At 43.8% G+C, this 72,089-nt stretch overlaps 1 protein-coding gene across 1 annotated transcript; it reads right to left on the minus strand.

Annotated features, from left to right (window-relative positions):
• Positions 1 to 22,234: 22,234 nt before the first annotated feature.
• Positions 22,235 to 42,849, minus strand: LOC137540920 (keratin, type I cytoskeletal 17-like). The gene is made up of 8 exons (XM_068262100.1): positions 42,808 to 42,849; positions 41,532 to 41,614; positions 40,123 to 40,279; positions 36,330 to 36,491; positions 33,499 to 33,624; positions 29,881 to 30,101; positions 24,595 to 24,641; positions 22,235 to 22,479 (listed from the first exon to the last, which is right to left on the minus strand). Exons 1-8 carry the CDS (start codon positions 42,847 to 42,849, stop codon positions 22,379 to 22,381), a joined length of 939 nt encoding a protein of 312 aa, XP_068118201.1. The 3' UTR covers positions 22,235 to 22,378.
• Between the last annotated feature and the right edge of the window lie 29,240 nt (positions 42,850 to 72,089).

A 72,089-nucleotide genomic window follows, 5' to 3' on the forward strand; every position in this document is an offset into this window, starting at 1 on the left:
ACATTGGTTCGCACGACAGCTGGGGGTCCCAGTCTCTCTCACTGGCTGGGGCCCCCAAACCTCCATGCGATATCTACAGTAGAGGGAAGTGCGGGCGGGCCCTGGACCTCTCACTCCCAGGGAATTCACCCCCACTTTCCAACCGAAGCCTCCCATCTGAATGCTAATTTATGCAATTCCTGCTAGATTTGGTATGGCAGGCAAATGGTGTATGACAGTACACTTGATTGGCTGACTGGCGCCTGCTGACCTGATAAAGGTCAGAAATTGCTTTAGCTGGATGTTAGCAAATTTGTGTGTGTTGCAGTTAGCATTCAGTTTAGAGGCAGTGGGGGTGAATTCCCTAGGAATGAGAGGTCCAGGGCCTGCCTTCAGTTCCCTTTAGGTATTGCATGCATGTTTGGGGGCCCCAGCCAGTGAGAGAGACTGGGACCCCCAGCTGTTGTGCGAACCAATGTGTGTGATTTTAAATGTCATACACGGGTAAACTGAGATATCGCAGTACAGGAGGGCTAGGCAGAAGAGAGGTCAAAGAATGTATCCGAGGTCAAACCAGGCAGCAAACAGTCGTAACGATTATACAGGAAATAGGTTGGTTCAGGCAGCATACAGGGGAGGTCCAATAAACAAGCAGAGTTCGAAATTCAGATAATCCAATATAACAAGAGCAGGTATACAGAGCACCCAGCAACCAGCAAGCTGGAGCTATCACGGGCAACATGCAACTGTCAAAGCGAGGTTTAAATACTGACAGCATCCAATCAGTGGCCGGCCACATGCACACAACAGCCAATCACAAATAGGCATCAATCCTGTTTAAATGTCAGCTGACAGAGAGATCAGCCGACACAGGCATACATGTCAGCTGACTAACCAGTACTGACCAGCAAAACATCCTGATTGTGTGTCAGCTATAGCATACTAGTTAAGGGCATCGCTCTGTCACTCTCCCCTGCTCCCCGCCTTCACTATATCGCCACTCCCCACCTGTGTCCCTTCCCTCCAATCAGCTTACAGAGGCGGGGAGGGAAGAGACGCAGGCGGGGAGCGGCGCCAAAGAGAATGCGGGGAGCGTCTGAGAGTGACAGTCTACAGTGGTTTGCAAAAGTATTCGGCCCCCTTGAAGTATTCCACATTTTGTCACATTTCTGCCACAAAAATGAATCAATTGTATAGGAATTCCACGTGAAAGACCAATACAAAGTGATGTACACGTGAGAAGTGGAACGAAAATCATACATGATTCCAAACATTTTTTACAAATCAATAACTGAAAAGTGGGGTGTGCGTAATTATTCAGCCCCCTTTGGTCTGAGTGCAGTCAGTTGCCCATAGACATTGCCTGATGAGTGCTAATGACTAAATAGAGTGCACCTGAGTGTAATCTAATGTCAGTACAAATACAGCTGCTCTGTGACGGCCTCAGAGGTCGGGAGCAACAACACCACGAAGTCCAAAGAATACACCAGACAGGTCAGGGATAAAGTTATTAATAAATGTAAAGCAGGTTTAGGCTACAAAAAGATTTCCAAAGCCTTGAACATACCACAGAGCACTGTTCAAGCGATCATTCAGAAATGGAAGGAGTATGGCACAACTGTAAACCTACCAAGTCAAGGCCGTCCACCTAAACTCACAGGCCGAACAAGGAGAGTGCAGAAATGCAGTCAAAAGGCCCATGGTGACTCTGGACGAGCTGCAGAGATCTACAGCTCAGGTGGGGGAATCTGTCCATAGGACAACTATTAGTCGTGCACTGCACAAAGTTGGCCTTTATGGAAGAGTGGCAAGAAGAAAGCCATTGTTAACAGAAAGCATAAGAAGTCCCATTTGCAGTTTGCCACGAGCCATATGGGGGACACAGCAAACATGGGGAAGAAGGTGCTCTGGTCAGATGAGACCAAAATGGAACTTTTTGGCCAAAATGCAAAGCGCTATGTGTGGCGGAAAACTAACACCGCACATCACTCAGAACACACCATCCCCACTGTCAAATATGGTGGTGGCAGCATCATGCTCTGGGGGTGCTTCTCTTCAGCAGGGACAGGGTAGCTGGTCAGAGTTTATGGGAAGATGGATGGAGCCAAATACAGGGCAATCTTGGAAGAAAACCTCTTGGAGTCTGCAAAAGACTTGAGACTGGGGCGGAGGTTCACCTTCCAGCAGGACAACGACCCTAAGCATAAAGCCAGGGCAACAATGGAATGGTTTAAAACAAAACATATCCATGTGTTAGAATGGCCCAGTCAAAGTCCAGATCTAAATCCAATCGAGAATCTGTGGCAAGATCTGAAAACTGCTGTTTAAAAACGTTGTCCATCTAATCTGACTGAGTTGGAGGTGTTTTGCAAAGAAGAATGGGCAAGGATTTCAGGCTCTAGATGTGCCAAGCGGAAACAGTAAATTCGGGCGCCTGAGGCAAGTGGACAAAAAGGGCGCCGCCATTCACTCCCATAATAAATATCGTTTAATGGGCGCCCGACAGGAAAAAAGGGCGCCGGAGAAAAATAACGTTTTACAAGCTGCGCCCGGAGACTTTTACTGTTTTATAACTGCTTCTCATGATTACATATTATTTAATGATTTATAATTTTTTAAACGTTATTTTTAAACGAAAAACAATACAATCTTTTTTAAAACATTATTTTTAAACGAAAAACAGCACAATATTTTTTTTCAAACGTTATTAATGCTTATCACAGGGGGGTCTTAGGTTTAGGCACCACCAGGGGGGGTCTTAGGGTTAGGCACCACCAGGGGGGTCTTAGGGTTAGGCACCACCAGGGGGGTCTTAGGGTTAGGCACCACCTGGGGGGTCTTAGGTTTAGGCACCACCAGGGGGTCTTAGGTTTAGGCACCACCAGGGGGTCTTAGGTTTAGGCACCACCAGGGGGTCTTAGGGTTAGGCACCACCAGGGGGGTCTAGGGGTTAGGGGTAGGTACAGGGAGAGTTCTGTATGAGAGTAGGGTTAGGTATAGCTTTAGTAAAATTATTATTAATCTTTTATAAAACGTTATTATACATTTCACTTTTTAAACAGGGAAGATTAACGTTTTTACAATTGCCGATTTCATACACATTATTTAATGATTTATCACTTTATAAAACATTATTTTTAAACGAAATATAGCACAATTTTTTTTAAACGCTATTCATGTTTATTGTTTAAAACCCTGCGCCCTTTTTTCCCGACGCCCTTTTTTAACGTACGCGTGCAAAGCTGGTAGAGACATACCCTAAAAGACTGGCAGCTGTAATTGCAGCAAAAGGTGGTTCTACAAAGTACAGACTCGGGGCTGAATAATTATGCACACCCCACTTTGTAGTTTTTGATTTGTAAAAAATGTTTGGAATCCTGTATGATTTTAGTTCCACTTCTCACATGTACACCACTTTGTATTGGTCTTTCACATGGAATTCCCATAAAATTGATTCATGTTTGTGGCAGTAATATGACAAAATGTGGAAAACTTCAAGGGGGCCAAATACTTTTGCAAACCACTGTACATGTAAAAAGCCTGCTATCGACTGCTCTGTGTCGCTAGCACGGTGGTTTGATTTATGATTTTTTGATTACGCAACTGTACCTCTCGGACCCAGACCTTAACTCCCTGTTCCTGACTGCTTGTCTGCTGTATCCTCCTTCATGTCCTCTCGCTTCCTAAAACTTAATATGAGTAAAACGGAACTAATAATTTTTCAACCGTCTCTGGCCACCTCTCTGCCTGAAGTAACTATAAATGTTAATAACACTCCCATAACTTCAGTTCCCAAAGCTCGTTGCTTGGGGGTAATATTTGACTCTTCTCTCTCTTTTATTCCTCATCTTAACTCCATAACCAGCTCCTGCCATCTCCAACTCAAAAATATATCTCGCATCCGTCCCTTTCTCACTCAAGACACAACTAAAATGTTAATACATGCTCTTATAATTTCTCGTCTGGACTACTGCAACGTACTACTTTGTGGACTACCTTCTAACAAACTGGCTCCGCTTCAGTCGGTACTGAACTCAGCTGTTCGTCTCATTCATCTTTCTTCTCGATCTTCCTCTGCTGACCCTCTCTGTCAAGCTCTTCACTGGCTGCCAATTAACCAGAGGATTCAGTTCAAACTCCTAACCCTAACCTACAAAGCTCTCCACAATCTCTCTCCCCGGTACATATCCTCACTAATCTCCAGATACAAACCCAATCGCAATCTCAGATCGGCACATGATCTTCTGTTATCCTCCTCTAGAATCACCTCCTCACATTCCCGCTTACAAGATTTTGCACACGCTTCACCCCTTCTCTGGAATCCCCTCCCACAACACATCCATCACTCGCCAACCTTTGTTACTTTTAAACGCTCTCTAAAAACTCATTTGTTCCGACAAGCATATGCGCTACCTTAGGCCACTTCCCTACTTGTCGTAAGACCAAATTGCACTCCTACTAGGTATCCTAAAACACACTGCCTCTATATATTTGTTGTATACTACCCCTCCTCTTGTTTCCCCCCATTCCCTTTAGATTGTAAGCTCGCAAGGGCAGGGCTCTCTCCCCCTTTTGTGTCTTGGAAATCATTATACATTTTATCCATCATGTTACTTTTATCACTGTTATTACCACTTCTGTATTTTGTATTCTGTATGCTGTATCATTTTTTTGTATTTTGTCACTAATTATGTATCTTGTATATTAGTGTACACCATTGTCTGTATTATGTACCCCATGTTTGTTTCTTACATTGTACAGCGCCACGGAATATGTTGGCGCTTTATAAATCAATAATAATAGTGGGGGACAGCAGAGTGCAGGGGGTGGCGGGGGCGGGGACAGTATGGTAACAGAGTGCTAATAGGATTTTTAAAACCCACCTCGGGTTCTCTTTAAGGACTGGTGCACACCAGATGAGTTTTTCTAAGCGTTTTGAGCTTTTGAAACCTCCTGCTAATGTTATCCTATGTGTCTGTGCACACTGGAGCAATGAGGTTTTGTAAAAAAAAACCCATAGCATTACATTGGGAAGAGCTTTTGAAACCTCTAGCGTTTGGGGAGCTTTTCTGGTGTGTCTGAGCACTAACTGCTTGCTTGACTACAAGAATTCCACACACCAGAAAACTATTAGTTGCCAGCCACTGCTTACATTACTCTATAAAAACTTTAGTAAAGCTCTGACAGCATAGAATGTTTACGCATTGTTTCAGAGTTTACTACGGAAATCTTTATGTCAGCTATGACTGATTTTATTAAATGTATTATTCTGTGTTTGTTTTGGCTTAATATGTGTTGTTATAGCTAACGCAATGCATGAATTTACTTTTCAGAGCTGAGTAAACCAGTTTGCAACAGACTGAGTGTGAGGCCCATCCCTTAATGTTTATTATATATTTCCTTTATAACATACAGTCAGAATTAAAGAGAAACCGTAACCAAGAATTGAACTTCATCCCAATCAGTAGCTGATACCCCCTTTCCCATGAGAAATCTATTCCATTTCACAAACGGATCATCAGCATGGCTAATATCGTGGTGAAACCCCTCCCACAGTGTGATGTCAGGACCAGGGCCGTGACAGTTTCCTGTCTGTGAACCTCATTGCATTGTGGGAAATAACAGCCGTTTACAGCTGGGCCAAACTGCCAAAAAAGCAAGCACCATCTCCTTCCACTGACATCACCTTCCAGCAGTAAAAATGTCACCATGTGATAAATGTCAGAATGTAAATCAGGGAGAGGAAAGATTTTACAATGGGCATCCACTGACTAAATCGTTTATACATAATTATTTTAAAAATTAAGCACATTTGTTCATTATGTTATTTTCACTGGAGTTCCTCTTTAAGCTTGCTACAGCCAAACTGACTTCAGTCAATGACAGTGTTGCCAACCTCGGAAATACATTTTTACTGACAAAGCACACACAATTTACTAACAGAACACCTTTTTTAATGGCATCTACTGTTATTGAAATTAAATGAAAGAGATCACACATGCGCCCTACGTGCAATACACCGGCAACCACGTGGAGCGCGAATGAGGAAGAAAAGTGCAGTGGCGGACACCTGACAGGTGAAGTATTAATGCACGGCATCGGAAGGGGGGGGGAGGGAGAGGGGGAGCAGGGGGCCTTTGATACATTTACATTTGAGGGATTCGGCCGGGGGTTTCCATCACATTTTTTCTCGATTATCGCAGCCCTTACCCCTGCACACCTGATTGAGCATTGCAACCTGAGATTTTTCAGCATGTCCGATTGGTACATGCTATCGATGCATGCAACCAATATCAGCCCGAAATTGGTTTGATTGTCAACCAGGCATGCTCATGGTGGCACAGATTTTTATAATATCAATAATAATTGTCTTATCTGATGGTTGATCGGCTACCAAGTCTACAGATGTATGGCCACCCTTAGCTAGAGCAGTGTACATTCCACAGTGATACGTGAACTGATAAGCAGTAAGCGCTGTGATCTTCTGGGAAAGAGAGAGGGGTTTTTTTTTACTGACTGTAACGATCGGTGGGCGCAGAGAGTATCTGATTACCGGTGATCTGCAGTATCACCGGAAATACAGATATATACCAGATTATAAGTGATCTGCAGTCTCACCGATAATCCGATATACAAACTAACCTCTGTTCACCTGAGTAGAGTGTAGTGTTTGGTGTAACAGTAACACTTAGAGGACAAGGCCTCAATGCAGCAAGGAGTACTGCACAGATTCCTTCCGCAGACCTGAGCTCTCCAAGACGGGAGGAGTCAGACTGACAGTAGGAAGGTATATCTGAAAGTGACCCTCAGGAGGAAGGATCGCTAACAGAGCGAGGAACCGCCTCTAACGGTAAGGTCGGTTCTCGAGGTCGGACAAGCCAGGTCGTACACACACGGACAGATAAAGTACAAGATCAGGAGGCAAAGGCGGAGTCAAAGTACAGGCAGGGTTCAGCAACGAGGTATCAGATATATCGGGGTACAAAATCAGGAGGCAGAAACAGAGTCAAGGAACGAGCCGGGGTTCGGCAACAGAGTATCAGAAATATCGAGGTACAAGATCAGAGTTCAGGAGGATAGTCAAAGCAGGCAAAAGTCATAACATATAATCACAATCAAACTAGTACTTTAGCTATCAACAGAATCTAGCTAAGGGTAGGATTACAGCTCCAGCTGGTCCCGGCACACTTAAGGATCTGACTACAGGTCTGAGTGCTCCCACATATGTGATCGCACGCCAGACAAAGAGCAAGTGAACAACCAGCAGTATATATACTCTAGGACCTTTCCAGGACCTCCCTAATTGCTGGTCCAATGAGAGCAGTGGAATTTGTCAGCTGACCCAGCTGGTCAGCCGACACCCTTCTAACTGCTATTTAAACTCTGCCTCTGTGCTCGCGCGCGTGTAAGTCTGAATCCTGGTGGACTATCAGTCCCAGCCACACCAGTACTGTCATGCAATGTATCTAGTGCGGGGGCCGCCTCTGATGCGGATTCCGCCGCTACCAATGCGGATTCCGCCGCACTGCCCATGCGGCATGCGGCGTTTTTTCCGCGTTGTGACGCCATGCTGGACGCGGAAACAGCCGCCTCACCTCGAGAGACGGCGGCTTTTCCGCGTTTCCTCACAGTACCCCCCTCCCGAGGAGTGGACTCCGGACAACTACCAGGTTTCTCGGGATGTAAGGCGTGAAATTCCCTCCTTAATTCGTCCGCATGCATGCGACTCCCCGGTACCCATTGTCTCTCCTCAATGTCGTACCCTTTCCAATGTACGAGATATTGTACCGAGTTTTGTACAACGCGTGAATCTAAAATCTTTTCTACCTCGTACTCAGGTTGGTCATCCACCAACACAGGAGGAGGAGGAGTGGGACCCACATGGACTGCTGGCTTAAGCAGGGATACGTGGAAGGACCTTACCCCACGCATGCTAGCGGGAAGATCAACAGCGTAAGTGACGTTGTTGATCCTTCTGGCTATCGGGAAAGGCCCGACAAACCTGGGACCCAACTTGTCTGAGGGCTGTTTCAGGGCCAAGTGACGTGTGGATACCCAAACCAAGTCTCCTGGTTGGAATCTCCACTCCAAAGACCGTTTCTTGTCAGCTTGACTCTTCTGACTCAGAAACGCCTTTTCCAAACTGTCTCTCACCGTCCGCCAAATGTCTTTAAAAGACCTTTGCCAAGCCTCCAGAGCTGGAAACGGAGTGGAGGCCACTGGTAACGGTGAAAATTTGGGCAATCTTCCAGACACAACCTGGAACGGAGAAAATCCAGTGGAAGAACTTTTCAAATTGTTTTGTGCAAATTCTGCAAAGGGCATAAATTTGACCCAGTCATTCTGCGCCTCTGCAACGTAGCATCTCAAAAACTGCTCTAACGACTGGTTGACCCTCTCCGTCTGACCGTTGGTCTGTGGGTGGTAGCCCGATGAAAACGACAGCTTCATGCCCATTTGATGACAGAATGCCCTCCAGAATTTAGATACGAATTGGACTCCCCGATCGGACACTATGTTTTCCGGAATGCATTGTAACCGGAACACGTGTTTGATAAACAAGTCGGCCAATTCCTGGGCCGAGGGGAGTCCTTTCAAGGGCACAAAATGGGCCATCTTGCTGAAGCGGTCGACTACCACCCAAATGACCGACATGCCCTCTGATCTGGGAAGCTCACCCACAAAATCCATGGACAAGTGGGTCCATGGTTCATTCGGGGTGGGTAAAGGCTGCAACCTCCCTACAGGTGCCAGCCGGGAGGGTTTGCTTTTAGCACATACCGCACAATCCTTAACAAATTCTTTGCAGTCGGCTGCCAGAGACGGCCACCAAGCGCACCTGGCCACAAGATCCTGCGTTCTAGATGCCCCAGGATGTCCCGCATTCTTGTGTGAATGGAATATCTGTAGCACCCGGAGACGGAATGGCAGAGGCACAAATAAAACCCCCTCAGGCTTCCCCTCAGGGACATCCTGCTGAAAAGGACTCAAGGTCTCTGTCCAGTCTTCCCAAGTCTCTGTTACGGCCAGCACCAAATTTTGTGGGACAATGGTCTCTGGGGCAGAAGGCTGTGCTGTCTCCAACTCAAAGCATCTGGACAGGGCATCTGCCTTAATGTTCTTGCTACCCGGGGTATACGTAATTATGAACCTGAACCTCGAAAAAAACAAAGACCATCGAGCCTGACGGGGACTTAATCTCTTAGCCCCCTCGATGTATTCTAGATTCTTGTGATCCGTGTATACAGTAATTGTATGTTCTGCTCCTTCCAGCCAGTGACGCCACTCCTCAAAGGCAAGTTTAATGGCTAAGAGCTCTCTGTTGCCTATATCATAGTTTCTCTCTGCCGGAGAGAACCTACGAGAGAAATACGCACAAGGGTGTAGCCTTCCCTGCAAGCCTGACCGCTGAGACAGCACAGCCCCTACCCCAACCTCCGAGGCGTCTACCTCAACAATAAAAGGATAAGAGGTGTCTACATGTCTCAGGATGGGTGCGGAACAAAACAAATCTTTTAAAGTGGAGAAAGCACTTAATGCATCAGGAGACCAGTGGGTGGTATCTGCCCCTTTTTTCGTAAGACAGGTGAGGGGTGCGATAACCGTGGAATACCCCTTTATGAACCTTCTATAATAATTCGCAAAGCCTAAAAACCGCTGTAAAGACTTCAACCCAACCGGCTGAGGCCATTCCAAAACAGCGGAGACTTTGGCTGGCAGGCCCGTGGTGGAAATTATGTACCCCAGAAAGGCGACAGATGTGACTTCAAAAATACACTTCTCAATCTTAGCATAAAGTGAGTTTTGTCTTAATTTGTTGAGTACAAATTTCACATGTATTCTGTGCTCAGAGAGGTTGTTGGAGAAAACAAGTATATCGTCTAGATAGACCAGCACAAATCTCCCCAACACCTCTCTGAAGACCTCGTTGATGAGTTCCTGGAAAACGGCCGGGGCATTACATAACCCAAAGGGCATCACCAGATACTCGTAATGCCCGTCTGGCGTGTTAAAGGCTGTTTTCCACTCATCGCCCTTTCTAATGCGCACCAGGTTGTACGCGCCCCGTAAATCCAGCTTTGAGAAGATCTTAGCATCGGTGACCTGCGTAAATAAATCGTCTATCAGGGGTAACGGATAGCGATTCTTTACCGTGATCTTATTTAGTCCCCGGTAATCAATACAGGGCCGCAGGCCCCCGTCTTTCTTTTTAACGAAAAAGAAACCTGCTCCAGCAGGCGATCGGGACGGCCGGATGAAGCCTTTGGCTAAATTGTCACGGATATATTCCTTCATAGCCAATTTCTCTGGCCCAGATAAATTGTACAAATGACCCCGAGGGGGCATACAACCTGAACGTATATCAATGGGGCAATCGAAAGAGCGATGTGGGGGTAACTTGTCTGCAGCCTTGGGACAGAATACATCAGAATATTCCACATATTGCTCAGGTACCCCCTGAACATGAACCCTGGTTTGGCCCAATGTCACCTTCCCTAAACATCGCTGAAAGCAGTGTGCTGACCAAGAAATTAGTTGGCCGGTGGCCCAATCAATGTGTGGAGAATGAAGGTGCAACCATGGCATGCCGAGTATAATGGTGGAGGTTGTCATATGCAACACAAAGAACTGTAACTTTTCCCAGTGCAGTACCCCTATGGTGACCCCCACCTCTGGTGTCTGAGACAGTGGGTGATTCCCTTGCAGAGGAGAGTCATCCACTGCCGTAACCTGGATGGGTGGCTGTACTGGTGTGAGCGGAATACACAATCTCTTAGCAAACTCCGAATCCATAAAATTTGCCGCGGAGCCTGAATCGATAAAGGCTTCCGTGACCTCAGTCTTATCTTCCCATGTAACGGTACAGGGAAGAAGCAATCGTTTTTCTTCTAGGGGTAAAAGTCAGACGCCCAGGGTGTTACCCCCCACCACTTCTAAGCGGCAGCGTTTTCCCGGCTTATTGGGGCAGTTCTGTACTATATGCCCCCCTTCACCGCAGTACAAACACAGCTGTTCGGTCATTCTCCGTCTTCGCTCTACCTGGGTTAATTTTGACCGAGCAATCTGCATCGGCTCGGAAGGAGGCACGACAGGAGAAGGTGAAATAGTAGTAGGTGGAGTCACTGGGACCGTGGTGTAAGATACCCCTCTGAGACGGGAACTACCCCTGGTCTGTTTTTGGTAGCGCAGCCTGCGGTCGATTCGGATGGCCGCTGAGATGGCCTCATCGACTGTTCTGGGCTCGGGCTGGCTTAACATCAAATCAGAGACCTCATCGGACAGCCCTGACAAGAAATGATCTAATAGGGCATAGGTGTCCCACCTGGCCGTAACTGACCACCTCCTAAACTCGGCCGCGTAATCTTCGACCGGACCTTCGCCTTGACGCAAAAGCTTGAGCTTCCGCTCAGAAGTCGAGGCAAGGTCCGGATCGTCGTAAATTACCGCCATAGCTTTAAAAAATTCCTCTACAGAGGTAAGAGCTTTGTCTCCGGCGGGCAGGCTATACGCCCAAGACTGAGAGTCGCCGGACAACAAAGTTTTAATAAACGTGACCCTCTGGGTCTCAGTACCCGAAGATTGGGGTCTCAACTCAAAATAGGACAACACCCTACTCCTAAAATTCCGGAAGTCAGATCTGTGGCCGGAAAAGCTTTCAGGTACAGGCATACGTATGTCAGAGCTAGGAGAGGATCGCACATGATCCACTGATGTCTGGAGGGTTTGTACAGACCCTGATAGGGCATCAATAAGAGTTATGTGAGTGCCCAGTACTTGATTGATGTTGTCCACCGAAGCGGCAAGTACACCCAGACAATCAGTGTTTGCGTCCATTTTGTATTTTGGTCTGGCGTTCTGTAACGATCGGTGGGCGCAGAGAGTATCTGATTACCGGTGATCTGCAGTATCACCGGAAATACAGATATATACCAGATTATAAGTGATCTGCAGTCTCACCGATAATCCGATATACAAACTAACCTCTGTTCACCTGAGTAGAGTGTAGTGTTTGGTGTAACAGTAACACTTAGAGGACAAGGCCTCAATGCAGCAAGGAGTACTGCACAGATTCCTTCCGCAGACCTGAGCTCTCCAAGACGGGAGGAGTCAGACTGACAGTAGGAAGGTATATCTGAAAGTGACCCTCAGGAGGAAGGATCGCTAACAGAGCGAGGAACCGCCTCTAACGGTAAGGTCGGTTCTCGAGGTCGGACAAGCCAGGTCGTACACACACGGACAGATAAAGTACAAGATCAGGAGGCAAAGGCGGAGTCAAAGTACAGGCAGGGTTCAGCAACGAGGTATCAGATATATCGGGGTACAAAATCAGGAGGCAGAAACAGAGTCAAGGAACGAGCCGGGGTTCGGCAACAGAGTATCAGAAATATCGAGGTACAAGATCAGAGTTCAGGAGGATAGTCAAAGCAGGCAAAAGTCATAACATATAATCACAATCAAACTAGTACTTTAGCTATCAACAGAATCTAGCTAAGGGTAGGATTACAGCTCCAGCTGGTCCCGGCACACTTAAGGATCTGACTACAGGTCTGAGTGCTCCCACATATGTGATCGCACGCCAGACAAAGAGCAAGTGAACAACCAGCAGTATATATACTCTAGGACCTTTCCAGGACCTCCCTAATTGCTGGTCCAATGAGAGCAGTGGAATTTGTCAGCTGACCCAGCTGGTCAGCCGACACCCTTCTAACTGCTATTTAAACTCTGCCTCTGTGCTCGCGCGCGTGTAAGTCTGAATCCTGGTGGACTATCAGTCCCAGCCACACCAGTACTGTCATGCAATGTATCTAGTGCGGGGGCCGCCTCTGATGCGGATTCCGCCGTTACCAATGCGGATTCCGCCGCACTGCCCATGCGGCATGCAGCGTTTTTTCCGCGTTGTGACGCCATGCTGGACGCGGAAACAGCCGCCTCACCTCGAGAGACGGCGGCTTTTCCGCGTTTCCTCACACTGACACCACAAATTTTTTCATGGACTTTACTGACAGCCCAGATTTGTTGACTTTTTTACTGACTGTCAGTAAATTTACTGACGGTTGGCAGCTCTGGTCAAAAATGTAAAAAAAAGTTTAACTGGAAATTGGAATTGTGTTGATTTTTGTTGAATCCCCTGGAATCATCTATATGCTGCATGTTGCTAAGGTTCATATCCAGCTTTATTTGTTTTGTGTGCAGGTGAAGTACGTCCATTCAAGGTCAGAGATGGATTAAGATGTAATAGAGCACTAGGCAAGGCAAAATATTTAGTGCCCCCTTGTTATCTATTTGGTAAGCTGAAGTAGAGAGAGGGCAGAGAAGGTTGCGGATGGGCCCTTGGACACCCACTGGGCCCCAGGCACCTGCCTAGGTTGCCTGGTGGATGATCCTGCTCTGTTAATGGTTGTTACTAACAGGTACTAGCTGCCAGTAGAGATGTTGGCAAACCATTCGCCAGCAAACCTCTATGGGCCGCTACTACTTCAGGGTCGCTATGACCCGGAGTAGTACGACTGCCCTGGTCCAGCGCGCGCAGTCTATGATCGCGCGCCTATTGCCGGGCACTCTCTGCGCATGTGCATGACGTCACTCATGACATCACGCACATGCGCAGAAAGTGCCCGGCAACAGGCACTGCGATTCTTCTGTGATTGACATTATGACAGTTTTCCCATGTTGGGCAAAGTAGCAACATCCTGGATCATTAACTGTCGCCTGCAAGTTGATCGTGGAGCTCTTTGTGGTGTTGATGTGCTCTGGGGTAAACATACATTTTTGCCCAATTTGCTGTTCGAATGTAGAATTTGGCTAAATATGGTATAGTGTATTTCCAGCTTTATTTAGTAAAATAAATACAAAATTCAAAGATCACTACAGTAATCACTGAATTTTCTTAATGTGCTTGCTGTATATACAGATAGTCCCCGACTAAGAACACCTGACTTATGAACGACCCACCAATATAAATTGTGGTGAAATTGTGGTGAAATTTGAAATTTCAAATGTGAAATTTGATTGTAAATTTAGTTTTAAAGACCTTGTAGCTTTTTGAGAAAATCCTTTTTAAAAACAATCTGAGAAAAAGAAATATATTTTTTTAAACTGGTAAAATGACAGGTGGGGGACACTGGAGGCACGAGAACAGAGAGATGGGGACATTTGGGAGGCACGGGAACAGAGAGATGGGGACATTTGGGAGGCACAGGGCGGCACAGAGGAGTTAAAGGGGGAATATACCATATACATGGTGCAGTATTTCGAACTGTGGACAGATTCAGGTTGAAGGAAACTTGTAATGCCCCTCCCCCCCCCCCTAAAAAAACCTGTTTCACTTACCTGGGGCTTCTGCCAACCCCCTGCAAGCTCCCTTTGCCCGTGACATTACCAAACAATACTCCGGTCCTCAGTCGGGGTTCAGTTTCATTACTGTCAACCTGCAAGTTGACGGCCGCTGTGCCTGCGCGGTTGTGGTTGCGCGCATATTCATTCGTGATCCCAGCGTCCTGCACAGGCGCAGACTATGGGAAAACCTCGTACTGCACCTGCAGAGGATGCTCCCGGGGAGAGGAACACGACCGAGGACGTGCGCGGCCAGTGGCCGTCAACTTGCAAGTTGGTGGTAACGAAACGGAGCCATGGCGGGGGATCGGAGGATCGTTCAGAGATGGCGCGGGCACAGGTAGGTTGCAGGGAGCTGGCAGAAGTCCCAGGATAAGTGAAACTCTTTTTTTGATGGGACATTACAGGTTTCCTACAGTGCCTATCTCTTTCATTAACTGGGGAATACCTGTACTGTAGAATGCAGAAATTAGGTTTATTTTGAGGTAATTGAGTGCTATGCTTTGTATACACAGCCCCAGTACAGGGATGGTCGTAGTCAGCCAACTTTGCTACACTGGAAGTACACATAGTTTTACGCAATTGCGCTTTGCCAAAGTACGGCTTCAAAATCAAATATTCGCTTCGTATGCATTTCGTAGAATACGTGTTAAAATACGCAATTGCGCGTAGTGCGAAGTGAAGTGTATGCGGATGCTTATGCCCGTATGCAGAAAATTTGAATCATTAATTCCTTTTTTTAAATGATTATACCGGGAACTCTTCTATGCATACATTCCCCTTTCCAATGCGTAAATTTGTAAGCATACAATCGCACGCGGAAAATTAGATGTGAGTAAGGCATTCGTAGTTCACTACGCAATACACATGTTAACTACGCATAGTGGGCATAAGCTACTCATAGCGGTACTTTGCTACGCGTAAATTCGTAAGCGTAGTTTTGAAACTTCACCTACAAACTACGATGCGTAGCTGCGAACTACGATGCGTAAATTCGCACTGGCGTAGTTTCTGCTCATCCCTGCCCCAGTAGGTGTTTTTGTTTTTTGTAATGCTTTCGTTATAGTGCTATGGTAAAAAGTATGTTATGCGGTTTTGAGATTTCTGAATCAGCGCAGCACTGACTGTTCTAACACACCTGTGTCATGTGACCTCTCAGGCAAACTCTACTATTTCTAAGCCAACAGCAGTCATAAAATATGGTAAACTGGGTTGGGTCTGTACTATAAATATACACTAAAACAAATTAGAGCCTCTGCAACAATACAAAGCTATAAATCACAGTTAGGCTTGAATGTGGTTAATGTTTAAGACTGTGTGTTAAAGCAAATGTAACCTTCATTAAGTTTGCTTTGATGTATAATAGGACAAGTCTTCTGAGAGAATGGATGACACATCAGCACATGGTGCGATGATCCATCTGTGCAAAGAATACGTGATATAATTGTTTTCAGTCCATTGCCAGTAACATGACTGCAAACAGAAAGTTAAAGGAGAGCTCCAGAAATAACCACAACTCTCTAGTTATACCAGTCATTGCAACGGGATTTAGAATATATTTTATTTTATAATCTGCTTTTTGAGATATTGTTAAAAATAGATTTTAAAAAATTCTATTTATATTAGTTTGTTGAACATGTGATCATTTTGATCACAGCGGTGCTTGGCTGCGATCCAGACCTGCATTTGTTTCTCCTATTATTTGCCTGATGAAGCGGGACTGTACCCGCAAAACGCGTTGCAAAGTTGAGTTTCTAATAAATGTTTTTCTTTTTTTACACAAAAATAAGGAGGAAGGTAAGTCCACCATAACTTCACCCTTTTCCAGTGAGATGCGAAAGTTTGGGCAACCTTGTTAATCGTCATGATTTTCCTGTATAAATCGTTGGTTGTTACGATAAAAAATGTCAGTTAAATATATCATATAGGAGACACACACAGTGATATTTGTGATTTACAGAAAGTGCGTAATAATTGTTTAAACAAAATTTGGCAGGGGCATAAATTTGGGCACCACAAAAAAAGACATTAAATAATTTAGTAGATCCTCCATTTGCAGAAATTACAACCACTAAACACTTCCTGTAGGTTCCAATGAGAGTTTGGATTCTAGTTGAAGGTATTTTGGACCATTCCTCTTTACAAAACATCTCTAGTTCAACCAGGTTTGATGGCTTTCACGCATGGACAGCTCTCTTTAACTCACGTGTGTCTCCTATATGATGTATGTAACTGACATTTTTTATCGTAACAACCAACGATTTATCCAGGAAAATCATCACGATTAATAAGGTTTCCTAAACTTTTGGATCCCACTGTAAACGGTTTTTAGATGTGTTTAGATGTGTTTAGATGTGTTTAGATGTGTTTACCTTATTTTGGCACCTCTGTTTAAATACCCACACATGTGATCGTGGCTGACATTTTCCTGACCACACCCTTTCCAACGGGGCTTTGAAGGAGGGTGAATGGCAGTACAAGCCATGCATGCCCAGTCCCACAGGAGGCTAAGGGATTTGGCATGGTGCAATACACTGCTTTCAGAAGTGGTAGAGACATTAGCACAGCCCCAGGGCTGGATTTCTGGAAAGGCAACAAGGGCCCAAGCCTTGGGCAACGGAAGGCCAAGGGGATGCTGGGGATGGAAGAGGGATTGGAATACATAGGGCTTGATTTACAAAGCCGTGACGTGGTCACGCTAGCATTTTGCGCACACTTTAATGCATGTAATGTTTTTTGCGCACAAACCTGAATTTGCAGGCAAAATCGTGGGCGTTTTCATGCAGAACTGACAACGACTTTGCGCAGAAATTCACATTTTCACGCGACAAAGTTACGCGCGCTATAACGCTAGCGCGACCGTCATGAGAGTTATCACGGCTTTGTGAATCAAGCCCATAGTTGCAAATAAGGAGCAATTATAAACCACCATTGTTTACATCAGTGGTGGTCATCTCACTATAGAGAGCCTTAAAGAGAAACTCCGACCAAGAATTGAACTTCATCCCAATCAGTAGCCGATACCCCCTTTTCCATGAGAAATCTATTCCTTTTTACAAACGGATCATCAGGGGGCGCTGTATGGCTGATATTGTGGTGAAACCCCTCCCACAGTGTGATGTCAGGACCATGGTCCTTACAGTTTCCTGTCTGTGAACCTCATTGCATTGTGGGTAATAACAGCTGTTTACAGCTGGGTTCAAATGCCAAAAAAAGCAAGCAGCATCTCCTTCCGATGACACCTGCCAGCAGTAAAAATGTCCCCATGTGGTAAATGTCAGAATGTAAATCAGGGAGAGGAAAGATTTTACAATGGGCAAACACTGACTAAATAATTTACACATAATTATTGTAAAAATGAAGCACTTTTTCATTACATTATTTTCACTGGAGTTCCTCTTTAAGCATAGAGGTTACATATTATATTCTGAGCTGTCCATCATTCGCCAAAGCCCTGTTACCTAGCTACAATCAGCATTCCTGAGCTTTGGGTATCCATGTATATCTAAGGTTTTTTGGTCATTGGGAAACAAAATCAGCAGTCAGCAATTGTTCAATGTGGCGATTTTTGACAGGAAACAATCTCATGTCTGTGGATACTGCTGACCATTATTGGGAAAATCTACCCAATGTCTTTTGGTATATAGTAACACTGGTGATGTTTGTGTGTGGGTCTCAATCCTCTCTATTCTTTAAGGTGCGTAAACACCTGTAGGGAACAGGACTTGACCCCGGCTGCAACAATTTAGGAGCTGAGCACTGTACAAACCACATGTCATGTCCCAATCACATGTCATATCATCGGGATCCAGAGGATGATATCAGCATACAGCACCACTCCTTAGTGGAAGAGGAGACCTGATCATGTGCTGGGGTCTCACAGTAGGTACTAAAGAGCAGCAGGTGGTCCCAAAGCAATTTGGATACCAACAGCTTGATTCAATAACCGGCGCTAAGCTGGTTAGTGAGCCTAAAGACATAGTGGGCACAAAATACGGAGTTAAGTGGTTTGTGCCCATACATCGCGCACAGCCCAGGGTAGTGCATGCGCAGCCGGTAATTGTGCATGGTGTGACAATAACGTTGCGCCCGCTGCCCTGTAAATGTCGCACTCGAGTGTAAACCATGCACTATTACCGGCTGCGCGCACTACCCTAGGCTGTGCGCGATGTAGCTTTGCGAGGCTATTAGTGCCCGCAAAGCTACTTTTCAGGCACTAAGTGGCTGTTCACTCCGGCGCTATCACTTAGCACCGGTTAGTGGATCAAGCCCAAAGGATTTACAAGAATTTGAGTGATGTATTTGGAATTGATGGAGGGGGCAGTAGTTAGTTGTGAAGATTCTGTTCAGCTGCAAGCAAGCTGTGTTTGTATAAATGAGCCAAGATATAAAGAGCACGTTGGGTAGAACTTTTGGGCAACAACCGGTATTGTTATTTTTATTTGTCTATCGGGAAGAGCTCAAATTTTCACCACATTTATGGATATTTTTTTTTTTTTTTGCAAAGATACAAAGGGTTTGTGCAAGGTACATATTTTGACAAAAAAAAACTGAATTCATCGGGAGTGTGTTTTAATGCCTATTGACTTCAATGCATTTGGTGAAAAAATGCTTTTTTAAGTCCATTTATTATCGTGAATACGGTATTCTCATCTAGGAGAATTTTAAAATTTCAGGAAAATTATGGCAGAAAGAGAATGGCCACATTTGCCCATCTCTAGTAACTAGTAATGGACACCTGCACCAGGGGTGTAGCAATAGGGGTTGCAGAGGTAGTGGCCGCATCGGGGCCCTTGGATCAGAGGGGCCCCAAAGGGCCCTCCCTCAACTGCAGTATTAGCTCTCTATTGGTCCTGTGCTCATAATAATCACTTCTATAGATACTTTGAATAGTGGTAATCATTAACAAACTGTTTCCCATCCCTTTCTTGCACCTCTGACACTGTAGTTGCCATTGGCAGGTTTTGGTGCGCTGTATCAATTGTTATGTATAGAGTGCTTGGGGGGCCCCATTGTACAACTTGCATCAGGGGTCAACAGCTCCTTAGCTACGTCACTGACCTGCACTACCATCATCATAAACATTATATTATCATACTGTATATTATCGCACTATTACAAAGCATATAGTAGTCAAATAATACCACCCCCCTCTGAACAAATCAGAGAAGCCAGCCTAATAAACATCTTTTAACAGATGTATAGAAATAACAGTAGCCCAAGATTGGTTTATTAAGGCATTTTATTAAAGACATCACATCAGTTCAGTAATACACAAAATAATTTCCTTTGAAAGCTGATAGAGAAGTAACAGGATAAATAGCGGAAAAATAAATAAACATAAAGTGCTTATATAAGTTACGTGTAAGGCTCAGTGTCATAGACCTTTGTCTATATTAATAAATAAGCATGGTTTTCTTTAGGTTACTGACTTTAGTTACTTCAGTTACTGCAGAGAAATAATGGCTGTTAAAAATCTTGTTAGGTGGAAGAGACCAAGTAAAAGAGAGGGTTATTTTTATTGAGGATGTAATTCTACTGTTACTACGTGAGTGACTATAGGGATAGAAGAATGTTAACACTTTTGCAACAGTGATTCTGTAAAGGTTTAAAGTGACGCTGGTCAAGCATTAGATGTTAGATACTTTCCTTAGTAGAGGGAAGCACAGGATAGTCCAGAAGCTTGTCCTTGACTCCACGGATTCAGCTTTGGGACCCTCCAAGGATATAGGACAAGGACTTGGATATGCTGTTTTTTTGTTTTGTTTTTAATAATAAAAGGACAATGGGCTCATTTCCAGCTCCAGTTGTTAGCATTGGAGGGGGGGGGGGGGGGGGGGGTAGAGACTTATGTGACATCTGAAAGTCCCCTCCCAAGGGAATAATTAAATGGGGTAGTTTACCCCGAAACTAAATACAACAATACCCTAAAAAAATAGATTTTTATTAATTTAATAAACTATTTTCAAAATACTTAAAGTGAACCAGAGATGAGAATCAAAAAGATTTATACATACCTGGGGCTTCCTCCAGCCCCATACATACCAATCATCCTCCGCTGCCCGCAGTTACGAGAACCGGTTCCCCGCACTTCGGTCAGTCGGAGCCAGTCTAAGCGTAAGAGAAGTGCGCTGTTTGAATATCTCTCCAGCAGCCACTGGAGAGATACGTAGAGGGCGCACTTCTCCTGCGACCGGTTCTCGTAGGTGCGGGCAGCGGAGGATGGCAGGGTGGGAGTGATCGGAGGCTGGAGGAAGCCCCAGGTATGTATACAATCTTTTTGATGACACTGTCTCTGGTTTCCATTAAAAACAAATTAAAAAGAAATCCAATTTTTTCTCTGTTCTTCATGTGTACTAATCTGTATACTACTTTATTTATTGATATACATCTGTCTTCTGATCAGTATACTTCTGAATTCTTCCGTATACTTCCATCTTCTTCTGTCTTTTTCTTTCTTTATTTTTTATATTTCTTCATTTGTCCACCTTCAGTCTTCTGCCCACCCCCTTGTTCTTCCTGTCTTCTCCTTTTCTTCTTCTTTCAACTTCCTATCTGCATGCTACTCCACCATCGGTACTCGAAGTCACATTCCGCTGCAAGAGTGATCAGGAGCCTAATCTTTAGCGTATTTGAACTTCCCCTCTAAGACTTCACATTGGTCCATTCATGTGGATCAATGGGAAAATACAGTGGGAAATTCAAACATGCCTTCAGCAGGAAATTCAAATCGGCTTCAGTGGGGCTCATTTGAATTTCTAGCTGACCATACCCATTGGCATTGTATACAGTGGAGTTCATATCAGTACAGATGAAGAACAGAAGTCATTTTTTTTTCATTAAAGTAATTAAAAACAAGCAATCTGGAGGCTCACAGATTCCACAAAAGTATCACCATAATTTTAGCTCCACCTCCTCCTGGGTATCAGAGGTGGAAAGTAGCCCCTTGCCCTTAACAAGAGAACAAGGGTGTTCTGCAAAAGGGAGAAGGATTTGCCACCCTTTTGGTACCTACCGATGTTATTGACCATGTGGACCATTATTGCTCAGGAGAAGGTGCTACTCTCATAGAACTTCCTGGTCATACCAGCCTTCCTGTTGGATAAGGGCTAATAAGTTTTAGGTAGTGTTGGTGCTCAAATTGAACATAGTTTGGACACCCAAATACTCCTGACTGCCACTGTCCAGCACCTGAATGAGAAGACAGGGTCAGGAGGAGTTCACTGCCTTGTGTGTCATGCTTCACATGAAGTGACTCTGATACTTCCTCCTTCCGGTCCGGATTGAGGAAGTATCAGATTCAAACGAATTGCAACGTGAAGCGCAAGGCAGTGAACTCCTCCTGACCTTGTCTTCTCATTCAGGTGCTGAACAGTGGCAGTCAGAAGTATTCGGGTGTCTAAATTCACTATGTTGAATCTGAACACCAACACTAGTCTTAAAGGGACACTTAAGTCAAACAAAAAAAATGAGTTTTACTCACCTAAGGCTTCCAATAGCCCCCTGCAGCTGTCCGATACCCTCGCCGTCTCCCTCCGATCCTCCTGGCCCCGCCGGCAGCCATTTCCTGTTTCGGTGACAGGAGCTGGCAGGCTGGGGACGCGAGTGATTCTTCGCGTTCCCAGACACATTAGCACCCTCTATGCTGCTATATGGTATATGATATATGCTATAGCAGCATAGATGGCGCTATTGTGGCCAGGAACGCGAAGAATCACTCACGTCCCCAGCCCGTCAGCTCCTGTCACCGAAACAGGAAGTGGCTGCCGGCGGGGCCAGGAGGATCGGAGGGAGACAGCGAGGGCACGGGACAGCTGCAGGGGGCTATTGGAAGCCCCAGGTGAGTAAAACTCATTTTTTTTGTTTGACTTAAGTGTCCCTTTAAGTATCAAGGGAGGGGAGGGGTGACCCCTGTGTTTTGATTTATGGTATGTGTATGTTTATATGCTTGTGCTATTAAATATAGATAAAGTAACGTTATTAATGGTCACACAAGTGGGGTACTGTACATCATAAAAGGAGCATTTTCTTGTAAATACATATCTACAGTACAGTTTCGGTGTTGTTATTTGGGCTGATGTTTATATGGAAGGTGATGTACTTTTTCATATTTAGATATAACTCTTCCATCTTCAAGTTCCTCTGTAATGGAGACAACCTTCAGTCCTGAAAAGAGATGGAATTAATATAAAATAAAACTAATATACCGTTTAACAGTTTTTTTTATGAATCGACAACTGCACAAGTAAATACAGGAAATAAACAATGTGAACTATACTTTGGAACGCAGCGTAACCAAGTGTCAGTTTGACACGAAACGGCCGCCGCTTGTCCCCCGTTACTACCCGCCACCCACCTCCACCACCACGGCTGCCTCGCAGGCCATTCACCACACTATGGCAATGTGATGTAAGTAAGTTCCTGATGGATGGAATGAAGATTGTCCACTGTCTAATCAATGCACAAGCAACGGACGGAAGGTGCACATGTTTCTCCTTTTCTTGCATACATGAACTATACGTTTAGGGCCTGAGCCCACTAACGCAGTTGTACGCAGTTGTGTCCGCTTTTCAGCATCTGAAACATTGACGTGTTGCTGAAAAGCAGATGCAACTGCGTACAACTGCGTTGGTGGGCTGAGGCCCTTATACCTATACTTAGTTTGTTGGGGTTCGTTTTTCTTAAAATAAATGATGTACATATTTAGTTACCATACTGTATATTGTTACGCATCGTATGTCCCTCATGTTGTATAAGCGTCCGCGCTTAGATGTGACTCCATGGGGGGGCTGCCTGTTTACCGCGGGTATCGAGCTCTAACAAGCACCTGGCTGGTGCAGGAGAGAAGCTGACAGGTGGTGATTTCACCTCCTTTATCTGCCTGTATGAAAGAACCCTTAGTTTGTCAAAACATAGGCTACGAGTGATGTGTGTGGCTCAATATACCCGTAACTCTCCAAAAGTAATAGAAATTGCTTAAAAAAGTATCCTAATGCTCATGGTGACTGTTCTGATAATAATAATAGTTACTTAAACCATAGACTATTGAGTGTGTGGCTCAATAAACGCTCACCAAAAGCAATACAAATGGCCTAAAAACAGCATCCTAAAGCTTGTGGTGATTGTTTTGATGCATGGGGAGATTTTTTTATTTTTTTTTACATCAGCATTGCTAGCATTAATTTAGTGATGGAATCTGGCTGTGATTTAGTGATGGAAGTGCAGTGCGATGCAGCGAGGCAAACATACACCCCAGGTGTAAAACCGGCCTAGAGCATGCCTAAACTAGAAAAAAGGGACTTTTACTTTCTTTACCTCACAGAAGCCTATAGGCACATCCATAGATTTTAGAATCCATGAACCTACAAGCCCCCAACAAACTGCATCGCAAGTGTTTTGAATGTCCCAGCTGTCATTTCTCAATTACTTCCCTTGCCCAGCATAGGTAGCTACAGGTGCCCCTTAGTATTAGGTAGCCAGAAGAACCCTCGTAGCTAGAGGTGTCCCCAAGTATTAGGTAGCTAGAGGTGCCCCTGACTGAAGGGAGATCTCAGCCGTGGAATGCCGAGAGCTGGGTGAGTAACCTCTCATGTACATCCTCATCAAGGTTCTGCATAGGGAAGAAGAGAGGGAGGAGCTTAGGGAGTAGAGTTAACTGCCTTTCCATCATCAGGCACCTGTAGACACGTGCCTACAGTGCCTTATGGTAAATCCGGAACTGCCTGGGCTTCTTCTAGCCCCCATAGTGTGTCAGGCCCCTCAGCGTCCTCTAAGCCCCCTCCGCTGCACCGGTGGCAGCACCAACATTTTTGGGACTAGAGTTCCAGCCACGGTAACTGCCCATGCATGGTCCTGTCCATGCAGCTGCATAATTGTGCTCCTGGAAGCATCTGCGCATGCGCAGTTCACAAAAGAATAAACCATGCATTAACAAAGCTATCATGGAGCACGCATGCTTGGGATTGCACAAGCACAGTGGGAATTTCAGAGCTAATAGCGGGGAAAAGGAGCGAACCCAGAGGACGTAGAGAAATCAGGCAGATTACGCTGGGCTGGAGGAAACCCCAAGTAAATTTAAATCCCTAGTTTTTAATCCTGTCCACCTGTGCTTTAAAATTATTATTATTATTTTCATTTAAACCCTAAGGGTGTAATATGCTGTTTTTAAAACAGATGAATAGACCCTTGTCTCTAATTCTTCTGTGACTACATTGAATACAGTATATACTCGTTGAATACAGTATACATCTAAACACAACACGCAAACTGTGCTTCACTTACCCTGTCTGGGCCTTTTTGGAAAGGTCTCTGGAAAGGTCTCTGTAAGTCTAGGAAATGATAAAAGATTGCATAGGCTCGTTAACAGTTCATATGTGAAACAGACCAATATTTTGGATGTTAACGTTAACTTTCCTTTTAGGAAGTTGAATAAAAACAAACATTTGAAGTGTTACAGGGTGACTCTGCCAGAGTATTTAGACTACCAGGGTCCACTCAAACAGGTCAGTGTAATCCTGCTTTAAGAGTAAAAAGCATCAGCCCTTTAACATGCCCAGCCACAGGAAGCCCCTCCCAGGAATCTAGAAAGGGCTCTTCTGCCCTATACTCTGGGCTCAGTACAGCTTGGGTGGATGGAGTGAGAGGAGCAGAGGCAAGTTACTCACTACCCATCTTGGAGCAGTACCCAGTTTGGAAGCGTGCTGGCAGCTTCAGAGTGAAACAGCAAGCATTGGAGTGTAAGACCTCTGCTCTACCAGGTAAACCATCCAGAGAGAAGTCCAGAGCACTGTGGACACAGTGGTGTGGTGTGAGGCCTGGTCTTCTAGAAACTTCTGAGGCCTGATGCAGTCTGCTGAGTGTGATGAGACCAGCCTGCAGAAGCTGAGCTGCTCAGGAGGACTTTGATGCAGAAATCTTGGAAAGCGCAAGTACCAGAAACTGAATCCACTGAGTTGTGTTACACCAGTTTAGAGAACTGTCTATTGAAGTTATATGTACATTTACCTTGCTTACTAGTTCTGCCAGGCATGCTGGGACTTGTTGTCTGACTGGACTGTGTTCTGTGATAACCCAACCCGTTGCATAGTGCTTCCTTTCAGTTTGCATATTTTTGATGAGTTGCAGTTATAAGTTTGTGATTTCCACTGCTAAGATTTCTTACTAGAATAAAATGTATTCAACTTTCAACTGCATGTGATCCTTTGGTTCCACTACACTAGACACACCTGCTGTTACAGTAGAATGCTTTTTACTTGCGAGATATACATTCTGGCAATCCAGCAACATAGAAGAAGCCACCCTTGTTCACTACTTGAAGGGTTATTCCCAAGTGTGTGAGGATACCGCTCTTTCAGTATGTACATCGCACGGTATACCTATTAAAGGTCCCCGAGGTTATCTTCTTTCTCATCACCCAATACAGTTGTGTTTAAAGGGGCATTATGGCGAAAATTAGGCTACTGGGATAACCCTGGTAGCATGTGCCTAATATTAGAAGGATTGGATATTAAAGTCGACCCAAATAAAAAATACAAGCTTTCAGAAATAAAATCTATTTTCTAAATTATAATAATAAATAGCAGCCTTTTTTCAGCTGCATGATGACAAATATAAAATATTTTACATTTATTGGAGGAACCCCTCCCTTCCGTTCATATTGCTGGGCCAGAATCCGGCAGACCGGTGGAGGAGATAAAAAACAAAACACAGGCTGCTACTGATGATGTCACAGGGGAGGTGATCTCAGCTTGTGTGAGATTTCACATAGACGACGCCCCTGTGAGGGAGGGTAGCTGATGACAAACACAATCATGATCTAAAACCTCCTACTAAGCTTAGAAGTAATGGCTGCCACCTGTATAACCCTAGTTATGGAAAAAGAAGGGTGAAAAGCATGCACTGGAATGCTCATAGGCTTGAAGGAGTGTTTATTTAACTGTGTATGTGTCAGAGTGATGCAACTAAATATTTTGAATTAAAAAAAAATGTTTAGGTTCAGGTCTGCTTTAAGCAGTTTTTATTGTTTTGTTTTGTTTTTTTAAATGTCTGCTTGAAAGGTTTTAGGTAGCATAGGCATAGATCCTGCCCATCCTCCCCCTCTGCTGACTCGGGCTGTGCTGTAACAGCTCTCCATTCCTCTCTCCCTACTGAATCTCTACAGGACATTGGAATACAGGCTGAGGGTGCTCAGTGAGTGCTGAGGAAAATCATAAGTAAAGAAATAACAAGGCTCGGCTCTCTCTGTTCCCAGTGCTATGATCTTCCTCAGCACTCCCTAAGCATTCGCTGAACAGCCTGCATCTCCCATTGAGCATTAGCAGGGAGAGGGTAGGGGAGAAATGGCAGTTACAGCACAGCCTGAGTCAGCAGAGGGGGGTATAAAGTGTTGCATAGCTTGATGGGTGATGGGTGATGGGCAGGATTTCTACATATGCCCTCTAACCATTCAAGCAGACATTTTAAAAAAAAAAACTGCTTAGTATCTGATGCTCCTAATATTAGATACATGTTACCACGGTTATCCCAGTAGCCTTCTTTTTGCCATAGTGCCCCTTTAACTAGGACTGTTAACTATGTTTCCTGCATATCTCTGTTTTTGCAATATGTTATATATGCAACTCTGTGCACCATGGAAGACAATGTTTTGTCTCTTTGTTAAGACTAAACTTAACAAAAAGTATTTACTTACAAACTGCCACTTAATCTGATCCTTCCTCCATCTTAGATAGTCAAAAGGATCATAAGGAGCAGCCAAAGCTACTGCTCTGCCTAGTGCTTCATTTCATCTCAATCCCTCTCTGGTGCAGATGTCAGACTAAACAAGGTGGGGGGTTCACTCTGGATCTTACCACCTGAAGGGTAGAGTTGTTGCGAACCTCCGATTTTCGGTTTGCGAACACCGTTCGTGAACTTTCGCGTAAGGTTCAGTTTGCGCGAACTTTCGCGAACCACAATAGACTTCAATGGGGAGGCGAACTTAAATATTTTGAAAAATTTCTGCTGACTGGAAAAATGATGGAAAATATGTTTCAAGGGGTCTAATACCTGGAGGGAGACATGGTTGAGTGAAATACACATCAAACGTCCCAGAAAAAAATCTGGATTTAATACAAAGCAATGTCTTAAGGTCATAAATCTCATTGAATGTTCAATTGCAGGCCTACACTGCTTGATGACATCAGGAGTCCCTCTCTCTCTCTCCCTCTCCCTCTCTCTCTCTCTCTCTCTCGCTCTCTCCCTCTCTCTCTCTCATCTTCCAGGGAATTGTAGTATTTCAAAAGCCAGCTTACATACCGTGGCTGGGAATTGAACCCAGGCTGGGCTGGGAATTGAACCCAGGTCTCAGTGTGTGGTAGGTAACTCACTTAACCACTATACCACCAACAACACTACATAGTGTGTACACTACATGTACATGTACACTACATGTAGTGTTGATGGTATAATGGTTAGGATAGCAGCCTACAGAGCGGTAGGCCTGGGTTCTATTCCCAGCCAATGTGAGTTGGCTTTTGACATGCTACAAATCCTTAAGCAAGCTAATTTTTCTCTTGGATTGATCATAATGGTACATGCTAGGCTGGCTTCAGCATGTAGTGTTGTTGGTGGTATAGTGGTTAAGTGAGTTACCTACCACACACTAAGGCCTGGGTTCAATTCCCTGGAAGATGAGGAGTGAGGGATAAGGGAGTGAGGGAGTGAGGGGGAGAGAGAGAGAGGGAGGTAATATAAGGAATAACAATCAGCTAGGAACAAGCCTACAAGAGCCTAACTAAACTCTCCCTAGCAGAGTCTGTCAGCAGCTGTCCCTTTTAACTAATTACTGTAGGCAGACGAGTGAGTAAAATGACAGGAGAACCTTGCCTTTTATAAGGGGGGGGGGGGGCTCCAAGAGTGAGTGTAGTCTGATTGGTGACAATGTGCCTGCTGACTGTGATGTAGAGGGTCAAAGTTCTGCTCAATGGAGCATTATGGGGCGAATCGAACCACCTAAAGTTCGCCTGGAACCGTTCGCGGGCGAACCGTTCGGGACATCTCTACTGAAGGGGACAACCTTTCCTAACTGATAGAGGTGAGGCGTTCCTTAGGGTATGAGCTGCAGGAAGAAAGTTTCTTCAGGTGAACTCTGGGGGTGACTAGATTATTACACTGAAGTGAAAATAAACTTATGAGATGATTAATTGTGTTTTACCAACGCTAAATTGAACATAGAACCGAGTCTCATATATTTATTTTCAGTTTAACAACTTTATTTTTAGACTTATTTTTGAGGACCCCCACCCACAGTGATCTTTCCCATCCCCAGCACACACAGTGACCTCTCCCTCCCCAGCACCCACAGTGACCTCTCCCTCCCCCAGCACCCACAGTGACCTCTCCCTCCCCCAGCACCCACAGTGACCTCTCCCTCCCCAGCACCCACAGTGACCTCTCTCTCCCCCAGCACCCACAGTGACCTTTCCCTCCATCTAGCACCCACAGTGACCTCTCCCTCCCCCAGCACCCACAGTGACCTCTCCCTCCCCAGCACCCACAGTGACCTCTCCCTCCTCAGCACCCACAGTGACCTCTCCCTCCATCTAGCACCCACAGTGACCTCTCCCTCCCCAGCACCCACAGTGACCTCTCCCTCTCCAGCACCCCCAGTGACCTCTCCCTCCCCAGCACCCACAGTGACCTCTCCCTCCCCAGCACCCACAGTGACCTCTCCCTCCCCAGCACCCACAGTGACCTCTCCCTCCCCAGCACCCACAGTGATCTCTCCCTCTCCAGCACCCACAGTGACCTCTCCCTCCCCAGCACCCACGGTGACCTCTCCCTCCCCCAGCACCCCCAGTGACCTCTCCCTCCATCTAGCACCCACAGTGACCTCTTCCTCCCCAGGACCCACAGTGACCTCTCCCTCCCCAGCACCTACGGTGACCTCTCCCTCCCCCAGCACCCCCAGTGACCTCTCCCTCCATCTAGCACCAACAGTGACCTCTTCCTCCCCAGGAACCACAGTGACCTCTCCCTCCCCAGCACCCACAGTGACCTCTCCCTCCCCAGCACCCACAGTGACCTCTCCCTCCCACAGCACCCACGGTGACCTCTCCCTCCCCCTAGGACCCATAGTGACCTCTCCCTCCCTAGCACCCACAGTGACCTCTCCCTCCCTAGCACCCACAGTGACCTTTCCCTCCCTAGCACCCACAGTGACCTCTCCCTCCCCCAGCACCCACAGTGACCTCTCCCTCCCCAGCACCCACAGTGACCTCTCCCTCCCCCAGCACCTACAGTGACCTCTCCCTCCCTAGCACCAACATCGACCTCTCTGTCCCCCAGGACCCACAGTGACCTCTCCCTCCCCCAGCACCCACAGTGACCTCTCCCTCCCCAGCACCTACAGTGGTCTCTCCCGTCCCCAGCAAAACCTCTTTACCTTTTAAGAATACATTCATAATGAATGGATAATTCGATATGTGAAGACTACACATGTTTTCTATGCATAAGGTATATGAGATAATGGGGCCGCACAGATCATGGCACAGTAAAATTAAGCATTAAAACTGCAATGTTTCCACTTACTGTTTTTCTTCTCCTTCCAGGAGCCTCCTGTATGTTGAGATTTCATATTCCAAGCGAGACTTTACATCCATCAGGACCTTGTATTCGATGTTCTGACACTCCATATCAACTCTCAGTTGTGCCAAATCAGCTTCTATCTTGTTAACCATCTCCTGTATCTCCGCCAGCTCGCTGCAGTATGTCTTCTCTGTCTCTGCCAGGGTGCCCTCCAGAGCCGATTTCTGCATGGTGCAACAACAGTCATTCACAAGGAAGATGCCATCTTAAGAGAGAGGATGTTTGCAAGACAATATACTCTGTACAGCACTGTGGAGGATGTCTACACTATATAAATACTAAATATTAGTAAAAATAATAATATACAAATACTAAATAATAATTTTCTTTTGCACTTGGGAGTGTGGTTTGATAATGTAAATTACCAGTATTACTTTATGTCCTTGTAAGTGAGGCATACAGCCATTACTGCTAGTCTACAGCCCGTCAATAGCTTGTGTATTTTACTTTCTCCGCAGGCTGAGGGGATCGGCCTGCGGAGAAAGTCTGGGAGCGTATGACGCATGATATAACAATAAGGGAGGATTTTATGGTAATTTACAGCAGACGTATATATGCTTGGCTATACTGGTGACCTTTAGACCCCGATGAGTCATTGGATGACGAAACCGGTAGGGCGGAGCCAAGGACACACACGCCAAGCCGAGAGTGAGGAAAGGTACTGCGGGATGCTGCAATCCTCCCGAAACAGAGATGGTGATATAAACGGTGTTATAATGTTTTTTCCTATAGGGGCATTACTGATTTTAATGAGTTTTAATTAAATTGCAGTTTTACACATGCCTTGCCTTGTTTGAGCTCCTTAGATCATTCCTAAGCAATAACCCTGATGTTAGCGGTGCATGAGGTGCAGTCAGTGAAGCTGTTGAACTGCTTAGGAACTGCATCGCCTTCTGGTGAGCAGTGGTGATTTGGCAGGGGGGGGGGGGGCTGCCTGAGTTAGGAGGTGGTGGGTCTAATACCCTCTTGTCTAACACAAAGCTCTGGATGTGAATGAGATTACACAAAATGGTGTTAATCTTTTTTGTATTGCACTATATGTCTTTTATTTATCAAGGTGTATCTTTGGATGATTGGAGGTCCTTATTGGAGGAGCCCTGGAGTTGAGCGCAAATGACATAGGATTGGATATTTTGATGGATGTGGTGGTCTAAAAGTTTCACAGGAGGGCCCAGTGATTTCTAGCTACACCCTTGCCAGTTAGACTGAAAAATATGTTTGATGCTAACGCTATTTCTAATAAACAATACGTATCACTTCTGGCCCCACTTACACTATACATTCCCTATTCTCTAACACATCTCTTTATTATACACCTTTCCTCTTCTCCTTTCCACCATCAGTCCTCACTCCCACAATCCCTTATTACTAATAGTGATAAGCAAAAAACGATCTTCATTTCCACTGTCTCAGTAAGAGAAGTAAAGTGAGCCAATCAAATCCAACACCTGTTGACCATCTATCTTGCAGATGGTTATTAAGCCAACAGCTACTGTGCGGTATTTAATTGGCTCACTTAATTTTCATTTATGGTTCAGTGGAGATTTTCATGTTAGGAGAATAGGGATGGTCGGAATTGCCAATTTCCGTTTCCGCCGAAAATCCGCTTTCCGCCATTGCCAATTACCACTACCGATTCCGCTTTCCACTATCGATTTCCGCATTCCGATGTGGATTTTCGCGTTAATTTCCGCCGACTTTACCCCCAATTTTCTCAAAAACTACAAGGCCTATTTGAAAGATTGTTTTCCCTCTTGTTCCCACTTGTCTGCTTCACATTCCCTGAAAATTTGGTGTTTCTATCACCTGTGGGGGCTTTGCTATTAACCCCTAAAGTCGGCATCATACCGCATAGCGGTAATGCAAATTTTCTGCATTTTACATTACAGTCAACAGCGGCCAACTTTAGAGGTTAATAGCAAAGCCCCCAAAGGTTCTTTCAAAAAGACCTTGTAGTTTTTGAGAAAATTGATGCTAAAGTCGGCGGAAATTTCTGCGATTACCGTGAAAATTTTCGCAAAAATCCACCTACTGCACTCGCATTACCGATTTCTGAATTTTCGATGCGGAAAAGCAATTCCGAACAAGCATCCTTATAGGAGATGTATTTGCTTAACATTATCAAATAGAATAGTCATTAAAGTGTAGAGGAGTTTCATATCAATGGGGATGCAGAGGTTGAGACTGCATCGCGGGCCCCCAACAGTTAGTAGTGATAACCTCTGTCTGTGCTTTGAATAGTGGTTACCATTTACATACTTTTCTATTCCCCTGCTTATGGTCATGGTCCTCTATATCAATTGTTATGTATATTATTATCATTGATTTAGAAAGCGCCAACATATTCCGTGGCACTGATGATTATTGAGAATGATTATTCAGATAGCCCCATCATCTTCTGTGGTGCTCTATAGAGGGCATGTTGGGGTCAAAAATAAAACTGGCACAAGGACGCACTTCGGCCAGATTTATCAAGAGTAGAGATGAGCGTAATGACTTAATTACGATTTCGCGAAATTTCGCGAAATTAGTGTAATTATGATTATGGCCGTAAGTACATAATCGTAATGAAGAAGGATTTAGCGAAATTCCGCGTAAGCGTAATTTTCGCGTAATTTTCGCATTACAGTGGGTATCGCGAAATTACGTTTGCCTTGCATGCAACCGTTTGTAAGCGTAGTTACATAACGTAATTTCGCGATAGTTCATATTACTGTAAGCATTAATTTTCGCGTCGTTTTCGCGTTACGGAATGCTATTTCGCATATAAAAGTCGCATATAAAATTCGCCATGTAGTGGCCAATGCCTTTGGTGAAAATTCGCGAGCAACCCTGCTAACAAGTAATTACGAAATTCGCGAAATTACGAAGAAATGCGAAATTACGTTATGGTTTAACGCGAAATTACATTATGAACGAAACACGAAATTACGCTTTGAAAATTACGCTTACGGTATTTTCAATTACAATTTTAATGGCAATTACGCTACCATAATTTCGCATCGTAATAGCAAATTTCGCATGCGTAATTATAGTAACGCGAAATTTCGAAAATTTAGGCTCAACACTAATCAAGAGTGTCTGAGACAAAATATTGGTAGGTTTTTAGAAATCCATGCAGAACTGTCTCAGGCATCTTAAGAAATCATTAGTGAAGATTCTTTCTTAAACTGTTGTAAAATAGCAGGAGTTAGGAAGGTCTCTCAGACAGTGCAGTGTGTGAGGGGAATTGATGTTGCTGAGGTAACCAACACACCTGCTGTATTGATAGCAGCAGGCTCTGAGGAGGAATTCAGCAGGGGGAGGAGCACATCACAAATCATGTCTAGCCTGCACTCTGCACTCATGTCTAGCTTGCAGTTCTACATCTGTAGAACTGCTATCAAGCACTTATTAATCTGCCCCAGTTTAGGGATGGATTTGCACTTTTCGTAACTGTAGTGCAGCTCTAGAAATTCATGCTAAACTGCCACTAATACCTAGGATTTAAGAAGAATTTAATGCGTTGATAAATCTCCCCCTCTGTTCCTTAGATATGCCATCAGTGTACAGTAAACCTACCATATTCATCTGAGTCTGCAGGTCGATCTCCAGATTCTGTGCTGTGTGCCGTAGTTCGATCAGTTCATTTTTCGCTGATTGGAGCTGTTCAGATTCTGTCACCATCTCATAGTTTAAATCTTCACTCTGCATGGACAATGAAGACACAAACTTGTTTCAGACGGGAGTGGTCTTGTCATTAAAGTCCATTAAAAGTTTGTTGTTCCCATACAAGGTACACATCAGAAAACCCACTAAGAAGGGAAAATTGTGTGTTGTCATCTTAAATTCAGTACTGAAGTTACCTGTTCCTTCTGCCCCCCTATGGTAGCCCAAGTGTTACAAAAGGCCTTCAGTGTATTGTTCAATGGCATAGCTAGCATAGGCGTATTTCACTTTAAAGGGAACCTAAACTGAGAAGGGTATGGATTGTTCCTTTTAAAATAATACCATTTACCTGACTCTCTTGATCCTGTGTCTCTAATACTTTCAGCCACAGCCCCTGAACAAGTATGCAGCAGATCAGGTGCTCTGACTGAAGTCTGACTGGATTAGCTGCTTGCTTGTTTCAGGCATGTGATTCAGCCACTACTGCATCCAAAGAGATCAGCAGAACTGCCAGGCAACTGGTATTGTTTAAAAGGAAAAATCCGTATCCCTCTCACTCAGTTAAGGTTCCCTTTAAATAATGCAGGGCAAGCCCCCTGGAAGATGTATACACAGGCAGCAGAAAGGTTGCTGTAGCACACTCCAAACGGGATCAAACAACAATTTCCCATAAATCACAATTGCATTCAGATTAGGTAAATTTGATGCAAATTCATCCTGGTCAAATTTAGTTTCCAAAAATGTGAGTACTTCAAAAAAATCATTTTTACTGAAGTCTATAGTTGGCCCTTTAGGTGGCTTAACTTGCATTAACAGCAAAACACCTGAAGAAAGTACTTGCATCAAAACAGTTGAAGCAGTCAGAAGCAGTGTCAGACTGGGAGGTGGAAAAGATGAGGAAATCCACCTGCTGGCCAAGCAACAGAAACCCTGGGTTATCCCTCTCAATAGAAGCCTGTAGCAAGTCTTCACAGTGAGGACTGCTGCTTGACCAACTAGTGGATTTCCCCAGCTTTTCCACCTCCCAGTCCGACACTGGCCAGAAGCACCTTTGGGAAAATGTCCCACACTTTTTATTAAAGGGGGCTTTCAGACTCCACTGACAGACCCCCATCCTATCAGCCCACCCCTTTGTTTTTGTTTTGTTTTTTTGGGGGGGGCAGGATGAACAGAAGAAAAGTGCAGAAGAAAGCATTTTAGAAGAACTCAAAGGACAGGAAATCAGTAGAAAAAAATAGAAAGAAATTAAAAGTATACAGATGAGCTATATCTTTAGGAAAAGATAACAGTAAAGTATGTCAGAAAACTATAATATAATAGTATACAGAGGATGATGGGAGACAATGGAAGTATAGTGGACAAGAAAGAAAGCTACAAGTGAAAACTAAAAAGTGCAAATTAAAGGCTTTAGGTATTAGTTTTAGAGAGTCAACTTAAACCTTAGAGGTAGTGCAGATAGCACAAGAAAAACACATTATTTAAGCAGTTTAGCACTGCAACTTTTTTTTTTTTTTCAGAATAAGCACAATGTAACCAGTAATACTATACATCCTGAAGCTGGCAATTCTTTCAAATTACATTACACAAACATTTTTAAATTGAGGGAAAACTTTGGTAACTGGGACCAAGTAACACTTGAATTCCTGTTTAACATGCAGAAAAAGCAAAGTTGTAAAGAAGTGCAGCATGGGAAACCCCCATAAGAGGACAGTGCTGGATCAATAGCATGGAGAGAAGTATAAATCACAGTTTTGACCCTTAAAACACTCATTTGTGACGTCATGGCTGTCAAGTCACAATCATGGCAGCAGGCAAGTGGGGAACTACTACTGCAAATGATTAAGTATTATCCAACTCAGCCGCTGTATAAACCCCTCACCCCCTCCACACTGAATACTCACACACTCGAGGGAGAGAAGGGGGGAAGGGGATGAACTGCAATAGCGCTGGCCAAGGATTACACTATGGGACCCTGGGAAGCTGGTATACATTTACAGGACGATAGTAGGATGCCCATTGAAGTTTGTGTGAACTAAAATATCATTGATATAAGATTAATTTGAGGGTGCAGTATTGTGCCATGCAGTGCTGGTTGTAATGGAAAAATCTACGCTTACGGATCATTACGCGTAATTTTACGCTATTACGCATTACGCAATTACGGTTACGGCGTAGGAAATTATCTACGGTACATCACTGTAATTACGCGTAAACTTACGCAATTACGCGTAAGGATACCGTAATGAAGGCGCTTACACTACGATGTTACGCGTAGTGCCGTAATACCCATTAATGCGTATTTTTTGACGCATGCGGACGATATGTACGCAATAGCCGTCAATGTGACAGTTATTGCATACATATCATTCGTATGCGTCAAAATGTACGCTTATACTGAAGGGCGGGAAAAGATACTATTGGTTGCTTAGGATGTTGACTGATTGGCTACTCTTAGAAAATGGGAGATTTTACGTTAGTAATTACGCGTAAAATTACTCGCAAGTGTTCGTAAAATTACGCATGCCTACACTAGAATGCACCCCAGAGCTTTGCCTAGACAGCCTATGCCCAGAACCAGCCCTGCCTGTATTTATGCTCAAGTGTAATCTGATGTGATTGAAAAAATAATAATTTTAGGTAATCAAGCTCTACTATCTCTACAAAGCTCTGGTCTCCTCTGCACACCCTTCTATCTCATTTATGCCAGTATACAGTATATTCCCTTTGAACAACAAGCAGTTTACCTGTTTGGTGAACCATGTCTCCATTTCTTTTATGTTTTTTTCCATCAAATTTTCATATTCATTTCGGATGCTATCCAAAGTTCCCTTAAGGTCCACAGATGGAGAGACATCCATCTCCACATTGACTCTGGCACCCAGTTGTGCCTTCAGGATGTTTACTTCCTGAAATGCAAGGAATTTAGGTGATAGATATCAGTAGTAATGGAAATATGACCAGCAAAGTATGTTTACAGTTAAAATTAGTTACAAGAATAATAAAACCAACTGTTCGAATATTAAATACAAATATAATAATTACAATGCTTAAAGGGAACCAGAGATGAACGTTTCACACAAAATAAACATATCAGTTGATAGCTTGTAAAGAATAAATGCTCTACCTGATAATTTCGCCGCTCTGGTGTGCCTTTTTTAGTGTTTTTATTATTTATTGTTATTATTGCTCCAGGAAAAAATCAAATATGGCCGCCGGCTTATATCCCTTCTCCTTCCGGGTTATGAGTTGTTCTGGATGTGCTGTCTAGGCTATATGAAACTATAGCAGGGCAGCAGCCTTTTATCTGTGTGCTTTATTATTCTGGTATGCTGTGTGGCTGCCTGTGGGAAGTGTCTCTCATAGGAATGAAACTGCATAGATAATGACTGCAGGTTTATGTCAATATGGATGCCCCTTAAAGAGAACCAGAGACAAAGCACCCTCATGTATTTTACTACATTTATACTATGCTGCTATCTAGGCTAAATGCAGCCTTTCATCTATGTGCTTTCATTTTGGTATGATGTACAGCTGCCTGTAGGAAGTGTCTCTCATAGGAATGAAACTGCAGTCATCATCAGTATCTAGTGCACACAGAGCACACAGGAATCATATTGCAGCCACAGAGCTTCTCTCTCAGCAGGAGCAGCCCCTCCCATGTCATCACAGCTCTCAGTATTCAAAGCAGGAAATCTAAGCCAGGAGGGGGGCAGGCTTGGGCTTGAAAAGACTCCACAGACGAGTGACTCAGCTATAATGATTCCAGGTGAAACCTAGACTGAGCCAGTCAGTGGATTCTTATCACAGCTGATAAATTAAGCAGATAGCAATGAAACTAAAAGCAGGGTAGGTGTTTACTGTCATGTTCCCACTGATAAATGTAATAAAATACATGAGGGTGCTTCGTCTCTGGTTCTCTTTAAGGATAGGCACCACATGATGGCAACCTGGGATCCTTCAGACCTTACTAAACTCAGCTAAAATAGCCAGCTAATATGTCCATGCATTCTAGCCTGAACATTTATGAAAGCCCAAGAAAACCCCTAATTGACCATGGCATGTCTGGAAAGAAATTGTGTTAATTATTAGGCGCTAGTATACATTAGGGGACCCAGCAGGAAACTTCATAGGAAACAGTTCTCCAACCACAGCACCCTCTACAGTTCTCTGATCGCAGCAAGCCCTACAGCACAAAGTGTTGTGACTGGCTGAATAGTGTGGCTGTAGTTTACTATAACCTACGTATCTGAATCCTATACATCTATATGTGTTTTGAATAGTGGTTATCGTTGATAAACTCCTTCCTTCCTAACTTACACCTCGCTGACACTGCAGCTGTCTTTAGCAGGTTTTGGTGCTCCATATCTTGCAAGTGTTATCTATGTATGGAGTCCTTGAAAGCGTCTAATAATAAAAAATAATAATAATAATAATAATTTTATAGCGCTTTTCTCCCTGGGGACTCAAAGCGCTGTGACCCTGCATTATGCAGTCTCAAAGGCTCGGGAAAAGAGGTGGGTTTTTAGCCTTTTCTTAAAGCTGTCCAGAGAAGGAGTCTCTTGTACTGATTGTGGAAGTGAGTTCCATAGAGTAGGGGCTGAAAAGAAAAAAGTCCTGAGAACCAAATGTTTTTAAGGGGATCCTGGGAATAACCAGATTTTGATTCGCAGAGAGGAGGGTGCGTGGAGGGGCATATAGTTCCAACAGATGCGCTATGTACTTGGGTCCCATGTGGTGTAGAGCCTTGAATGTCAAAAGGCAGATTTTAAAATAGATTCTCCATTTTACTGGCAACCAGTGAAGAGTTTGCAGTACTGGGGTGATGTGTGAGCTGCGGGGGACATTGGCTAGGAGTCTCGCTGCAGCATTCTGTACTAGTTGTAAAGGGTGCAGAATCTGGGCATCCGATGAGCAGGGCATTGCAGTAGTTCAGACGGCAGGATATATATGCATGAACTAGTGTAGGTAGGTCTCCAGCTGGGATAAGGTGTTTAATATATGCTATATTTGCTAGATTTCTCAGATGGAAAAGCAAGGACTTGACAACAGCCAATACCTGCTGTCTGAGTGTTAGCTTTCCATCCAGGATCACCCCAAGGTTACACACAGAATCTTTATACTGTACGGTATCTCCCCCAATTTCTAGTTTGAAGTGGGAAGAGTTTTGGACTGTATCCATCATGTGTGGACCGTCTAACAGTTCAGCCTCAACCAGTTGGTGTTCATCCAGTTTAGTAATTCCACTAGACAGGTATTGATGGGTGCTGATGGGCCTTGTGTGCCAGGCTTGAAGGACAGACAGTTGTGCATCGTCTGCATAACAATGGTATCCTAGGCCATAATTCTGGATTATTTTGCCCACTGGGAGCATGTAAACTGCAAAGAGTAATGGTGATAGCATATGTAAAACTTCCACTGTTGCTCATAGGTCCTTAGCTATGTGACTGCATCTCTCAAGCACATATTTTCATCTGAATCCTAATCATGGTCCTCTAAGACAGTTTAGAAGTGAATGGCATCACCTTACCTATTTCATAAGTGAGTTGTGGTGTGTTACAGTATAGATATTACCTCAGTAATCTTCCAAAACTTTTCTTCTGCTCAGAGGAGGTCAGAAGTCTTCACCAAGTGTTGTAACTCTCTAAGCCAATATAAAAGTTCAGGCTTCTTCACCCTCTAATACATTTGGGAGTTTTTGGAGGCAGGAACACTCACCTGGTTCTAGATTTACTCATAAGTAATACTGAATACAAACATCAACTATCACAGAGTAACTGTATGGTAATGCAAATAGGGTACATAATGAAATGAATATCCATTTTTCTCCATTCATGCATGTTTGTAATGGCTGAGGTAAATCTTGTTATGCAGCCTGAAGAGTGAAGAGTTATGTAAAAGATTTGAGCATCTATCCAATAGTTGGGATTGTCTCGGGTAAGGGGGGCATTTCTGCTGAATAATATGGAGGAGAAGAGTTACGGTAAGCTCAATTCTCACCTGATGATGGATTGGGGAACCACACAGCGACGCCTCCTGATGAACAAGGTCCCCCGATCTATCGTCCTGCCCACAGGAACAAGCAATGTCACACGACGGGTGCAAATGAAAGTTCAAGCAATCGCGGCACTTTGTGTGGGAGTCATCTAGGATCTTACGGTTGTTATCGCCGTGCATCACAAAGCGTTGTTCGCCTAATCGCACACTTCTACCCAACTGCTCGTCACTCAAAAAACCACCAGTCATCAGAAAAATTCACAAGGTGGGTACAAGCCTTAAAAGGCATTCACAGAACATGTTGAGGAAAATCTTCCTACTAATTGGTACCTCAGGAGAGTCCTCTGCCCTTCACACGACTTCACTACTAGCTACCGGTACATATAGTTGTGTGAAACAAAACAGGTAGCAATGCCGAAGGTAAACTGCTGGACTTAACCCAGTCCTTCCTCTGTTCTGAGTCAATTTAATGTGTGATTTTCCCAAAAACTGCAAAATAAAGTATGTGAATTCCATTATCGGCCCATCTACTAAGCCCGTTACCTCAGTGTGGTTTTTCGTCATTTCTTCCTGATCTTCTGTAAGACGAGCCAGCTGAAATTCCAAGTCACCCCGTTCCACGGTCAGTATCTCCAGGCCTCTGCGCAGCGCAACCACATCGGTTTCTATATTTTGTCTCAAACATAGCTCCATGTTATATCTAATGATAGATAGAAAAAAATAAAAGTAATCAGAAAATGAATGTCAATGTAGAGATTATTCGGCTACTCTATAATCATTCATGTAATCGCAGAAAAATAAAATCCTTGGTACACTTTATGAGAAATAAAATACTCTGAAATGCTACTTGCCAATATTTGACAGATCATCATCTGCCATCAAAGCTGGTGATTGGGATATTGATTAAACGTTTTTACTTGATGTCTTCCACCTGGCAGGACTGCAGTCTTGCCATTTCTTCTTCACTCACACAGCCTCTGCCATGTTAATTACTGCAGTAATTACTGAAGAAATGGTAATTTGAAGTCTTGTCAGGTGGAAGACACCAAGTCAACATGGGAATCCCTGTTACCATAAGCACCTCTGCTGACAAGTGAGGAGCTGTCAAATATTGAAACTATAGGGGATAGCAAAATTTCAAAAAAATTCACAGTAACTGCCCTTTGAATTTCAATTTAAACAAATTTGCCCAGTTTAACTTACCGAGAGCTTCTCCGAGTCTTCCGTAGCCAATTGGCCCCATGCTGTCATTTCTCTCTGATTCCTTAAGGAACCTGTGCCCCTCCCAAAAGCTGCTTGACTGAAGCAGTCTTAGGCTATTGCGCATGCCACGGCCTCAGGCCGTACACCTCCTCAGGTGGGACAAGAGGGACTCTAGGGAGCTAGAAGAAGTCCTGGGTAAGTTAAACAGGGCACAATTGTTTTACTTTAGATTTTCTTTAAGGCAGCATAGTAGGAGATGTAGAGTGTTATTTTTTTTTTACATGTAAAATCTGGTTTTCAAGCAGCTTTTGCATAACTTTCCTTTACAAATGTATATTTGTTAGGATGAATTTTATAACCCTGTCAAAAAGAGGGGAGGTGTATGGCAGGCCAGGCAGGGAAATGCTGGAAGAACATCTCTGTAATGTCCGTGTGAACTTGTCTGTAGTCCATGGGAGTACGCTCTTATGTGCATGCACAGAAAATACTTGCTTTTAATGGGTCGAACGAGGATAAAAAAAAAACTCAAGGCACAATCCTATGAACTAGGAAACAAACAAACTCCTAATCAAAATGTCGCTTCTATGGCTGTGATGTGCATTAATGGACGGTAAGATGGGTGGATGTAGCAGAGACCGGCTTACAGCTGTTCCCTCTTGGGCTACGCCTTGGACTTCCATGTCTTCCTTGCCCCATTAAAACAAGGATCTTACAACATATTTTACCTAACCTTTTTTTTTTAATCTTACTTGTTTTCGAGGTCTTCTCCTGCAAGGCGAGCATTGTCTGTGTGCAGGAGAACAGCAGCATTTTCCAAGCCAACTTTAGAAATCTGAAAAAGAGTGAGATGGTAGATTTTTCATCAAGCCAAGCAGGGGCAGTAACCTTGACATAAATGTTAGCTAATACTAGCAAGATAAACAACATATTAATATAACATGAACACAGCTTGCTTTTAGTCAGCTTCTTCTTCTCTATAACTGTTGTGGCTGAATAGAGTACTGGTTAAGGGCTCTGCCTTTAACATGGGAGACCAGGGTTTGAATCCTGGCTAGGGTCAGTACCTATTCAGTAAGGGTTTCAAGGCAATACTCCCTAACACTGCAGGGTGGCCTCCTGAGCGCATCCCAGTAGATGCAGCTCTTGAGCGCTTTGAGTCTGAAAGGAGAAAAGCCCTATATAAATGTTTGGATTATTATTAACTGACCCAGCTATTGAAGGATACCCAAAGTGACATGTGACATGATGAGATAGACTTGTGTATGTACAGTGCCTAGCACACCAATAACTGTGCTGTGTTCCTTTTTTTCTGTCTACCTGAAAGAGTTAAAAATCAGGTATGTAAGTGGCTGATTCAGTCCTGACTCAGACAGGAAGTGATTACAGTGTGACCCTCACTCATAAGAAATTCCCCTTTTTATCTCTTTCTTGCTCTCAGAAGCCATTTTCTGCTAGGAAAGTGTTTTATAGTTGAAATTTCTTATCAGTGAGGGTCACACTGTAGTCACTTCCTGTCTGAGTCAGAACTGAGTCAGCCACTTACATACCTGATATTTAACTCTTTCAGGCAGAGAAAGAAAAAAAAAAGGAACACAGCATAGTTATTTGTGTGCTAGACACTGTACATACACAAGTCTATCTCATCATGTCACATGTCACTTCGGGTATCCTTTAAAGGAAACCTGAAGCAAAGAAAAAAGTTAGATGCTCATCGCAATAGTGGAGAACCTATGGATAGTCCATAAGCGTCCTGTGTCTTCCTGCAGCCCATCAATCTAGCACAGGGTCCTGCTTAGCCTATCTGACCCAATGCAAGTTGAATAGGTTTCTTCTGTCCATGAGCAGCGATGGATGAACCGATCTAAACTGGGTATGTGTGAATAAGGTCCACGCTTGCCCAGTAGAATGAAGCACTCAAACATGGATGCACAAGGTTCTTCAATCTACTAGTTATATGTAGACATTAATTTCGCTGCCCAGTACAGATGAACTCATGTGGCCAGAGGATGAAAAGGGTCCCAGTACTAGATTGGTGGGTTTTTCAAGGATAAGAGAAGCATCTACCATCCTGTGACTTCCAACTACTGAGGTAGCCATTATTTACCACAATGCAACAAGGCTTCCACAGTGTGATGTCTGGACCTAGGCACTGACATCACACTGTGGGAGGAGTTTCACCATAATATCAGTAATACAGACATCCCTGGTGATCTATTGAAGAAAAGGTAAAGATTTCTCATGGGAAAGGGGGTACCAGGCCAGCTACTTATTAGGATGAAGTTTAATACTTGGTTACAGTTCCTCTTTAAAGGGAACCAGAGATGAACGTTTCACACAAAATAAACATATCAGTTGATAGCTTGTAAAGAATAAATGCTCTACCTGATACTTTTGCCGCTCTGGTGTGCCTTTTTTAGTGTTTTTTATCCATTATTGCTCCAGGAAAAATCAAATATGGCCGCCGGCTCATATCACTTCTGCTTCCAGGTTATGAGGTGTTCTGGATGTGCTGTCTAGGCTATATGAGACTAGGCTGCTATCTAGGCTAAATGCAGCCTTTCATCTATGTGCTTTCATATTGGTATGATCTGCCTGTAGGAAGTGTCACTGATAATAACTGCATTTTCATTCCTATGAGAATCTAGTGCACACAGAGCACACAGGGATCATATTACAGCCACAGAGCTTCTCTCTCAGGAGCAGCCCCCTCCCATGTCATCACAGCTCTCAGTATGCAAAGCAGAAGATCTAAGCCAGGAGGGGGTGGGCTTGGGCTTGAAAGGACTTCACAGAAGAGTGACTCAGCTATAATGATTCCAGGTCAAACCTCGACTGAATTGTCGGTGGATTCTTATCACAGTTGCTAATAGACTAATTAAGCAGATAACAATGAAACTAAAAGCAGGGTAGGTGTTTACTGTCATGTTCCCACTGATAAATGTAATAAAATACATGAGGGTGCTTCATCTCTGGTTCTCTTTAAGTCTTTGAAGTACTCTTCTGAAGAATGACTTTAAACAAATAATAATAATTAAAACTAAGGTACATATAGACACTTGGTAATTCTCAAATTCCCTGCGTATGTTTAGGATTAATATTCAATCAAAAAAAGATCACTATTCAAAAGTTCAAAATATTTAAAATCGCATAGTACGTAATTCAAATGCATATATTGCATACAGCTAACTGGGTTGTTATAAAAGTTGTAAAAGTTCACACCGCATTGGGAGTATTCACCATAAATTCTGTGACAAAGAATGCAATATTCAGTCTACATTCAACAATCAACCCCCATTCACTCCTGAGCCACCCGATGCTGTTTATGCACAAAAATGTGCTAAGAAAAAAAAAAAAAAAAAAAATTGGTCAGATAATTCTAGGACCAAAATGTCCGAAAGCAGGGGGGTGAATGATAAATGATGGATATTCTAGCAGTAGAGACTGAGCTTAGAGTACTTCTCGTGGTTGCGCTTCAATTGCGCTTGCGGAATTCCGCCGGATGTAGATAATGGTGGATCACAAACTTGATGAACGGATCTTTTCCCCGATCAGCGGGGGTACTCACGCTCCTGCAGCTATCCAGGTGTACAGCGGTTGGTGTCGTCCTGTGCGGGGCTCCGAATGTCCTTGTCCGCAATCCAGGTGCGTATCTTCCGCTGGTTGCAGCGCTCCAGTTCCAGTGTAAGTGCTCCCTGACAGCGTGAGAGCTGTGCAGTGTGACAAGAGTCCTTCTGGATCTGCCTAGACGCCGGTGGTATGCTTCCGGGTATGGATGGTGACGTCACCCTTCTAGCGTGTTCGCAAGCGTTGGGTCTTCTGGTCTGCAGTACCTGATGGCCCTGCTGACACGCTATATCCCTCCAGCTGACGCGTTTCTGCGGTCCCGGCCGCCTTTATCAAAGCTTAATGGAAGTATACCAGTGTCTCAGCAAATCCTGGATATATTGTCTTTTCTGGTCACATGTCTGGTCACATGTCTTTCCCATAATGCACTCCAGTCTTAAAGAGACAGTAGTCCTTTCTCTTCCTCAATCCCTTTGTATTAGTTACATAGTTCTTTGTTGATGGAGGTAACTTAAACACCACTCAAAACGTGGTTTTGACACCATGCATAGGGGCATGAGGCCAGGTTATCACACATATTGTAAGTTCAATTCCCCCCCGCTTGTACTTTGTCCCATCTTCGGTTTATATATTACACATGCTGATTTATGCATGTGTCCCTACCAGCTCCAAGTGTTAGTGAGGAGGGTAGGAAGGAGGGGGAGGTGGGTGGGAGCGGGGGAAAGGAGTGTGGAGCAGTGGGGGAAAGGGGGGGAGAGAGATTGGGGAGTGGTATGGGAATGGATTGATCGGGGGGGTGGGGTACCAGGTGTGGGTGGCACCACAGAAGAGGAGGCGTGTATATAGAATGGAGGGCCCCAGGGTAGGGAGAGTGCCAGATGTAGGTGGCGCCCTCGATGGAGGGAAATCCTGGTGTTATACCTAGGCATCGGATGGATCAGTGCATCGGTGGCTCCACCCCACTCATACTCACAGGAGCCGAAGACACAATACCCCAAAGGTGCGCATTCAAAACCAGGGAGGAAGACCCACATGAACTCAGACCCAAACACACTCGATAGGTATTTTTTAGGGGATGGAAGAGTAGGAGGGGATGCAGGGGGGGGAGGCGGAAAGGAAAAAGGGCCCAGAAGATAGCATCACCAATGGGGAAAACTGAACGTGAAATGGGCATCTTCAATTTAAGCAAACAGGAGCTCACAGAGGCAGAAAAGGGCCTACTCTCCAAAGGATTGAAGTTCACACCAACACAGGGAACTAATAAATTCGAAACCTATATTGACATAAAGAAGTATGTGAGGAAACTATGCCTGAAGAAATACTTCATGAAGAACAAATCAGAAACAAGAAAGAACACAGAAAGTGACGCCTTCCAACACACTACCCTGAAGAACAGGTCCAAATTTTACCCCATTGAAGAGATGAGTAAAGAAATGAGGACATTTGAGAACCTAGTGGGTAGAGATCTGAAAAGATTGAGACTACGGAATGATAAAAGCCTAAATAACCTCAGTGCATTGGAAACACAGGCCCTCAAAGATCTCCAGAGGAACAAAAATGTAGCGATACGCCCTGCAGACAAAGGGGGGGGGGGGGGCATAGTGATACAGGACCAAGAGGACTACATGAGGGAGGCTAAGAGACTCCTAGATGACGAGAGAACCTATATAAGATTGAGAAGGGACCCAAAGAATGAATATATGAAGGAACTGAGGACCCTCACCAAAGAAGCTTATGACAAGGGGATCCTGAATAGGAAGGAACTCGAATTCATCAATATACCACACCCCAGAACAGCAATCTTTTATCATTTGCCCAAGATACATAAAGGGCTCTCAAATCCACCTGGGCGCCCGATCATCTCAGGGATTGGCTCAAACACCTCCAACCTCTCAAGATACATTGACAATTTCCTGCAGAAGTATGTGAAAAGCACTCCAGCCTTTTTAGAAGACACGAGGCACGTTCTTAATATCCTGGAAGACCTCGAGTGGGAAAATAATTGGTTGATGGGAACACTAGATGTCACCTCACTGTACACTATCATAGAACATGAGGAAGGACTAAGAGCAGTGGAAAATTTCCTGGGGCAAGATACATCTCTAGTAGAGGAACAGAAGAAATTCCTACTAGATGCCATTTGGTTTGTCCTCACTCACAACTCATTTGACTATGATGGTGACCACTACCTACAAATCAGCGGAACAGCTATGGGGACCAGGTTTGCGCCGGGGTACGCAAATCTATTTATGGCCAACTGGGAGTCTAAATGTATATATGGACCGGAAGGCCCGGGCGCAAACCTGGTCCTTTGGAGGAGGTTTATAGATGACATCATATTTATATGGAGAGGTGACCGCACTTCATTAGATATGTTTCTGAGTGAAATTGGACACAATCAGCTGGGACTAAAATTCACAGCAGAGGTGAGTGAGACCTCCATCCATTTCTTAGACTTAGAGATCTTTGTGGAGAATAATCAGCTGAAGACTAAGACTTACACAAAACCCACAGACGTTAATGGATACATATTAGCACAGAGCTGCCACTTTCCTCCTTGGTTAAGTAACATACCGAAGGGTCAATTAATGAGAATTAAGAGGAACTGCACTGAAGATCTTCAGTACACTAAAGAGGCAGGAGATATGATCCAGAGATTCAAGGACAAAGGATATGAGGAAGACATCCTGAGACGAGCAAGAGAGACTGTAGACAGAGTAGGAAGGAGTGACCTACTCAAGAAGAGAATAAGGGGGGACACTGAGGAGCACAATTTGAAAATTAGTTTAAAATACAACATACAAAGTAAACGAACCCGGAAAATCATTGAGAAACACTGGGATATCCTGAGGGGCGACAGGCTACTGAATGAGATTATCCCAGAGAAACCATCTTTCATTTACAGGAAACCAGGCACAATTGGACTCAAGATTGCCACAGCAGCCAATGGCAAAAGAGAAGAGAATAGAAAAACAAAGAACGGTGGGTTTGTACGCTGTGGGAGATGCAAATGCTGCCGAAGGACAAGAGGATACAGTAAGATCACCACAATCAACTCAGGCAAAACGGAGTATAAAATTAGAGACCTTATACCATGTGACACAAAAGGGGTAATCTACAGCATCATTTGCCCCTGTGATAAGATATATGTAGGGAGGACGAAGAGGTGCCTCAGAGAGAGGGTTAATGAACATCTCCGTAATATTGAAAAGGGTTGGAACGGCCACCCACTCTCTAAGCACTACAAAAGGCATCACAAGTGCAGTGTCCTGGATACAAAATTTATGGGGTTAGAAATTGTGACCAAGGACAGTAGGGGGGGGGGGGCGATTACATCTCAAAAATGTCCTGTAGGGAAGGATACTGGATTTTTGAACTAGACTCCATGGCACCAAAGGGACTGAACATGGAGTTTGAGTTGTTTGGGTTCCTGTGAGTATGAGTGGGGTGGAGCCACCGATGCACTGATCCATCCGATGCCTAGGTATAACACCAGGATTTCCCTCCATCGGGGGCGCCACCTACATCTGGCACTCTCCCTACCCCGGGGCCCTCCATTCTATATACACGCCTCCTCTTCTGTGGTGCCACCCACACCTGGTACCCCACCCCCCCGATCAATCCATTCCCATACCACTCCCCAATCTCTCTCCCCCCCTTTCCCCCACTGCTCCACACTCCTTTCCCCCGCTCCCACCCACCTCCCCCTCCTTCCTACCCTCCTCACTAACACTTGGAGCTGGTAGGGACACATGCATAAATCAGCATGTGTAATATATAAACCGAAGATGGGACAAAGTACAAGCGGGGGGGAATTGAACTTACAATATGTGTGATAACCTGGCCTCATGCCCCTATGCATGGTGTCAAAACCACGTTTTGAGTGGTGTTTAAGTTACCTCCATAAACAAAGAACTATGTAACTAATACAAAGGGATTGAGGAAGAGAAAGGACTACTGTCTCTTTAAGACTGGAGTGCATTATGGGAAAGACATGTGACCAGACATGTGACCAGAAAAGACAATATATCCAGGATTTGCTGAGACACTGGTATACTTCCATTAAGCTTTGATAAAGGCGGCCGGGACCACAGAAACGCGTCAGCTGGAGGGATATAGCGTGTCAGCAGGGCCATCAGGTACTGCAGACCAGAAGACCCAACGCTTGCGAACACGCTAGAAGGGTGACGTCACCATCCATACCCGGAAGCATACCACCGGCGTCTAGGCAGATCCAGAAGGACTCTTGTCACACTGCACAGCTCTCACGCTGTCAGGGAGCACTTACACTGGAACTGGAGCGCTGCAACCAGCGGAAGATACGCACCTGGATTGCGGACAAGGACATTCGGAGCCCCGCACAGGACGACACCAACCGCTGTACACCTGGATAGCTGCAGGAGCGTGAGTACCCCCGCTGATCGGGGAAAAGATCCGTTCATCAAGTTTGTGATCCACCATTATCTACATCCGGCGGAATTCCGCAAGCGCAATTGAAGCGCAACCACGAGAAGTACTCTAAGCTCAGTCTCTACTGCTAGAATATCCATAATTTATCATTCACCCCCCTGCTTTCGGACATTTTGGTCCTAGAATTATCTGACCAATTTTTTATTTTTTTTTTCTTAGCACATTTTTGTGCATAAACAGCATCGGGTGGCTCAGGAGTGAATGGGGGTTGATTGTTGAATGTAGACTGAATATTGCATTCTTTGTCACAGAATTTATGGTGAATACTCCCAATGCGGTGTGAACTTTTACAACTTTTATAATAACCCAGTTAGCTGTATGCAATATATGCATTTGAATTACGTACTATGCGATTTTAAATATTTTGAACTTTTGAATAGTGATCTTTTTTTGATTGAATATTAATCCTAAACATACGCAGGGAATGTGTATGCATTATACGCACTCTAGCTATATGCGGTGCAACTTTTTATAGATTTTAAATTCTGTATTTTTAGCATTTGACCTTGTGCCTTGAAATCTATCCTGAATATACACAAGCCATAACAATCTATTAAAGCTTATATTATCCAACTACTACTCTCAGAGTTGTTCATACCTATATACACTCCATTTATAACACAACTGTATGCAATATATGGATTTGAATTACATGCTATGCGATTTTATATATTTTTTGTACCTTTGAATAGGGATTTTTTTGATTGAATATTAATCCTAAACACATACAGGGTACGTGTATGCAATATATGCACTCTAGCTAAATGCTGTGAGACTTTTTACAGATTTTAAATTCTGTATTTTTAACATTTGACCTTGTGCTTTGAAATCTATCCTGAATATATACAGACCATAACAATCTATTAAAGCTTATATTATCCAACTACTACTCTCAGCGCTGTTCATACCTATATAGACTCCATTTATAACACAACCAGAGGTGGTTGGGATTGGGAACCCCTGGCCAGTGAACAGCAGCGGGTGAAAAGAACCACACTATCCCCATCTGTACTCCCATACCACCTAAGCGCCTCTCCACCTTTTTAAAAATTCTCAAATTCAATGAATTTTGCAAAATCTAGAACCTGATTCAATTAGAAGAGGCAATCTTAATACTTCAAAACGGAAGCTACTCAGCTTGTGAATCAGTTCCTTCCAATATGTAAGCAGTGGCAGTACGATGGCAGTGGCAGTACAGGCAAACTGCTTGTTTCACTCCTGGTATCAGCATCGGCCTGGTGTGTTTTGTTTTTTTTGTATGCATTTCGCCCTTGCTACTTTTAATGGCAAAACATCCCTTATTGTCTTTTCCGAAAATTATACTAGTTATAATGATAATACTATTCCAATTGTATTTAAACTTCACAATATATGTTCTCACTATTGTTCTTGTTCCAATTTGTTGCGTATTTTTGTCCACTGGCTAAGTATACATTATAGGTCTAAACTGTTATCTGTAATTTTTGTAAGCACATTTAATTCTGTGTCTAGGGTTAGTCAATGAGATTCGAATACGTTTGAGTTAATGCAGCATTATGCAAGTTGTGTGTGCAAATGTATGCAGCATGAAAATGAACCAATCAATCAAATCAATCCTGCTGAGGCAAATTTGGATTGGTCCTTTTTCAAGTTGCATAAATTTGCATAAAAAAATGCATAATCCTGCATCAACTCGAAAATGTTTGCATCTCATTGACCATCCTTAGCCAAGTCCGCTAAATAAATCGAAAAACATATATTTTATTAGATTGTACCTGTACTGATTCTGACAAAATAAGAGACGAGAGAACCCCAAAAGCTAATCCTATTGCAATTTTTGTTGATGTAAAATGTATCACATAAGGCATTGCTTAAATTATGGTAAATAGTTGGTGTTTTTCCAATATCGTTAAATGAAATATTGTTTACCATCTTACATAAAAGGCAATGGGTGAGTGGAGAAAATAGATTTTTTGTTAATTTTTGGGGACGGTGTGACAACCAAGAACTTATTTAAGTGTACCTGTGAAATCATCTTTGTTAATATTGTAGTATGAAGAACAACAATGCTAATAAGAATTATTAGAAGAGTAATCTCTACCATACAATATGTATCAATTGACAGAGGTTCAGTATTATTTCTGGTTCTGATTGCCATCTGGAGTCGGGAAGGAATTTTTCCCTTTTGGGGCTAATTGGACCATGCCTTGTAAGGGATTTTCACCTTCCTCTGGATCAACAAGGATATGTGAGGGAGCAGGCTGGTGTTGTACTTTATACTGGTTGCACTCGATGGACGTATGTCTTTTTTAAACCAAAATAACTATGTAACTATGTAACTATGACTGTAAATGGCTAGTTTGTGCAACGTCAACAATCCCAACACTTCTCCAGGTGCATTTTAAGTTTGTAAGTGATCTCATTACAGATCATTTCCAATTTGCTATGTAATAGTAATGTTCCAAATGGGATTTCCCAAGGTAGGAACTTTTGGAATCAAGGCATGGCCTCCAAATGTGTTGGTAGTAGGAAACACTACGTTAGAAAGGAGGACAGATGAGTCAGAGTGCACATCAGACAAGAGAGGAGAAAAAGTGAGAGGATCAGGTTCAGATCAAAATTTCCATGCTGAAGGATGATCTACAAATAGTCCAAGCCAGTTGACTAAGATCTGCCAGAAGCCCCCAAGAAGCAGACAGGAAATAGGAAAACTCCATAACTCCTCCTCATGCCCTCAACACAGACAACAACTAAATTCCCCTATCTTGAACTCATGGCATATTCTCCCAAGGGAAGCTACCACAGTCCCTTCTTGAGGAAGACCCCTGGAAGAAGAGGTTCAGCATTTTTCCTCTATCACAGGCTGTTGTATAGTGAAGTAATAGAGTGATTTTTGTTCTGGGCCTGAGAATGTGGCTATCACTGAATGTACAACCACACTACGGCAGGCTGTTTGGCCACCTGAGGAGCCACACTTACATGGCCCCAAAACTAAGCTGTGTAAATCCAATAGTCAGTCTATAATGTTGCAAAAGTTGCAAAAAAAACCCAAAACTATCAAGACATTAATTGTAAAGTGAAGCACAAACACGTGTGAAACAATCAATCCAATTGTTCAGGAAGTGAGTCACTGCGCCAGCCCCCCTCTCCTCTTCCAATTTGATGAGGCATGTTCAGAAACATTGAATTGATTTTGATAAAGGAATTAACCACTTAAGCCTATCTGGAAAAACGTTCTCGTCCAGATAGATATTTATTCATTTGAATATTGTACCGCATAATGCTTGGGGTGATAGAAGTAACAAAGTAAGTGTAAACGCCGGAGCACGGTGTGCCATGGTGCGCATGCGCTGACTGATCCCAGTGATGTACTTCCTGACCAGCAAGAAGTACGTCACTGAACAGGGGAGGAGGGGCGCTATGCATATGACCCTTGTCAGCGCACTCTGCTGCAGGGTCATATGATTGTCACTTTTTTGGTGTTGCGGTGAGATGCAGCAGGTCTAAATTGAATTTGAATTTTGCCTCTATAATAAATCTACTTTATTTTCCATGCATGCCTTGGCGCTTGGTCCCTGCGCACAACCCCAGGACAACACAAGATTAGTAATAGAAACAGGGCCATTTGTGACCTGTGAAGGGTAATATCTGCCACTAGAAAGGTGCGAGGCATCAAAGGTGCACTGCAAAAGCTAGAATATACTGTGCTACTACTGACTACTGTGTGCATTACCGACTGCCTGCCTTAATATAGAGGTCACAGAACTGCACCCTGTGTAGCAGAGCATGTGTCAGGCCTTTGTCTAGACAGCCTGTGCTCAGAAACTGCCCTAGATAGAAAGGTGCATTGCCCTGCACACAAAAAAAACATGTTACAGGGTCTTGACAATAAAAGTGGCCCAATGGTATGTATTTTGGCCAAAATTATAAATATCATTGCAGCCTACTGGGCCAGAGACAGCAGTGAAACCCAGGAGCTGACTGTTGCAAGAGGATGTGGTTAAAGAAAACTTGAAGTGAAAGGAACATGAATGCTGACATATTTATTTCCTTTTAAACAATACAGCCTCTAATAACCTTTGACCATGAACCCTGAACAAGCATGCAGATCAGATGCTTTAATTAGCTGCATGCTTGTGGGTAAAGGATTCAGAGACTACTGCAGCCAGAGTGGTCAACTGGAGTTCCAGGCAAATGGGAATAGTGTCTTTGTTATCCCGAACTCAACTAACCAACAGTCTCAACCAACCTGCAGTATGGCACAGTGGTGAAGGTCAACATCTTAGGCTGTTCGTGGGCTCTGCTGTGTTTAAAGTAAACCTACAGACTAAAAATCGACTCAGCAGCACTGAAATGGCTTGGTGTTTCTTTAACAGTTTCACAGGATTAGAACTTTTTTTTTCTTACCCAAGTCTCATTTTTCACTGCACAGAAGCTAAGCTCCACCCCATCAAAGAAATCTGCCCGGCATTTTCCCCTGATACTGTGCAAAGCATGATGGGATTTCTGATGTTGTTGTTCTCGTTCCCTAGTGCGCGCAGCTGGGAGGGGTGATCAGGACATTTGGAACTGTGTCTTATGCTCCCTGTCACCTCCTTTCAACCAAAAAGATGGCTGCCCCCATGAAATCACAAACCTTTGCCTGTTCTTTTAAAACAGGGTGGGTAAGAGATGATATTACCGATCTATTTATTTAACATAACTAATGTAACTTAATGACAGTATGTTTGTTTAGGCTGAAGTTCCCCTTTAAGTATGTTTGCATGTTTATTGTCTCTGAACTCTGCACAGCAGCAGGAAAAAGGTTTTGTAGGGACACAGGACGGATTCCATAGGCATCACACACGTCGTAAAATGTAATGCAAATTATATGCAGCTTGAAATTGGTCCAATCAGGGTCAGCAGGGAGTGCATTTGATTGCCTTCCTTCCAGGCTGCTGCATACAGTTTGCATGTAAAGCTGAATGATTTGCATCTCACTGACTAGCGCATGTACTAGCATGTTGGGGGCCTGGCTGCACATTTATCAACTTATCATCAATTTATCAGCACTGTGTACAACATGTGTGCCCATGAGCCTATGCAGTGTGTCAAACGGGAGGCTAAGACCTGGTTCACATTTGCGTTCTGAGTGAAAAGGATCTGGTGAGCGGATCTGGTCTCCGCTTCACCGGATCCGGATGGCTCTGTCCGCGGCTTGGTTCACATAGTGAAAACGGATCTGATCAATGATTGATTCTCGGCAATACATACCTAATCTTCCGTAGCAGCCAGCGGTAGAGGCTTCCTCTTCTTCCGCTGTGACTACACAGCACGTCATGTGACTAGTCACATGATGCGTCATGTACTCACATGACGCGGAAGAAGATGGAAGCCTCTACCGCCGGCTGCTACGGAAAATTTGGTATGTATAAACCCTTCCCTCACCTACCCGCCCGGCTGCTGCACCCTCACCCTCCCGTCGCTAGATTTGCGTCGGCCCATGCCCCCATCCCCCGTGGAATGGTTAGTTTCTTCACTAATGTGAAGAAACGGTCCGTTTTCCATTGCTGCAGCATTTTTGTCCGGATCCGTTCCGTTAAGCAGAACGGTCCAGAAAATTAGGGTCTGCAGCAATTTTTAGGTCCGGGGACCAGAACGTACGGAACATATCCATACCAATGGATGCATGTGAATGGATCCATAGGTTAACATTGGATCCTTTCACATCCGTTCCGTTTGTACAGTATACGTTCCGGTTACATTCCAGAAAAAAACACTAATGTGAACCGGGCCTTACCGGTATTCAGGGGCATAACTACTGAGGAGCAGCCCCTGCAACTGAAGGGGGCCCTGAGCTGTAAGGTGGCCACAACTACTACATCACTACCTCCAATATAGGGGCCCATTCTTCAGATCAGGTGTTTTTGTGGCTACACTTGTTACGGGTGTGAAGATTATGATGCCCACACTAGTTTCATGACCCTTGTGAGATGGAGCCCCAGGTTATGAGAGTCAACAGGGGTAGGCAAGGGTAAAGGTGTAAACATGGGGGGGGGGGGGGGGCATTAAAGTTTTTGCTGGATGGCCCCATGACTTGTATTTACGCCTCTGCCAGTATTGTTTTGTTGTTGTTTGTTTGTGTTTTTTTTTACATACCGTAAATAACGAAAAAAAGTGCCAGGACTTCCTGTTAATCTATGGTGTGAAAAAAACAGAATATTTGCTGGAAATTGCCTTCTATTGGTCCATTGCTGCCTGTAACACACCCTTCTCTACTTCTAACATTCTTTATAATTTGAAAGCCTGCAAGTTGATGTAAGCTCTAATTCTATCCTAAAAGATTCTGAAGCCTCTTTAAAAATCAGTTTTTAGCTCTTATTTACGTTAAGGATCTATGCCCGACCTAAAACATTGCTATCCCGTGGCTGAACGAGGGTTTTATCACCCTCACCTCCCCGGGGCAAAAACGGGGAGCATTTCCTGGAGGAGGCAGAGCTTTCTGCAGCAACTCTGCCTCTCCTCGCATCAATCCCCGCTGATCGCCGCCTCCGCCCGCCCCTCTCAGTCTTCTTTCAATGAGAGGGGCGGGGGAGAGGCGGAGATCAGCGGTGGATTGACGCGAATGTTTCCGTCACGTTTCTGACTGAAGTCTGACTAGATCAGCGGCATGCTTGTAATTGAGACTCTAGTAATGCATAAAGGATTAGCAGGACATCAGGTAACTAGTATTTTTTTAAAGGAAATAAGTATGGCAGCTTCCATATCCCTTTCACTTCAGGTGTCTTTTAAAGCAGTACTTAAGCAGATTGGTCAAAGCTGTTGGTACAGCACCATACTATATAACTTAATCACGTTAGACATTATGGGATTTTCCTACCACCTTGCCTCTGTACCAACGCAGTGACTAGCCAACAATAGATAACAGCCACCTGGGGAAGGCCAGCAGTCACGTCCAACTTCAAGGTTCACCATGGTAGAGGACGACTACATTATTACAAACTGTTACCATAAATGAGACCATGAAACACAGTTTCGGTTCAGGTCACTCTGGTCAGAAACAGTCAAGTAGGATGGAAAATAACCCCTAATCACTGATGCATTCCCATGGATAAGTGGCATTGGTAGTATCTTGGCCACACCCAGGGGCATAACTAGAAATCACTGGGCCGCCCTGCCAAACTTTGGATGGGCCCCCTCCCGCCAAAAGAACAGCGCTGTACACAAGACCCTGCTGAAACTGTCTACAAATTTTTGTTTGCAAAACTTTACCTGATTCCTTATCAGTGTCTGAGAGGATGCAGTCATTAGAATAATTGTGCTGAGAGCAGAACGTTTTTGCCCTTAGTTGTCAGTCTCTCAGGACCCCGTGGCTTCTGCCCCCCCTGCAGCTGCATCCCTTGCAGGGTCTATTGTTACGCCCCTGGCCACACCCCTTCCATTCGCTCTGCATACAAATGGCAAGAGTAGAGCACTCTATCGAGTAACCTTGTTGATTGTAGAGTCGGGAAATGCAGCGATAAAAGTGAGGTTAAATCATGTCTAGACACATGAATGCATTCTTATTTTTCTAACTCACATTGCTACAGTATATACCATCTCATCAGCACACTACACATTCCCTTGTCTGCTGCAAAAGACCTTCCTAAAGTGAAAGGCATATGGAGGCTGTCATATTTATTTCCTTTGAAACAATACCAGTTGCCTGGCTGTCCTGCTAATCATTCTGGCATCAGTGGTGTCGCGGAATCGCACATCTGAAACAAGCATGCAGTTAATCTTTTCAGAAACACCTGTTCTGCTGCATGCTTGTTCAGGGTTTATGGCTAAAAGTATTAGAGGCAGATGATCAGCAGGATAGCCAGGCAACTGTTATTGTTTAAAATTAAATTAATATGTCAGCCTCCATGTCCCTCTGACTTCAGGTTCCCTTTAAGCTATTGATTGATTTTTTATGGTATTAGCAATATCCCATTTCACCTTTACCAGTCTTCAAATAATCATGCAGAGGTATAAGAATAGCTGTGGAGGATCAAACAGTGGATTCATACAATCAGTCACACATCTAGGAGACCATCTGCCCCTAAGCATCAAATCTTCAGGTACATTCACTCATTAATACCTCTTTTTGGAGATCATCGATGGTCTTGTGGTACTTGCTGTTGTCTGGCAGCTGTTGAGGGACATATTTTTCATACCACTCTTTGATGTTGTTTTCCAGTTGTTCATTTTCTTTTTCCAGTACCGCCACCTTTTCCAAGTAGGCTGCCAATCGGTCATTTAAAACCATCATTGTTTCTTTTGCATTCATACTGAACACGCCTTCGCTGTTCCAGCACCCATGGCTTCCAGAACTATTCATATTGATAGTAGGATTATGCTGTAGGGTCCAAAAGTCAGATGATGAGCTGTCCACAGAAGACCTCCGAAGTCTCGATCCACAGCTGAAAAATAAAGACTCTGGAGCTCTTCTGTGACTAACAAAGGACAACTGCCTGGAGAACTCCTTTGGTAGGGCATCGCAGGAAGAGCTTCGCTGGAGAGAACTTGTAGACCAGGCACTCCTAGCATTGAAGGACATGGTGAGTTTTTGGTTTGTTCTGAACAATCAAAGGGAGATGTTCGCTTTGTTATTTAAACTGAGAATCTAAGTATTATAATTTGTACTTCTTTTATAAGTACACATGTGGGTGTCACAGAGAGCTTTTATTGGAATTTTACAGGCGTCTAGGCCTATGCTAGACAACTTTCTAGCTTCACCAGAGGCATCTTGAGAATGTTGGCTATTTTGTTTTAGCATATTTTGGGAAGTGAAACATCAGAGAGAACTAATTGCCACACCTTCTGAAATACTAAACATTAGTTCTGTTCACCCACGAATAAGCAATACTGTTGACATAAAGAAAAGTATACAAACTGTTCACTGCTGAGTTAAAGAATAGCACAAAAAAAGTCTTTTGCTTATGTCTTCACTGCACATGCCAGTTTTATTCCGTCCCTGCTTTCTAACTTTTTAATACAGGCAGTCCCTTACTTACAAACAGGTTCCGTTATGGGAGATTTTTTGTAAGTTGATTTTTTATCAAAGATGTCCATTAATGATGCAATCCCACAGCTGAGTGATCATTTACGATCGCCACGATAATCGTTTGAAAATGATCAGTCGTGCCCATTAATGGCCGAATTCCCGCTAATTCAATCAGATGAATGGGATCGATCTGTTTTTCAGTGGGTATGGAGGAATCCATTAATAGGCACAACCAATCATTTCCGTGGCCATCGGGAATAGTAGTGATCCTAATCTGCTAATGACAATTACATGAAATATTCACAATTACAGCCATACGTTATTACGATTTGGGCATTCAATTGATTTTGTGTAACCCATTCATAATTTTGCATCATTTTGTGCTGACTTTAGTAGTTAATAACTGTAAGGCTTAGTGGTATAATTCTCGGAGTCAGCGTGTATGTCCCAGGCTAGAGGTCTCGCTCTTCACCTAGCTACCCCTGCCTGGCACACCACTAACTGACACCTACACTGTCCCTACCTGGCACACCACTAGCTGGCTCTCATTAGGACTTAGGCGAGCAAGGCATACAAGCTGATGTAGAAGGCAAATATACCACCCAGAGCCACTAATGAGGCTAGTAACACAGTTCAGCAGTATCACAGCCTCAATTCAGGTAAATTAATCCAAGTATAATAATCTTGATGCAAAACTATTCAACATGTATAATAATTTGATCAGAGTTTTGAAATAGTTCCAGCAGACTTGCATACAGGATAGCAACAGGTGATAATTGATGCAAGTATAACACAGTTCCTTTGAGTCTTCATGCAAGATTATGAGAACAGATAACAGAAGTCCTAGATGATATATGACAAGTTATGCGAGACTATATGCACACTGTTAGCTGACTGATAAGGAGAGTAGACTTTATACTTATCGTCCAGAGCAAGTGGCATACAGAGAATATCCAGTAACAGTCCAAGGTCAGTACAGGCGGCAAGCAAGGGAAGTCCAGTAACTTAGCAGAGGTCGGTCCAGGCAGCAAGCAAGGGATGTCCAGTAACTCGCAGAGGTCGGTCCAGGCAGCAAGCAAATGGTTATCCAGGAATCAAGCAGAGGATAAACACAACAGAGTAGTCAAATACAATCCGAGGTCAAAGTCCAGAATATCAAATAACGATCAGAGTGCACACCCAGCAACTAGCCAAAGCGATGCTTATCGCGGGCGATGACTGGGAGAATTCTGTAGGTTTAAATACAGACCAACATCCAATCCGTGGCCGGCCACACTCCATACCAACAATCACACTGCAAGACCCTGCCTAGGTGTCAGCTGAATGATCAGCTGACCCCGCTCTGTCAGCTGACCACTCAGTCAGCTGATCACTATTTACCTTTGCGGAGGGGGTACTGGGAACACGCCCTCCGCCTATCAGGAAGTGCGGCCTGTGAGCCACCGGAGGCGTCATCAGCGGGGAACAAGCGCTGAGACCCAGTAGTGGCAGAATCAGCCTGGGTCTCGGTGACAACAGGTATATTCCTTAAACTAACAAAGTTCCATACATGCTATCATCATGAACATTGCTACATATGTTCAAGAAGAGTGGGAACAAGGTAAAAAAGAAATTTTACAAAAAGACTGTATTTTTTGAAAAATATGATTTTAAAAATGAAAAGGAAAATGTTTTTTAAACTCAGAAAAAATTACAGTTTAAAAACATTTGTCCTTTTCAATTTTTTTAAATCGATTTTCTCAAAAACTACAGGGTATTTTTGAAAAATGATTTTGTTACCTTGTTCTCCCTATCCCCTTTAATATACATAGCTTAGCAATTAATGTTAAAGTCGGAATAAAATTACAGTAAAAATTACATGAAATTGCAAAATTATGGGTCCTAAATACATTTACAAACTAAATTTAATTACGATTTTAGGAAAAATTTTGCATTCCGATTTTGCATTGTAATTGTGAATTACAATGCGAAATTATGATTATGCAAAATTTGTGTTCATCACTAAGGATTCGGGAACAATCGATTGGCCGGGGGAATGTATCATTAATGGCCACCTTTAGTTGAGTCCTGTGTTAAACATGGTGAAATATGGATAATGGATTTACTTTGTGACAAATGTGAATTTGGATATATAGTGTAAACTATTTTGGGGGGCTGATTTCATTGTGCTTTTAATCCTTTCCCTGCCAAGCACGTAATACTAGGTACGTGTTGGCAGGGACTCAGGGAGGTGCTCAGACTGCCAACAGCCACGTACCTTAATTGGCAATTTGGCAACCGGGAAGCAGCGGAGAGGGGGGCCAACATTATTTCTCCCTCCACATGGGCCCCCTCCTCTGCCTCCCTGCATGGCTGGATTAGTAGTCGGATGTGTAATTACTCACCTGCTCGTTCCTCCATGCAGGGTGTCCCCACCGGCAGCCGCCTCCACTCTCTCCTCTACTTCCTGTATGACGCGTGGTAACTGCACGTCATACGGAGATCGGGAGAGCAGAGAGCTGACTGCTGCTGGAGGGGATACTGTGTGGAGCCAGGAAGTGGGTAGAGTTAATTGCACACCAACTGCTGCGCTCCAGCCAGGCAGGGGGCCACAGGAGGGGGGCCCATGTGAAGGGAGGGAGGATAATGTCAGCACCCCTCTCCGCAGTGGCCCCCATACCTGCTACCTATACTGGCGGCACCTTTACCTACTACCTATATTCGGGCACCTATATCTGCTACCTATACTGGGGCACCTATTCCTGGCTACCTATAATGGCTGCACGTATATCTGGCTACCTGTACTGATGGCACCTATACTTGGATACCTATATTAGCTGCACCTACACCTGGCTACTTTTATAGGCGGCACCTATACCTGGCTACCGATACTGGCTGCACCTTATACCTGGCTACCTGTCCTGGGGGCCTATATTCCAGACTACCTATACTGGCTGCACCTATATCTGGCTACCTGTACGGGTGCACCTATTCTAGAACAGGAAAAGTGAGATACCAGTATATATCTGGTATCATTGAAATCGGGGCTTTTACAAACATTAACATTTTTGTCCATAGATGTAATTCTTCTTTGAATAAAAAACAGAAAATACTGAAAAATATTTTATTTTTTATTTCACTTTTTTTAACTCAAAAATGTTGTTATATCGCCAGAAAAAGTAAAAAAAAAATTGTTTCAGTGTTCAAGCCCATTAATTACAGAAAAAAAACATACATAACATATCCTATATCGTGTAGATTTTCTTGCCAAAAAACCTAAGTAGGCACACCATAGCATAATACTGTTTTAAATATATTGCCTCTTCCCACAACACCCAGTGCTGTAAGTGATATCTGTGTGTGTATCCACCAATATACAGGGCCTTACAGGTCCTCACCATATATAGTGGCTGCCAGATCACAGACAGCTACAAACGCCTCAAAACACAACCATGTGCAAAACTCCTTAGTGTATCCAGGTGCCCCAAAAGCACACATGGCCTCTCACCTTCTCAGATGCCGTCCAAAATATAAGACAGCAACTGCGTTTGTTTATCTCATCAAAAGCATGCTTCCAGCAAATGGATCATCATAAGAGCAGCTTACTCGTATTACCTAGCCAGGGACGGATCTAGGGTGGGGGGGGGGGGCAAGCGGGTATCTTGCCCCAGGCGCAGTTTAAATTCTTAAAAAGGCGGCAAAATGAATGGCAGTTTAGGCACCAAAACCTGACCTTGCCCCAGGCGCAACTTGGTCTTGATCCGTCCCTGTACCTAGCAACCTAGCAACTGAAGAGCCTCTCATAGCGTAAAAGCATAGATTTATTTAAAATATAATAAAATAGTGCACTCACATGTTCCAAGAATAAACAAGCATAGTATAAAAACCAACTGCCTCAACGCCAACTCTCCACGCCCTTAGCTCTGCCCTATGCGTTTCGTGCATGCGCACTCATCAGGGGCAGTATACACTCTATACAATACTGTAACATTTAACAATAAACATTCTTTAATAAAAAATAGTATTGTATATTTTGTACACAAAGAGAACTTTGTTTGTATCTCTGAAACATTTCGTTTGTAAGTAGGGACTGTCTGAACTGGTAAAAGACAAAAAAGCTGAGAGTAACCTTGCTGAAAACCATAACAACAGTATTATTTAGTATTTGTATAGCGCCGACATCTTACGCAGCGCTGTACAGAATATATAGGGCTTGATTCACAAAGCGGTGCTAACTGTTAGCACGCCTGTGAAAACCCCCTTAGCACGTCTAAACATGCTTTTCGCGCATAAAACTTTAGGCGCGCAAAACTTTATGCGCGTAAAACTTTACGCGCGTACTGCACAGAGCGCAGGGCGCACCGCGCGAAGTGCCCATTAAAGCCTATGGGACTTAGCGCGCGTAAAACTTTGCGCGCGTAAAACTTTACGCGCGCAAAGTTAGCGCACGATATGATTGAGAAATCCGGTGCTAACCTACTTAGCACCCTGGTTAGCGCGTCTAAAGTCTTTAGACGTGCTAAGAAGGTTAGCACCGCTTTGTGAATCAAGCCCATATTGTCTTCTCTCTTAATGTCCCTCAGAGGGGCTCACAATCTAATTCCTACCATAGTCATTTGTCTATGTCTTTAACGTGTAACGCATATATCGTTGTCTAGGGCCAATTTTAGGGGAAAGCCAATTACCTTATCTGTATGTTTTTGGTATGTGGGAGGAAACACTAAGTACCTGGAGGAAATCCACCCAGACACGGGGAGAACATACAAACTCCATGTAGATAGTGCCCTGGTTGGGATTCGAACTGGGGGCCCAGCACTGCATGGCGAGAGCACTAAGCACTAAGCCACCGTGCTGCCCACTACACGTTTTTTGTTGTACGCGACTTCTCCAAATCTCATCCCTCTGCTTCATGTATTCACTGCTTACCCAGACGTAGGGATGGTCAATGAGATGTAAATAATTGCCAAGCAGATTTTATTCTGATTTAATCCCAATTGATGTAGTTTAAGAATGGACTGCCGCAGCTGCTACATCTGATCCATCTGTTTTCAAGCTACATATATTTTTGTAATATTAGCACAAAATCTGCATGCGCTCTGAATTATTTGCAACTTATTGACCATCGTTACGCAGATTTCTGCACAATATATGACGCTTTTTTGTTATAGCTCATTTACTACACAGGACAGGAGATCAAAGATGCTGAGATTAGTTTTTTTTTCAGATGATCTGACTATTTCCACATGAATGTCAATTAGGAAGACCAGAAAATTATCTGTACAACACATGCGTTCCTCCAGATCAGTCCCAAAGATGCTTTTTACATTTCATAGGAAGTGTACTGTTTGCCTGGTGAAGGGGACAAGGCCCAAAAAGTGCATTTTTTTTTTGTCTTTTTGAAACTTTCTGTTGTATTGTGACAAAGTCACCTGCGCCAGATGGACCCTCGTATAAAAGTAGGTGCACAAAGGCATGCTGCAGAATACCCCTTCATGTTTTTAGTTTTGCTTCAGAGCCCAGGCCCTTCCATAGGAAGTGTCTGTTTACTGGGGGGGGGGACTCAGCTCTGATCAACACGGACCTATCATAAACTAGAAAACGGACCTATCATAAATTACTAACTGTCAAGGCAACATTCCCCATGTCCTGTCCACAGGAAGACCAGGGCTAAAATGTTCTGTAATCCCCCCCTTCTATATTTAATTTAGCATTGTGACATAATTTGAAGGATATTTTGAAGTAGCAAGGCTGCAGCAGGTCGCAGCTCACAGTGAATAATACGCCAAGGTCAATACACCTTTGAAGAGGCTACTGATTCTTCTAGCTGGTCCACAGCATGAGATATCGATTAGAAGATTGTTGACATTTTTATATAGTCATTTTATGCATTTTTTATTATAAAGTAAACAATTAAAATGTTTTTCTAAGTGCTTGTTCTGAATATCCTCTGCAAAGAATCCTGCCTTTTGGCATAACTAGTAAATTAAAAAAAATGTTACCTGTAAGCACATAACTTCCTGAATTTTGATCTATCATTATGATGGAGCTTGTATATTGCAGTGAAAATAAATTGCATAGGGCCATCCTAGATGGATGGGTCATGGAAGGTCACACCCATCCCACTCCATAACTGAACCAAAATGGACTAGAATGGGTCAGTAGACAGCATGTAACAATTAGATAATTACATTAGTAGCACTGTGGACATTAAAATGATATAAGAAATGGAATTTCTCACTGGAATGAATAAACTAAGTCAAAATCACTATTTAGAAGTCAAGCATACAATATTCAGTAATAAGCAAAGCTTTATATTTAATACAAAAAAAATCTTGAAAATAAAAAAATTGCATTAAAATATGAAGTGGCATCAGTCAAACCTTTTTTTTTGGGAAAGGCCTTATCTAGTTTCAAGTGCTAGGAGCTGGGCATGGTTGGAAGTGGTATGTGATTAATGGCCTCAATTTACAGGTTATTTACCTTATTTAATAGTTACGTTATATAGCGCCAACATCTTCCGCAGCTCTGTACATGGTGGTAAGGGTTTAAAACGAGAAAACACTACAAAATATGAATTATTGGTCCTGTACTAGATATTCTATGCATTAAATTGTCTATTAGGTGGCAAAAATCTCCAGCCAAAGTAAATCAACCCTGCACTGCCATTGGTGGGGTTGGTGTTGCCCTAAAAGTAAGTTTCTGCTTGAGGTCTTGGAAGTATGTGGTATCTAAGGCCCCATTCACACTTGCGTTTCTGTGCCAAACGGACCGGATGACCGGACCGGATCCGATCCGGATCGGAACCGTACGATTCCGATCCGGATCCGATCCGGATCCGGTCCGGTGGCATCAGGTATGTATACGACTGCGATCCGTTTGGTAAAAGTTATAAATAAAACTATATAATTGTTAGGGTCTGGGAGGTCAGCAGAAGGTGCACCTGTAGAATCAGGTCCTCCGCTGTTTAGGCCTCACCTCCACCTCCGACATACTGCCAAACAGCTCCAGCACGTTAGTCACTGCTGCTCCACTCCAGAAATGCTTGGCCCATGTGTCCCCATCCAAAATGGCCGCTAGAATACGCATAGGAAGTGGGGTAGAACGTCAGGTTTTTGTAGCCAGTGTGTTCTGTGCTTTCCGTTCCCCATTGGTTTCTATTTCCGGATGGTGCGGTCAGGCTCCGGTCCGGGTGCGTGGGCCGGATGATCCGGACCCAAAAGATAACGCATGTTGGAAAAGTGTCCGGAGTCCGGATCCGATCTGGCTCCGTTCTGTACAGAACGGACGCATGTAAACGTCCGCATAGACTTTGCATTGCTATGCGGAACGTACGTTCCGCTTGTACAGTATACGGTCCGGATCCGATCAGGCGAATCCGGACAGCGAACGCTAATGTGAACCAGGCCTAAGGAAATATAAACTAATAAAAGAGGACTAATACACATGATATATACTGTATAATACAATGCTTACATACAATAACTAGAATGCAAAGCAAAAAGAACAGACGTTAATAATGACTCATCAACTAGATTACAACAGCTGGGAATGTAGGCTTCAAAGGTAAGTACAGGCTCTGTCGGTAAAAATAAGATTTAAGCTATAATCTTGGCGGCGCAGTAAATGTCTGCAAGTTAAATCATTACCTTGCAAAATGCAGAACATGGTGTTTAGGAATCTTCATAAACAATGACTGCTATGTGTATTTTACTGTACCTATGTACCTATGTCAAAACTATGCTTACTAAGTTGAGCGCACGCACACATGGGTGATAATAAAGACTTGCCTGAGCTGAATTCACCCGAACACCACACTTCTGAGCTATTCAGCACTGAACCTGTGGAGAGGGTCATTGGGAGTTCACTCATTTGTGCTTCATGTTACGCTGATACTTCCTCCTTTCAGATTTGGAAGGAGGAAGTATGGAGGAACGTGATACGCGCCGTGAAGCACAAATAAGTGAACGCCCCCAGATGCTGTCCGCAGGTTCAGTGCCGAATGGTGATGAAATGTGGTATTTGGGTGAATTCAGAACAATATTACGAATGCAAACCCTAATACTACTTATTTGTTGTCTGTTGATTTACTAGTTCAATTGCTTACGGGGGCAGGAAGCAGGAACCAGCATGTTAGTGTGCTCGAGACACAGCAGAGAGGATTAACTTAGCTGTGTCGCCCTCTCTTGCTGCTGCGCTGCACTTTGTGTCAGTAAGATGGAGACAGGGTGCACCACAGTGGCAGGAGGTGGCAACATAGGTGAGTTAACCCTCTCTGCCTCGTCCTGCGCCCACTAATACGCCAGTTCAGTTTTGTGAAAAGTGGAATTCAATCTCGGTCATCCCTAGTGCTGAGGTTTCTGCCCTTGAGGGAAGATAAACATTTGGGTAGCTATCATTCAGGAAATTCTGACATAGTGGGAGGGACCATGGCTTCTTTCTCTGTGAAGCAGTGATATATGAGGAAAAGGGGGGGGGGGGGGGGCATTCATCTGTGCCAAGTTAAAGGATACCCGAACTGACATGTGACATGATGAGATAGACATGGGTATGTACAGTGCCTAGCACACAAATAACTATGCTGTGTTCCTTTTTTTCTTTCTCTGTCTGAAAGAGTTAAATATCAGGTATGCAAGTGGCTGACTCAGTCCTGACTCAGACAGGAAGTCACTACAGTGTGACCCTCATTGATAAGAAATTCCAACTATAAAACACTTTCCTAGCAGAAAATGGCTTCTGAGAGCAAGAAATAGGTAAAAAAGGGGAATTTCTTATCAGTGAGGGTCACAATGTAGTCACTTCCTGTCTGAGTCAGGACTGAGTCAGCCACTTGCATACCTGATATTTAACTCTTTCAGGCAGAGAAAGAAAAAAAGGAACACAACATAGTTATTTGTGTGCTAGGCACTGTACATACACATGTCTATCTCATCATGTCACATGTCAGTTCGGGTATCCTTTAAAGTGAAGCTGTGTTTTATTTGTGTTTTGTTGCATTAGCATCCCCAAGGCCTGGCAACTGGCATTAAGGCTGTATTCACACATTGGCCTCTTGCACACTGCATGCATTTCCGATTCAGATTCCGCTTTTTAATCGGTTTTTACATCCGATTCAGATTCAGATTTTTAATCTTTACTGCATGCGGCGTTTTCTGATCCGTTTTTCTGTTGAATGTATTCAGGGAAAATCAGAATTGAAAATCGGAATTGGAAACGGAATCAGAATCGGAAAATAGATTTGAAGTTTTCAGGGAGCCAAAAAGTGTACATTTCTGGTCCAGTCAGGTAAAACTGATAGTAAACGGATGCAAAACTGACAGGACAGGACAATACTGGACAGGACCAGAAATGTGCAGATTGATTTGTGAACTAGGCCTTACGGTACAGACTAAACCTATCTGGATTCATCCATTTTATCCTCATTTCCCATCTTTTCCCATAAATGACAGTTGAAGTTTTGAGAGTATATTACCGGTATTATATGCCTTACACATGGAGATCATTGCCCAAATCCTATTTTGTTGAATCATGAACATCTGTTTAAATTTATCACTGAGTGTTTGTTGCTTTCCTGATTTCATCAAATAGGATGTTCTATTGAGATTGTTTACTGTATTCATTATAATATAGGTAGGAGACTTCTGCTTCTTGTTTTCTTTTATTATGTTTGGGCTTCTATACACTGTTGTGTGGGGCCACATCCCAAAGCAGGTCATCTCGGGGCCGTGCGCCGGACGCATTCTGCCTGAGTTGGGCACAGCTGTAGCAGCAGCGTCCGCATCCCACGCACAGGTAATTCTGGTTCTAGCGATCGCCAGACCCCCCATTACTTCCCCCTCCGAGTTGCCGCAACTCAGAGGGGAAACAGTATTTATCGTCGTTGGGAGTTTCAGCGGCAGCAGAGAGAGACGTCATTCATCTCACCCTGCACCCAACTCACCGGTGGCATACTAATAAATATGAAATCTGTATTATATCTGCCCGCCTCTGGACTAACTGGTATATATTTTTTGTGTGGGGAGTCCTCTCCAGGTTAGAGGTCCATCACGCCTCAGCTGTCAGATCCAATGAAGAAAAAATTCCCGGCAGGACTCGACCCTTTAAAGTGCATATCAGTATTTATTGCATTATAATAGCAGCTGTACACCAGCAATGCAACAGCATGACGTTTCGGGCAAGAGCCCTTTATCAAATGCTGAAGTTCACATCCTTTTCACAAGCTTATATTACCATTCAAAATGGCACACTCCCCTCTTGGGGGTGGGCACAATCCTTAAAGTTACACCCTTATCTACAAACATATCTAACCATTCAAAATAACACACTCCCCCCTTGGGGGTGGGCACAATCCTTAAAGTTCCAAGTCCCTAATTTGGGTAACAAGAAGAAAGAGCAGCAGCCCTATTGGATAAAACTACAAAAAACATCTGAGGCTAAAATCCTCATTCAACCCCCCTGGTGTCTGAGTCCCCAGCCTGTCCATCCAGCAAGCCTCCCTTCTTAAAAGGGCATTCCTATGATCCATCCCTTCACGGTTCTGTACCACCTCCAGCACCTGCCATCTTAACTGCGTCACTTGATGGCGCAATTCTATAAAATGGCGCGCCAATAGGGATTCTTTTTTCGTTTGTAAATCACCTTTTTTCTCCTTGGGGGGGTTTTGTATGTTACTTTTATGCTCATTGAGCCTAGTTTTTATCTCACGTGTGGTCTGGCCCACATAGGCCAGGCCACACGGACATTTAATAAGGTACACCACCCCCTTGGTATCACATGTGGCATAATGTTTTAGTGGGATAGAAATCCCTGAACTAGGATGGTGTACATCGGGACCTTTTATGATACTGTTACAATGTTGACATCCTAAACAAGGATATGTCCCTATTTTTACTGGTCCTAAAAATCTTTGTTTTTTACCACCAGTGCGTCCTATATCTGCCCGCACTAGATGGTCCTTTATTGATTTACCACGTCTATACACGAATCTCGGTGGAGTCTTACAGATATGGACAAGCTGGGGGTCACTCTCTATAACTGGCCAAAACTTGTGGACTGCATCCCGGAGAAACCTAGATCCACTCCCATAAGTAGTGATAAAATTTATTTCTCCTGACTCTGCATTGGTGTCAACTTTGCATTCTCTCAATGACCTCCTATCAAGTGCTAAAACCTCTGCTGCAATTTCTTTGCATCTCTTCTCACTATAACCTCTGGTGATGAAATCCTGAGTGAGCAGTTGTGCCTGTTCTAAATATAATTCATCAGTGGAGGTAATCCGCCTGGCCCTAACATATTGACTCTTAGGTAGTGAACAGGAATACGCAGTTCCTTTTTCTCATACACAACCTACAGAACCCAGAGGCGGAAACAGGTATCCGCCGAGAGGAAGAGGAGGAGCCGGAAGCGAAAGAGGCAGGGGTCGCGGCAGAGGCGGCAGAAGAAGTCCGCAGGGATACCCACTCCAGCCAGTGAGGCGCCCAGTGACTCGGAGCCAGCCGCAGTGATCATGTGCCGACAACCGTGCACTTCCGCTACCCCGTCCATCAATGATGCAACGCCCGGCAACCCGGAGGCAGACTCAGTGAGTAAGCGCCGACAGGTGGACACCGATGTCGTCCCTGTCACTAATATAGCAGCGCAGCTGAGAACTGTAAGTAATGAGCACATTGAGGATAATACAGCGATGGGAGATAAAGACACAGAGAGCGATGGGAATCTATATATGCAGCAGGATAGAAAGATTGGTGATAGAAACTGTACTGTTTATAACATTTCCAGTAGAAAGATGACACAGTTAGAGATGAATGTTTTGAATAAGGGATTGGGATTTGTTCCAACATCAGGGATCAATATGTTTAATGTGAGAGTAGATCTGTACAAGTATACACGGAATATCAGATGGAAAACGTGGTTTGGTCTTCATAGACCAAGGAAAGATAAAGAACTAACAGTAATACAGAGAGAAGAAGCAGAGATTCCTAAAAGACTGAGACCCAAGAGTAAACAAGACCCCCCACTTACTAGTAATGCACTTGAATTGTTTGAGAGGTTGGTGTTGAAAGAGACTAAGCGCAGCATTGAGAAGAATAAAAGGAGGCAATATAATTTGACGAGAGACGAATACAGTGCATTAATGGCTCTTAAAGGGGACTCATCCATAATAATTAAAAAAGCGGATAAAGGGAGGGCCACTGTGATACAAGATCGTAAAGATTATGAAAGGGAGGTTAAACATCAATTGGATAATGAACAGATGTACAGAAGGTTGTCTAATGATCCCACTCATGTGTTTAAAAGAGAGTTGGATGCAATGCTGGAGGATGCAGCAAGCACTGGTATCATTGGGAGAGAATTGTTGGCTGTTCTTAAAAAGGATAAACCAAGGGTACCAGTGTTTTATACGCTGCCAAAAATTCATAAGGACCTCAGGTGTCCGCCAGGGAGACCCATTGTTTCTGCAGTGGACTCCCTGGCGGAGCCTTTGGGGGTATATATCGATTCGTGGCTGCAGCCTATAGTTAAAGAAAATGAGATTTGTCTGAAGGACACTACCCATTTTTTGAATAGATTGGAGAGTATTGATATGGAGGGGGTTAATTTTTTGGTGTCTATGGATGTCGTGAATTTATATAATAACATTGTACATGTGGAGGCTTTACAGTCAGTCCAAGAAAAGATGAGACGAGATGTAAGGGTTAAAAATGAGATGCTCATTTTTATCATGTCAATGTTGGAATTTTGTTTGACTCACTCTTACTTCAGATTTGGAGATGTGTTTTATCTGCAGACCCAGGGTGTGCCCATGGGGGCGCCTTATGCCCCTTCAGTAGCTAACATCGTCATGTCAGATTTTGAGAATACCCATTTTTTGGGAGGTGACGCCCAGGGGCGCATCCTGGGGTACTGCAGATTTATTGACGATTTATTTTTTTGTTGGAGAGGGAGTGAGGAGGAGTTGTGCCAGTTCTTTCAGTCTTTAAATCATAGGCACCCTACATTAAAGTTTAAGATGGAATACGACACCCATAGATTGCATTTCTTGGATGTCGAAATTACGAAGGGGGAGAGTGAGGTGATAACAAATTTATACAGAAAGACAACTGACAAAAACTCTTTCTTGATGGCGGAGAGCTGCCATCCCCGTCCACTTATTCGGGGACTCCCTAAGAGTCAATATGTTAGGGCCAGGCGGATTACCTCCACTGATGAATTATATTTAGAACAGGCACAACTGCTCACTCAGGATTTCATCACCAGAGGTTATAGTGAGAAGAGATGCAAAGAAATTGCAGCAGAGGTTTTAGCACTTGATAGGAGGTCATTGAGAGAATGCAAAGTTGACACCAATGCAGAGTCAGGAGAAATAAATTTTATCACTACTTATGGGAGTGGATCTAGGTTTCTCCGGGATGCAGTCCACAAGTTTTGGCCAGTTATAGAGAGTGACCCCCAGCTTGTCCATATCTGTAAGACTCCACCGAGATTCGTGTATAGACGTGGTAAATCAATAAAGGACCATCTAGTGCGGGCAGATATAGGACGCACTGGTGGTAAAAAACAAAGATTTTTAGGACCAGTAAAAATAGGGACATATCCTTGTTTAGGATGTCAACATTGTAACAGTATCATAAAAGGTCCCGATGTACACCATCCTAGTTCAGGGATTTCTATCCCACTAAAACATTATGCCACATGTGATACCAAGGGGGTGGTGTACCTTATTAAATGTCCGTGTGGCCTGGCCTATGTGGGCCAGACCACACGTGAGATAAAAACTAGGCTCAATGAGCATAAAAGTAACATACAAAACCCCCCCAAGGAGAAAAAAGGTGATTTACAAACGAAAAAAGAATCCCCATTGGCGCGCCATTTTATAGAATTGCGCCATCAAGTGACGCAGTTAAGATGGCAGGTGCTGGAGGTGGTACAGAACCGTGAATGGATGGATCATAGGAATGCCCTTTTAAGAAGGGAGGCTTGCTGGATGGACAGGCTGGGGACTCAGACACCAGGGGGGTTGAATGAGGATTTTAGCCTCAGATGTTTTTTGTAGTTTTATCCAATAGGGCTGCTGCTCTTTCTTCTTGTTACCCAAATTAGGGACTTGGAACTTTAAGGATTGTGCCCACCCCCAAGGGGGGAGTGTGTTATTTTGAATGGTTATATATGTTTGTAGATAAGGGTGTAACTTTAAGGATTGTGCCCACCCCCAAGAGGGGAGTGTGCCATTTTGAATGGTAATATAAGCTTGTGAAAAGGATGTGAACTTCAGCATTTGATAAAGGGCTCTTGCCCGAAACGTCATGCTGTT

The sequence above is a fragment of the Hyperolius riggenbachi genome, chromosome 12 (assembly GCF_040937935.1).
Source record: "Hyperolius riggenbachi isolate aHypRig1 chromosome 12, aHypRig1.pri, whole genome shotgun sequence".
NCBI lineage: Eukaryota > Metazoa > Chordata > Amphibia > Anura > Hyperoliidae > Hyperolius > Hyperolius riggenbachi.

Bases quoted from the DNA above. Each gene is read 5' to 3' on its own strand.
- LOC137540920 (XM_068262100.1), bottom strand. From the start codon at position 42,849: ATGGTAGATGCTTCTCTTATCCTTGAAAAACCCACCAATCTA. The intron at 41,615-42,807 runs GTACTGGGACCC...ACTCTTTTTCAG, and splicing joins TTGAAAAACCCACCAATCTA to ATTTCTAAAGTTGGCTTGGA. The intron at 24,642-29,880 runs GTAAGTGGAAAC...ATCATTTCCTAG, and splicing joins CTGGAAGGAGAAGAAAAACA to ACTTACAGAGACCTTTCCAG.